Source organism: Cibotium barometz, chromosome 57, assembly GCF_041138505.1.
Source record: "Cibotium barometz isolate CiBa-2024 chromosome 57, ASM4113850v1, whole genome shotgun sequence".
NCBI classification, from domain to species: Eukaryota; Viridiplantae; Streptophyta; class Polypodiopsida; order Cyatheales; family Cibotiaceae; genus Cibotium; species Cibotium barometz.
The window spans coordinates 16723158-16795246 of NC_141102.1; the positions used below are offsets into that span (position 1 = coordinate 16723158).

The 72089-nt window shown below is 39.3% G+C and overlaps 1 protein-coding gene across 1 annotated transcript; it reads right to left on the reverse strand.

Annotated features, from left to right (window-relative positions):
• Positions 1-16025: 16025 nt before the first annotated feature.
• LOC147606508 (uncharacterized) lies at positions 16026-17871 on the reverse strand. The gene is made up of 3 exons (XM_086791955.1): positions 17459-17871; positions 17012-17283; positions 16026-16747 (listed from the first exon to the last, which is right to left on the reverse strand). The coding sequence occupies exons 1-3, from the start codon at positions 17842-17844 to the stop codon at positions 16065-16067; spliced, it is 1341 nt and encodes a 446-aa protein (XP_086648081.1). The 5' UTR covers positions 17845-17871; the 3' UTR covers positions 16026-16064.
• Between the last annotated feature and the right edge of the window lie 54218 nt (positions 17872-72089).

Consider the following 72089-nt stretch of genomic DNA (forward strand, 5'->3'; position numbering starts at 1 on the left):
GTGTTGGTATCTGAAAGTAGAGAGCGTGTGCTGTCTTTACTAGTATTGTTGCAGTTGGCCAACTTTGGGGGAGAGGACTAGCCGGATATACTATGATGTTGCTCTCGTGAATATGGGCAATATACTAACGAAAGTGTGGAAGGGCTGTTAATATTCAGATGGTGAGATCTTAGCATAAGAGAGTGGATACACAAAAACAGAGGAAGTACAGGCTAAGGATCAAGCTGAGGAGATTGCTTTTGAAGGTTATGAAGGTGTCTTTGCCTCCAGTGATGGTAACATCAAGCATCAACAGGTGATGTCAAGATCATACCAGAGCGTTGCCAGCATGTATTGAAGACATATATCCCTTGTCTCTTTTTTCTTTTGTGCAAGTCTAATGAATATTGTCCCCTGCGTGTGTATTGCATCATCCTATCATCTTGTAAAGATATATAGCATGGGCATGAGCGTATTGTGTAAAGATCTTGCATGATGATGAAATATGAAGATGATGATGAGTCCTTCTTTCAAAAATTAAGGAGTGGAAGACCTGGGGAGAGAGGATCCATCAGTAGGAGAAGGCAGGGCTATCGTGGGCTAAAGGAGAAAGATTGAGAGCGACCAGGAGCTGGAGTGGACTGATTGTGGATGGGTGTTAGATGAAGATGGTTCTGAGGATGTAATGGATGTTGAACTCTGTAAAGATGAAGACTTGTATTGAAATAAAGTCTTGTTCATGCTCTTGGGTCTGGTGTTCTGGGTGTGTTTGTATCAGTGTGTGGAAGTGTGACACTCTATAAAGGCATATACAGCTATACCGCTTCCGTGTCATCACTTTTCAGTGCCTCCACAGAATAAATTTCCTTCGGTTTGTGAAAGAAGACAAGGGTTTGTGTGAAGAAAGATTGAAGAGATGGCTCAGGACTTTCCAGTATTCGGGATTGCCACAGGAGAGTGCAATCAGGTTTCTGGAAAAGATGGAATTTATAGCTTTGATGAAAGACAGGGCAACCCCGGAGATCCTCTCTCAGATTTTGACTTATTGATTACAGGTACAGGGTGATGCAAAAGCATGGCTACAGATGTTTGTGACTACACACATGAATGCTCATCAACAAGACTCTGAGTACCGTGTAGCGAGAGCTACATTTTTGACACAGTTTGTCCATGTGAGGAGTCCGAATGAAGTGTGGAAAGAGTTGTGTAAAATTCAGCAGAAGGATGGACAGGATGTGGATCAGTATCTGATAGAGTTTGGTAGACTATGGAGTCTATGGTGTGAGGCTTTGATTTCTGAAGTACCCCCACAGATGATTAAGGGAGACCGGTTTGTGGGTGGCTGGTCTGGAGCCTACCCTCCGTCTGAAGGTGGAGCTGAAGAATCTGGATAGCTTTGAGGAAGCTGTCAGAGTTGCTCGAGAGGAGTGGAAGGTGAAGCGTCTGAGACAGTTGGGAATACAGGAAGAGCCGAAGAAGTTTGTGAAGATGCCAAAGATTGAGAGTATGTATCCTGAAAGAGAGGCTGCTGTTTATCCTAAAACAGGAGGATTCATTGAAGAAAGATGTTCATGAAGCAATGGAGCTCATGAAGTCTTTAACTTTGAATTGGATAGGAAGAGGCATAGGTGTTATGGGAAGGAAGACCGATGCATCATCTGATTCTAAAGGAAATTCAGCAGATATTGGAAGAGGGAGAAGGTATCCGAGTGATGTGCAATGCTGGAATTGTGGTGAGTGGGGTCATATCAGTCCGCAATGTGAGAAACCAGCCAAAGCTAATGGTGGTATGTATCAATTGTCTATGGGAATGAATGATAGGGTGATTGACCCTAGTATTCAGATGAAGGATGCAATTCAGCCCAATGTTCATGAAGTCCGTAAGGTCACATTTGCAGAGCAGGATATGGGACAGATTAACCTCTTGGAAGTGGAGAAGGGTAAGGTTTTTGGAATCAGCCCCCTGAAGAGTTTTCAAAAGATGACGAGGAGGAGGATGGAAATATTTATGATGTGCAGCCAGTTATGATTCAGCATATGATTAGGGAAGTGATGAAGACTCCAATGTGCTATCTACCATGTGAGCAGTTTACTATTTCTTCCTTGCATGTTATCAGGGGATGATGATAAGGGTTCCTGTAGGTCTGTTTGTCCTGATTTTAATGTGGAAGAGGCTGCTGCTGGTCATACTATTAAACAGGCTGAAACTGATTATGAGCATGTTGATTGTACTTCTAACTCTTGGCAGAGAAATCGTGATATGTTGTTTAAGAAGATTATTGATGATGCTGTAGATTGTGAGAGTGATGTTAATGCTGAGGAACCTGATGTATTTGAGTATGGAAATTACTTGGATGATCTCTTTGGTTCAGAAATGATGTGTGACTTGCATGTGCATGTACTTCAGCCAGTTAAGGTGGAGTGTGACCTAAGGCTAATGAGGAGGCAAAAAGGGTGGTGCTAATGGCATGAACAAGGGATGGAAAGGGAAGCTTGCTGAATTGGGAAGAAGAGACAAAGGAGAGGACGTCAATGGTCTAGCAGGCGACAAAATCATAGTCCCCTCAAAACACCATGTGTAGATGAATGATATGTGCGTATGGTGATGAATAATATGTGTGTATGGTGATGAATGTTAAATCCATGATGGGCATAAGGCACGTGACATCTACATGGTGGATAAGAACACATGCACAAATTGAAAATAGAAGGATCATGGGTGAAGTGTGGAAGAAAGGCGGCGTGTTTGTTTTGTTTGTATAGTTGCTGCAGAGCGGAGGCATATACGTGTGTTCTTGTGTGTTTGGTTTGCTGCCAATGGCTGGTAACGAGGAGCCAGAGAGATGTGTTGCTTGTTGGGGTCGCTACCACCGGATCTGTGAGCCTGGCGATGCCAGATTTTTTTTGTGTGTTGTTTTGTATCTGGCTGCCGCATCTGAGAGTGTGAGTATTCCTTCATTCAGTTTTTGCTGCCGCCGCTGGTAGCGCAGCATGTGTTGCCTTGTTGAGTTGTCGTCTCCTGCTAGTACAGAGGGCGAGTTGTTTTGTTGGGTTGACTACCGATTTCTGAGCTTGGCGATAAGAGAGTGAGAGTCTGTTGTTTAGTGTTGGTATCTGAAAGTAGAGAGCGTGTGCTGTCTTTACTAGTATTGTTGCAGTTGGCCAACTTTGGGGGAGAGGACTAGCCGGATATACTATGATGTTGCTCTCGTGAATATGGGCAATATACTAACGAAAGTGTGGGAGGGCTGTTAATATTCAGATGGTGAGATCTTAGCATAAGAGAGTGGATACACAAAAACAGAGGAAGTACAGGCTAAGGATCAAGCTGAGGAGATTGCTTTTGAAGGTTGTGAAGGTGTCTTTGCCTCCAGTGATGGTAACATCAAGCATCAACAGGTGATGTCAAGATCATACCAGAGCGTTGCCAGCATGTATTGAAGACATATATCCCTTGTCTCTTTTTTCTTTTGTGCAAGTCTAATGAATATTGTCCCCTGCGTGTGTATTGCATCATCCTATCATCTTGTAAAGATATATAGCATGGGCATGAGGGTATTGTGTAAAGATCTTGCATGATGATGAAATATGAAGATGATGATGAGTCCTGTTGAAAATACAAGTGAATAGGGTGTGTGTGGGAACAAGCTCTTGGATAGAGACTGTAAAAGAGAAGATGTAAATGTGAAAGAACCTGTGAAAAGGTGAGGAGAATCTAGTGGGAGAGAATAATGGGTAGCATGAGGGAATTTAGGAGTGTGGAGTTATTCTGGGAGATATTCAGGGAAAAGAGAAGAGGTGGAGAGAATCAGGCAAAAGGTGAAGATATTCTGGGAGTGAATCATGGAGAAATCAATGGGATTTGATGCTTGATGTAAACTCTATAAATTGAGGCATAGCCCTAATGAGAATTTTGCTGGTTTTTGAGTATCCATGCCTACATTAATCTATGTGCTAATTATTCACTAATTACGTCTTAATCATTTCTTAATCATGTTGATTCTAGTGTATGATCCACCATAGCTCATCATTATGCTCAAATTTCAACATGGTATCAGAGCCATGCCTAAAATCAACCAGATTTATGAGCCCATTAGTGAATTAATTAGGATTAGTAAAATAATTAGCAAAAAAAATCAATTTTTAGTAAGCTTTCACTCTTCCCCTTCACCCCCAGCCAGTGGAGGGTCTCTAGCACTTAGCACACTTCAAATTAGGTCACAAGCTTCTAGCTTAAGCTAGCCAACACCCTTGGCTACCAGCCCATCTACTCCACGCAGCAAACCGCCAACGGAAGAAGCAAAAATCAAGGTTTAAGCCGGCGCGTTTTTTCTGAAGCAAACTGCAGATTTCTCTTTGCTCCAATCAAATTACTTCAATTCCTCCTAGCCCAAGGGGTAATCAAGCATGCTCTACAAGCTGGTGAAGACAGAAATCAATTTCATCAAGTCTACAGAGAGATCAAAGCTCTTCATCAAATCTGTAGGTGACTTTGGTAAAACAGAGATTAAGCTTTCATTATTTGGTCAAATCTTGTGTTTCTTGGCTTAATCCTCTACTAGACTCATTGCTATTGATTCCTTTGAAAGCATTTGAGCTCATTTGAAGTGGAAGGCATCAGATCTGGGCTCCCCGCATACTCTGTTTTCTGCACACAAACCAGAGCATTAATTTGCTAATCAGTGATTAATCAGTGCTAATCAGTGTACTTTGGTGCAATTGAGGGTTCAAATTAACCATTAGGTATCTGATACAGATCCCTATAACTTCAGATTTCAAATCGGAGTTGGTTTGATACTCCAACCATCCCGTACAAATTGGTTACCCTTAATTTAGTGTAATTTCTGGAAAATTGTGCTGATAAAATTTGTGAAAATCAACATTTTGCATTTAACCCTTGGTTAATGCCTGTAAATCTCATTCAAATACAAGATTATTCACAGCCAGAATTGCATTTGGAATGTGCATGAGAATGAATGCTATACGCATTATGTATTGGGCACATTTTATCAGTGTAAAAATGGGAACAGACACTGCCCTTGTCCAGATTAAGGCAAGAGGTAAGACCTCCCGCATAAATTTGGGTTTGCATTGCATAATGATACAAAATAAACATAAAAAGCTCAAAGGAATTGTCAGCAAAACATTGAAACATGTTGCTCACATGGAGCAAAATGACCTGACGGATGAGCTCATGGCCCCAGCCATGAAAGAAGAAGAATATCTCTTCCCAAGAAGAGGATCCACACCGAGAAGAAGACCTGAAGGAAGACATGGACACGAGAAGAGAAGCTGCCACGACAAGAAGACTGAAGACAAGAGAAGATGTGAGGCTCCAAAGAGTGAGGAGCCATGTGAAAATCTCTGAGAGAGAGAGAGAGAGAGAGACCCCACAACCCAATGTAACCTGCCCCAATAAAGTAAAACCACCTCTGAGCCACCGATGATGTAGGCCACGTGGTAGAGAGATGTATGTGTGAGCACTTTAGTCAAGGTCGCGGGCAACTATAGTAAGCCTTGGACACATAGAGAGAGAGAGTGTCAAGGACTATGGGTTTAGGGATCTGAGGCACTGGTCGCAGGCTATCAAGTAAGAGAGAAACTTGATATAGGGTCCAGGTGTGCTAAGATAACTTGAGGGGAGGAGTAGACACTGGTCGCGGACTACCAAGTAAGGGGAGGCAAACTTGGTATAGGGTCTAGGTGTACTAGGAGTATTCACTTGAGGGGAGGTGTTGAAAATACAAGTGAATAGGGTGTGTGTGGGAACAAGCTCTTGGATAAAGACTGTAAAAGAGAAGATGTAAATGTGAAAGAACCTGTTAAAAGGTGAGAAGAATCTACTGGGAGAGAATAATGGGTAGCATGAGGGAATTTAGGAGTGTGGAGTTATTCTGGGAGATATTCAGGGAAAAGAGAAGAGGTGGAAAGAATCAGGCAAAAGGTGGAGATATTTTGGGAGTGAATCATGGAGAAATCAATGGGATTTGATGCTTGATGTAAACTCTATAAATTGAGGCATAGCCCTAATGAGAATTTTGCTGGTTTTTGAGTATCCATGCCTACATTAATCTATGTGCTAATTATTCACTAATTACGTCTTAATCATTTCTTAATCACTTTCTTAATCATGTTGATTCTAGTGTATGATCCACCATAGCTCATCATTATGCTCAAATTTCAACAAGTTCTTCTTTCAAAAATTAAGGAGTAGAAGACCTGGGGAGAGAGGATCCATCAGTAGGAGAAGGCAGGGCTATCGTGGGCTAAAGGAGAAAGATTGAGAGCGACCAGGAGCTGGAGTGGACTGATTGTGAATGAGTGTTAGATGAAGATGGTTCTGAGGATGTAATGGATGTTGAACTCTGTAAAGATGAAGACTTGTATTGAAATAAAGTCTTGTTCATGCTCTTGGGTCTGGTGTTCTGGGTGTGTTTGTATCAGTGTGTGGAAGTGTGACACTCTATAAAGGCATATACAGCTATACCGCTTCCGTGTCATCACTTTTCAGTGCCTCCACAGAGGAATAAATTTCATTCGGTTTGTGAAAGAAGACAAGGGTTTGTGTGAAGAAAGATTGAAGAGATGGCTCAGGACTTTCCAGAGTATTGAGGATTGCCACAGGAGAGTGCAATCAGGTTTCTGGAAAAGATGGAATTTATAGCTTTGATGAAAGACAGGGCAACCCCAGAGATCCTCTCTCAGATTTTGACTTATTGATTACAGGTACAGGGTGATGCAAAAGCATGGCTACAGATGTTTGTGACTACACACATGAATGCTCACCAACAAGACTCTGAGTACCGTGTAGCGAGAGCTGCATTTTTGACACAGTTTGTCCATGTGAGGAGTCCGAATGAAGTGTGGAAAGAGTTGTGTAAAATTCAGCAGAAGGATGGACAGGATGTGGATTAGTATCTGATAGAGTTTGGTAGACTATGGAGTCTATGGTGTGAGGCTTTGATTTCTGAAGTACCCCCGCAGATGAGTAAGGGAGACCGGTTTGTGGCGGGTCTGTAGCCTACCCTTCGTCTGAAGGTGGAGCTGAAGAATCTGGATAGCTTTGAGGAAGCTGTTAGAGTTGCTCGAGAGGAGTGGAAGGTGAAGCGTCTGAGACAGTTGGGAATACAGGAAGAGCCGAAGAAGTTTGTGAAGATGCCAGAGATTGAGAGTATGCATCCTGAAAGAGAGGCTGCTGTTTTTCCTAAAACAGGAGGATTCATTGAAGAAAGATGTTCATGAAGCAGTGGAGCTCATGGTCTTTAAGTTTGAATTGGATAGGAAGAGGCATAGGTGTTATGGGAAGGAAGACCGATGCATCATCTCGTTCTAAAGGAAATTCAGCAGATATTGGAAGAGGGAGAAGGTATCCGAGTGATGTGCAATGCTGGAATTGTGGTGAGTGGGGTCATATCAGTCCGCAATGTGAGAAACCAGCCAGAGCTAATGGTGGTATGTATCAATTGTCTATGGGAATGAATGATAGGGTGATTGACCCTAGTATGCAGATGAAGGATGCAATTCAGCCTAATGTTCATGAAGTTCGTAAGGTCACATTTGCAGAGCAGGATATGGGACAGATTAACCTCTTGGAAGTGGAGAAGGGTAAGGTTTTTGGAATCAACCCCTGAAGAGTTTTCAGAAGATGACGAGGAGGAGGATGGAAATATTGATGATGTGCAGTCAGTTATGATTCAGCATATGATTAGGGAAGTGATGAAGACTCCAGTGTGCTATCTACCATGTGAGTAGTTTACTATTTCTTCCTTGCATGTTATCAGGGGATGATGATAAGGGTTCCTGTAGGTCTGTTTGTCGTGATTTTAATGTGGAAGAGGCTGCTACTGGTCATACTATTAAACAGGCTGAAACTGATTATGAGCGTGTTGATTGTACTTCTGACTCTTGGCAGAGAAATCCTGATATGTTGTTTAAGAAGATTATTGATGATGCTGTAGATTGTGAGAGTGATGTTAATGCTGAGGAACCTGATGTATTTGAGTATGGAAATGACTTGGATGATCTCTTTGGTTCAGAAATGAGGTGTGACTTGCATGTGCCTGTACTTCAGCCAGTCAAGGTGGAGTGTGACCTAAGGCTAATGAGGAGGCAAAAAGGGTGGTGCTAATGGCATGAACAACGGATGGAAAGGGAAGCTTGCTGAATTGGGAAGAAGAGACAAAGGAGAGGACGTCAATGGGCTAGCAGGCGACAAAATCATAGTCCCCTCAAAACACCATGTGTAGATGAATGATATGTGTGTATGGTGATGAATAATATGTGTGTATGGTGATGAATGTTAAATCCATGATGGGCATAAGGCACGTGACATCTACATGGTGGATAAGAACACATGCACAAATTGAAAATAGAAGGATCATGGGTGAAGTGTGGAAGAAAGGCGGCGTGTTTGTTTTGTTTGTATAGTTGCCGTAGAGCGGAGGCATATACGTGTGTTCTTGTGTGTTTGGTTTGCTGCCAATGGCTGGTAACGAGGAGCCAGAGAGATGTGTTGCTTGTTGGGGTTGCTGCCACCGGATCTGTGAGCCTGGCGATGCCAGATTTTTTTTGTGTGTTGTTTTGTATCTGGCTGCCGCATCTGAGAGTGTGAGTATTCCTTCGTTCAGTTGCTGCCGCCGCTGGTAGCGCAGCATATGTGTTGCCTTGTTGAGTTGTCGTCTCCTGCTAGTACAGAGAGGGCGAGTTGTTTTGTTGGGTTGACTACCGATTTCTGAGCTTGGCGATAAGAGAGTGAGAGTCTGTTGTTTAGTGTTGGTATCTGAAAGTAGAGAGCGTGTGCTGTCTTTACTAGTATTGTTGCAGTTGGCCAACTTTGGGGGAGAGGACTAGCCGGATATACTATGATGTTGCTCTCGTGAATATGGGAAATATACTAACGAAAGTGTGGGAGGGCTGTTAATATTCAGATGGTGAGATCTTAGCATAAGAGAGTGGATACACAAAAACAGTGGAAGTACAGGCTAAGGATCAAGCTGAGGAGATTGCTTTTGAAGGTTGTGAAGGTGTCTTTGCCTCCAATGATGGTAACATCAAGCATCAACAGGTGATGTCAAGATCATACCAGAGCGTTGCCAGCATGTATTGAAGACATATATCCCTTGTCTCTTTTTTCTTTTGTGCAAGTCTAATGAATATTGTCCCTTGCATGTGTATTGCAGCATCCTATCATCTTGTAAAGATATATAGCATGGGCATGAGGGTATTGTGTAAAGATCTTGCATGATGATGAAATATGAAGATGATGATGAGTCCTTCTTTCAAAAATTAAGGAGTAGAATACCTGGGGAGAGAGGATCCATCAGTAGGGGAAGGTAGGGCTATCGTGCGCTAAAGGAGAAGGATTGAGAGTGACCAGGAGCTGGAGTGGACTGATTGTGAATGGGTGTTAGATGAAGATGGTTCTGAGGATGTAATAGATGTTGAACTCTGTAAAGATGAAGACTTGTATTGAAATAAAGTCTTGTTCATGCTCTTGGGTCTGGTGTTCTGGGTGTGTTTGTATCAGTGTGTGGAAGTGTGACACTCTATAAAGGCATATACAGCTATACCGCTTCCGTATCATCACTTTTTAGTGCCTCCACACAGGAATAAATTTCCTTCGGTTTGTGAAAGAAGACAAGGGTTTGTGTGAAGAAAGATTGACGAGATGGCTCAGGACTTTCCAGTATTTGGGATTGCCACAGGAGAGTGCAATCAGGTTTCTGGAAAAGATGGAATTTATAGCTTTGATGAAAGACAAGGCAACCCCGGAGATCCTCTCTCAGATTTTGACTTATTTCTTATAGGTACAGGGTGATGCAAAAGCATGGCTATAGATGTTTGTGACTACACACATGAATGCTCATCAACAAGACTCTGAGTACCATGTAGCCAGAGCTGCATTTTTGACACAGTTTGTCCATGTGAGGAGTCCGAATGAAGTGTGGAACGAGTTGTGTAAAATTCAGCAGAAGGATGGACAGGATGTGGATCAGTATCTGATAGAGTTTGGTAGACTATGGAGTCTATGGTGTGAGGCTTTGATTTCTGAAGTACCCCCGCAGATGATTAAGGGAGACCGGTTTGTGGCTGGTCTGTAGCCTACCCTCCGTCTGAAGGTGAAGCGTCTGAGATAGTTGGGAATACAGGAAGAGCCGAAGAAGTTTGTGAAGATGCCAGAGATTGAGAGTATGCATCCTGAAAGAGAGGCTGCTGTTTTTCCTAAAACAGGAGGATTCATTGAAGAAAGATGTTCATGAAGCAGTGGAGCTCATGAAGTCTTTAAGTTTGAATTGGATAGGAAGAGGCATAGGTGTTATGGGAAGGAAGACCGATGCATCATCTCGTTCTAAAGGAAATTCAGCAGATATTAGAAGAGGGAGAAGGTATCCGAGTGATGTGCAATGCTGGAATTGTGGTGAGTGGGGTCATATCAGTCCGCAATGTGAGAAACCAGCCAGAGCTAATGGTGGTATGTATCAATTGTCTATGGGAATGAATGATAGGGTGATTGACCCTAGTATGCAGATGAAGGATGCAATTCAGCCCAATGTTCATGAAGTCCGTAAGGTCACATTTGCAGAGCAGGATATGGGACAGATTAACCTCTTGGAAGTGGAGAAGGGTAAGGTTTTTGGAATCAGCCCCTGAAGAGTTTTCAGAAGATGACGAGGAGGAGGATGGAAATATTGATGATGTGCAGCCAGTTATGATTCAGGGAAAAGATGAAGACTCCAGTGTGCTATCTACCATGTGAGCAGTTTACTATTTCTTCCTTGCATGTTATCAGGGGATGAGGATAAGAGTTCCTATAGGTTTGTTTGTCGTGATTTTAATGTGGAAGAGGCTGCTGCTGGTCATACTATTAAACAGGCTGAAACTGATTATGAGCTTGTTGATTGTACTTCTGACTCTTGGCAGAGAAATCGTGATATGTTGTTTAAGAAGATTATTGATGATGCTGTAGATTGTGAGAGTGATGTTAATGCTGAGGAACCTGATATATTTGAGTATGGAAATGACTTGGATGATCTCTTTGGTTCAGAAATGAGGTGTGACTTGCATGTACCTGTACTTCAGCCAGTCAAGGTGGAGTGTGACCTAAGGCTAATGAGGAGGCAAAAAGGGTGGTGCTAATGGCATGTGAACAAGGGATGGAAAGGGAAGCTTGCTGAATTGGGAAGAAGAGACAAAGGAGAGGACGTCAATGGGCTAGCAGGCGACAAAATCATAGTCCCCTCAAAACACCATGTGTAGATGAATGATATGTGTGTATGGTGATGAATAATATGTGTGTATGGTGATGAATGTTAAATCCATGATGGGCATAAGGCACGTGACATCTACATGGTGGATAAGAACACATGCACAAATTGAAAATAGAAGGATCATGGGTGAAGTGTGGAAGAAAGGCGGCGTGTTTGTTTTGTTTGTATAGTTGCCGTAGAGCGGAGGCATATACGTGTGTTCTTGTGTGTTTGGTTTGCTGCCAATTGGCTGGTAACGAGGAGCCAGAGAGATGTGTTGCTTGTTGGGGTTGCTGCCACCGGATCTGTGAGCCTGGCGATGCCAGATTTTTTTTGTGTGTTGTTTTGTATCTGGCTGCCGCATCTGAGAGTGTGAGTATTCCTTCATTCAGTTGCTGCCGCCGCTGGTAGCGCAGCATATGTGTTGCCTTGTTGAGTTGTCGTCTCCTGCTAGTACAGAGGGCGAGTTGTTTTGTTGGGTTGACTACCGATTTCTGAGCTTGGCGATAAGAGAGTGAGAGTCTGTTGTTTAGTGTTGGTATCTGAAAGTAGAGAGCGTGTGCTGTCTTTACTAGTATTGTTGCAGTTGGCCAACTTTGGGGGAGAGGACTAGCCGGATATACTATGATGTTGCTCTCGTGAATATGGGCAATATACTAACGAAAGTGTGGGAGGGCTGTTAATATTCAGATGGTGAGATCTTAGCATAAGAGAGTGGATACACAAAAACAGAGGAAGTACAGGCTAAGGATCAAGCTGAGGAGATTGCTTTTGAAGGTTGTGAAGGTGTCTTTGCCTCCAATGATGGTAACATCAAGCATCAACAGGTGATGTCAAGATCATACCAGAGCGTTGCCAGCATGTATTGAAGACATATATCCCTTGACTCTTTTTTCTTTTGTGCAAGTCTAATGAATATTGTCCCCTGGTGCATCATCCTATCATCTTGTAAAGATATATAGCATGGGCATGAGGGTATTGTGTAAAGATCTTGCATGATGATGAAATATGAAGATGATGATGAGTCCTTCTTTCAAAAATTAAGGAGTAGAAGCATTGAGAGCGACCAGGAGCTGGAGTGGACTGATTGTGAATGAGTGTTAGATGAAGATAGTTCTGAGGATGGAATGGATGTTCAACTCTGTAAAGACGAAGACTTATATTGAAATAAAGTCTTGTTCATGCTCTTGGTGTTCTGGGTGTGTTTGTATCAGTGTGTGGAAGTGTGACACTCTATAAAGGCATATAAAGCTATACCGCTTCCGTGTCATCAGCGGTACTATACTGCACCCAAACTGTCACAATCAGTAACCTCATTTCGCATACATACACCCAATGGTAACTTTAAGACCTCTTTGCAGTACACATAGTGTCTACACAACCAATCGCCCTTCTTACAGTTCCAAAAACACAGTTCTACAGAGAATCGAAACTTACCTCCAATAGTGCTTGTGAATGCCTCCGAGCTAAAAAATGGAGATCCAGACGCGCCCGAAATGCATTTTGGGCCCAAAAATGTAGCCCAATGCACAATATAGCTGCCCCGTATAGCTCTGCTCCTGTGAAAAAATCTTCTCAATTGGAGTTCATTTACTGGTGCCTCTCGAAGAGCTCCCGACAAGGGTGTAGTAGCCAACACAAAGGGGAAAGAGTAGATGAACCTCTTACCCTCGTGCTACTTCCTCTTCTTCTCTTTCTTGCCACTCATCCCTTACTCTGATACCATAAAAATATGTAGGGGAGAAGAGAGCTTGAGCTCTTGTAAGTACACACACACTCACACAAACCCTAGAAGAGAACACACAAGGTGAGAGGCTGAAAGTTCTTCACACAACCAAAGAGGTCTACAAAGACGATAAAGTGACTAACACACATAATAGAGTATACACAAGCGGTCCATAATGTGAACACGCTAAGTGGAGTTGGTAGCTGTTGTGGAGTAGTCGGTGTAGTCCAGCTGTAGAATCTCTGGCGAAGAAATATCGGTGCCAGCTACCAAACCCACCAGTGATGTAAATGTCAAACGGTTATGCATGCGCCTCATGAGTGTCAGCCCATGTAGAGCTTGACATATCAACATTATATACCCCCTAGAGCATAGGAGAATGGCCCTAGGGCCAATCTATATGTCCTTATGCTTGGTATAATGGCCCTAGGGTCATTCTATATCTCCTTAGACTTCAAAAAATGTGCTTGCTAGAATGGCCCTAGAACTATTCCATACCCCCTTGTGCATGTTAGAATAGTCATGGGGCCATTACATATCCTTTTGTGCAACAATGTGTAGGAAATATCACGAATGGTTGCAGGGCTTCCTAAGTGCAAGGAATATCAATAATGGTAAGTATAGACAATGGCCCTAGGGCCATTCTATATCATGGAGAACACCATTGAAACTCATGGTATAAACGTTATTTAAAATAAGCATTAGATGAGACAAGTATGCTAATGAGATAGAAAAGAGGGACACTAGCAAATAAGACAAGCAGAACTTGATGTCATTACTTAATCAAAATGTTATTTATGTCAAAATTTGTACATGGCCTCAAGGGGACACACAATCTCTAGATGAGGTTAACTTGAGTGTGATGTTTAAACTATAGAAAACTTCATTTCTTAAACTATTGATGCATAATTGAGATCTCGAACTAATTTATTATTTTTATCTATATTTTTAAAAAAATTATCTCAAACTAATGTGATGTTTTTATCTCAAACTAATGTGATGTTTTTATCTATAATTATTTAGTACTTTTTAAATGTTTAGAAATATTATTTTTGAGTAAGTTATTTAGTTATAAAGTGTAGTAGAAGTTTTTTATTTTTAAAAATTATGACCTAAGTAAGTGTTGATGTGAAATTTATAAGTGTTCTTAGAAATGCTCCAAATATCTCTCTCTCTCTCTCTCTCTCTCTCTCTCTCTCTCTCACACACACACACACACACACACACAAAATGGCATGTGTGTGTGTGTATAGATGCCCAAATAATAGTGCAATATTCTCTAGTACATATAGCAAAAAATACTTTAAATTTCTCTCTCTAGTCTCTCACTCAAAGTTCACATGTGTGTCTTTAGATATCTACATAATAGCACAATATTCTCTAGTATATATAGAACTCATTAGAAGAGCAACACTCAGTAAAATAAAAAACTTGATTTAATCATTGTATTTATCTTTATAAAATCTCATCTTCCTCTCCTGAAGAACTAGGAAGTGTTAGATCCTACTAGATATGTTCATTTTTTTTCTATAACCTATCTAGCAAAATGTTTTTTGGCTATATAGGAATGTGTTTAAAGTTCCTTTTTAAGCTTGCAAACTACTTAAGTCTTATACCAGTGAGTTAAGTCTTATACCAGTGAGTGCACTCTTGGTCAATCGTGTATCTCTCTTGCTAGGAAAACACGTCCTCTTAAGACAACCAAACACAAGAACTTTAAGTAGCACGTCATAAGAAGACAACCAGTAGAAGAAGGCGAGCATGACAAAAGCTAATTGTACTGCCCACCAACTGACAAAAGCTGATTGTACCACTTGTAGAACATGAAGGTTGTTGTGATGTATAACCTTTCCTTTATATAGGAAGGGGAGTGTGCGGGGTGGAAGCCCAAAAACTAGCAAAATGTTAAAAAATTTGGGATCAATAATATTTATTTATATTAATAGTTCAAAAGTTGTCATACAACCAAAACCAGAATACCACTTGCCACTCTTTCTCCACCTCATTCAAAATTTAATAAATATAAATATTATTGACATATAGAGTGAGCCCCATATATATTATTGTATTGGCAAATAAATAATGGCTTGGGTGTATATCTTCCTTGTATTCATTATCCCTCGAGAGTTCAGAATTATTGTCTAGAAAGCGATGGATAAATTTTCAAAGGCTTTGCCGGCGCTATTTGAGGCAATGTCACGCGGAATTTGACTTGTGCAATTACGTATTATATTTTGCAAGAGACCCTTATATATTTGGTTGAAAATGAGCGCGAGCTCCTCGAGAATCATTTCATTCATGAATATATATATTATATTGAGGGGGACAGAAAGGAAATAAATGAGATGAAAAAATTAGCGAGAACCTTGTAGGCAAGCCCATAGGATTATTATAGCGTTCAGCGTGATTATTATGATGACTATATAATAGGATAAAAAATGTATATAAAAATATGTGCATGCAGCCCAATTAAGAACTTGCTTTCAGTTTCGTGGAGTTAACGCTACTAATAAGGTTTTAAAGCAGAAATCTTGACGAATTAATTGAGTTAATTCTTTGTTGTCCCCCATTTTTGTTTTCGATTTCTTCCACTCCCACACGATAGCTTAAATAAAAAGGAATAGCAATTTATATTTTTTTAATCCAGAGATCAAGGGCTTGGGGAGAAATGAGGACAAATTGCTATGGACTTTTTTTCTTCTTCCATGATTGCCCTTTAAAATCAATTGACTCGGCTTCTTTTTGTCTTTGCCAAGTATCACGATTATATATGTTCTCTGTGGATGAATAATTAGACATAAATGAAACCCTCGATGATTGCCGTTAAAAATCAATTGACTCGGCTTCTTTTTGTCTCTGCCAAGTGTCACGAATATATATGTTCTCTCTCGATGAATAATTAGACATAAATGAAGAGAAGATAATACTAGTCAAAAGTACATATTCTGTGAGATTATGTGGATTGCAACCTTATAGCTGTAGTCAACTTGTATTGATTTTTCATAAGGCTATTTGAGGATTTAGACTACCCGTAACTTAAGTGTGCTGGCTGGATAACTTGGTTACACTTTTTTGAGAGTTGTTGGGGCGCTCTACTCCCTCACCTTGGGCAATCAGAGGTCCAAGGATAATGGTTCATCTTGGGCGCACATTGTCTCTCTGAGAGAGTTGTTGGGGAATTCCTGTCCCTCACCTTGGGCAATCAGGTGGTCCAAGGCTGCTGGCCCGTCTTGGGCGCACATGTCTATGAGAGAATACATGAAAATGGAAACGATAGACATGGTGAAGAGAAGGGAGAAAATATAGAAAAAATACCCACAGCGCCACACTATTAATTTGGTGTCTCGACAGAGGTCCAAATGCCATTTCACCTGCTGCCTCTTGAGAAATAAGAAGAGCCCAGAGAGTATAACGTCCAGAAACAAGTGAGTGCTGCATGCCGTTGATAGATGAACATAGAATGCTCCCCGCCTTCCCTTGATCTTTACATGATTTTGAGTCTCCCTGGGGTAGGAGTCATGGACGTAACTGTACTTGTTGTCGAGCTTCAACATTGCGTACAACGGTCCTACTGTGAAACTCATTCCACTGAGTGCTATGCACTCCACCGCTCGTAGCCACACCCGACGTTGCGCCTGCGCCGTCATCACCATAAAATGAATGAAGTTGCTCACAATCCCCACCCCCAATAAGGGCAAAATATATTTGCGGCTGCGGTGACCGTGCACTTGAGGCGCTAGAGCCGTAATCATAAATCCTTGACATCGTAACAGCATAGACGCGAAGACGTACATACCTGCATGAGAGTCCATGTCCTCAAATTAATAATTGTTACCTACACCATCCATCCGCATAATTACATATATACATATTGATTATACCTCCTTAATTCATTAGTTCAGCGATGGAATTGCACAAGAGAGTGACAATTTTGGAGAACCGGAGGCGAAATTAAATCCTACTCTAATCCTAGTTTAGGAATCACATGAACATGAATTACATATACTTGTGATTAATTTGCAACCGAAGAAAAAACAGCAATGTTCTCTTTCTTTGCTACCTCCTGCGAGAGAGATTCCAAGCCTCGCCACCAATGATGCTTTCTTGTTACTCACAAGTCTCACAGCAGTGGCTCCGTTGTATGCGACATTAATGAGGGAAGCCAATATCGAGAAGTAAATGGTTAATGAGTCGCCGGTTAACGAGCGGCTTTTCAAGCCGCTGTGAGGACCCAAGAGAACGAAAGTTTGGAGCATGAGTTGAGGAGCAGCTTCCAAGGCAGCAGCCAGTATATAGTAAGTGGGCTTGATGCTCGACTCCAGACAATGAGTCCTGTGCAGAAGAAGCAGAAGCAAAAAGACCAGTCCGAGTTATCGCTTAATATAACTGAAGTCTAATAATTTTGTTATGGTATGTGATTAACAACATATTACAAACAGCATAACAGCACACACACAGAGAGAGAGAGAGAGAGAGAGAGAGACGCATCAAAGCAGCTTCAGTTTACCCGCGGCAGGTGCATGTCATCCAGATGAGCTTTGCGAGTCTCCACAATTGAATCAACGGGAAAAAATATGCTTGGAAGAGAGGTTGTTCCTCTGGTGGAAGGGTGAACCAGAAGATAACTGCGTTCAGAACGTGAGCAGTTATCATCATGCACACAATGGCGGTAAAAGCTCCAGAGGCCCCTGTGTACCCCGCTCGATTATCAAAACTGCGATAATCTTTGGCCGCCAATATGGTGGTGGCAAAATCGAGAAGGTAGAAAACGGAGGAAAGAAGGATGTTGGAAGCGATCCAGTAATCATAAAGCTCCTTCTGAGAATTAGTACGGGTTTCAGTCTGTTCTTCTGAGATACCTACAGCCACTTGCTTTTCAAGTGCCTGCCTCATAGATAAGGGTACCTGGCACTACCTGCAAACGCTGGCCAAAGCTATGTGAAGCTTGGTGTGATGATAATTGTTAATTTGTAAAAAACTTGGCAAAATATTGTCAAACTAGTCCTTGAAATAAAGTCAAAAGCAAGAATTTTCAAACTAGTCCTTGAAAGAAAGTCAAAAGCAAGTATAATTGCCTTCTAGCCTCTAGTGTAATTAAGAAAAACCAGCTGAGATTTTAAGTAGCTCATAACTCTTATTTTAAGGGATGATTTTTCATAACTCGGCATCGTAGAGATTTCGAAAAACAAAAACCAGATAAATTTTAGAGTTCTTATTTTGATTGGTTGAAAAATCTATTTTTTTCGAGCATTGCGTGGAGACACGATGATGGTTAATGCCATCCAAAATCAACATGATGATGGGCAAAACTTGGTCATAACTTTCATGTCGTAGCTCTAATTAGAAAGTTGTATAAAGAAAAATAATCTATTTTGTATGATCTATTCAACATGCATTAGAAATAAGATTTTGATCTGGTCCAAAGACCCTTTCACCAACCAAAGAGTCCTTGGAGACATGATGAGACATGACGATTGTAAAAGGAATAGTCAACCCGTATCTCACATCAATGAGTTGTGGAGGGAGAATTTTTTTGAAGTAGATGATAGTTTGAGAACTTTTGCACTTCCAAAAATAATTGAGAGAGAGAGATAGCCACCATGTCAAACCCTAAGCTTATAAATAATAATGTTTTATTTCTTGTATGCCTTCGGACATTAAAAAAAACGAGTTCTTTGAAGAATTAGTGTATTTTTTTAATTAAAATTTTACTTCAAATAAATGTAAACTAAAATAGGTTTACTTTAGAGCTAGAAAATGTTGCCAAGCTGTGAGATCCCTGTTCCCACCGAGCAACGGATTCGGGGTACTAGCAGCGGAAGTAGCACTTCTCGCGCGGGACAGGGGTCCCACACTCGGGGCCTCGCCCACGGATATCCGGACAAGAGACTAATCCGTCGGTTTGTCCAAAACCGAAACCGGAAAAACTTCCTTTACCCGGAAAGCACGGGCGATTCCACCAGGATAACTCTTTACTCTAACGTAGTCAAGATCATTACTGATCAAACTGATCTGACTTCATCTTTAACGGTACTTGGTCAAATCAAGGAAGAACTTGCACTTGGATCATTGGGATCAACGCTTTTTTCCCCATCAAGAGGCACAGCCGTTGATTCCTATCCATAGAACAATTTCTATCCGGGATTTACTTCATCTATCGTAATAATAGAAATTAAATCTCGATTTACGGATCCATCAGTCCAGCCTAACCCCATCCGATCCCATGGGTCAGCCAACCGCCCAACCACTGTAGTGATGGGATCCAATTTGGAATTTGGTTAGGTTTTGTCCCGGGTACCAAGGAAAAGAGTTCCAAGGCCCCCTAGCCGGAAGTTCATGCAAACATAAAACTAGTCATACCACTTACACACCCAATATGAAATTGCCTTTTTCTTAGCATCAACTAGCTTTAAAACAATCCTTTAATAAAACCATTATGTCACTGATGACAATCCTCAAAGTCTCTGGTTGAATCCTTATTTCCAGTCATTCTTTCATCGGTATACTTATGGCATCATTGGCAACCAAAACGCTCACCACCTGTTCTCTCAGGGGCCTTTTCCATGGTTCCTAGCTCATAGTAACCGGCAATATATTCATATAATAGAATGGAGTCTCCGTGGAAGATCAGCAAGATCAACCCACAGATCCATATAAAAGAGCCATGGACTCATCTGTTGAGGACCAGCAAGGTCAATCAACCAGATCCATGCCCGGTTTCAGAAAATAACTCTTACTCCTTATTCCAATATCTTCCACGACGCACGTGTGGGTATCTTCGGCGACCCAGAGCCCGAGCACCGTATGGTCAGCACCCTCTAGGATCCTTCGCAGGTGACCTAGCGCTTCACTCATAGGCCGCTTCCTTGGTCCCTCATCCACCGTACCGGAAGCTCACCATTTAAATCGAGCCGAGGCTGGTCAAGACCTCGATCGACCTTGCTACGCGAGACGTCCTCCATTGACTCTCCGTCAGCAGTTGCAACTTTATCAGTTCAGTCTTCATGACCTTAATCCTCAAGACGGTCAAAATGCTTCTCCAGCATTCTTGACATAAAACAGTCATTTACAAACAGTCACAAATACAGTTTCTATAACGAACTCTTGTCTTTCCATATTATCCACTCTCGGACCACATTACTTATTCCACATTCCATTCAGTGTGTACTCGTTCTCATCCATTCACTCATATAGACTACATTATCTCACATACATCTTCATATTCATTATTCTACATACATATCCATGTTCGTACGTCCACATCATACATCCAATTTCACATTCATACATACGCATCTACATGCATACATCCACATCTACATTCATACATCCATACCTCCATTTCCACATCCACACATCCACATTCATATTCATACATCCACATTCACATGCATACATCCATTTTCACATCCTCATTCATACATCCACATTCACATACATACATCCACATCCGTATCTACATCCATACATTCACATCCACCTCTTCATTCACAATCACATCCATACATCCACATCTACATACATACATCCACATTTGTATCTACATCCATACATTCACATCCACCTCTTCATTCACAATCACATCCATACATCCACATCTATATACATACGTCCATTTTTACATCCTCATTCATACATACACATCCACATACATACATACACATCCGTATCTACATCCATACATCCACATCCACATCAACATTCACATTCATACATATACATCTACATGTATACATCCACATCACATTCATACAACCATATTACATCCATTCTCGTTCTAACACATCCCATATACATCTTAACACATCCTAACTCATCTTAACACATTCTATCACATCTCATACACATCTTATCACATCTTTTTACATCTCATACACCTCTTATCACATCCTATCACTTTCCATACGCATCTTATCAAATCTTATCACATCTCATACACATCTTATCACATCTTTTTACATCTCATACACCTCTTATCACATCCTATCACTTTCCATACGCATCTTATCAATTCTTATCACATCTCATACACCTCTTATACATCCTATCACTTTCCATACGCATCTTATCAATTCTTATCACATCTCATACACCTCTTATCCCATCCTATCACTTTCCATACGCATCTTATCAATTCTTATCACATCTCATACACCTCTTATCACATCTTATCACATTTCATATCTTTTTTTTTAAAGAGAATTCTTTTATTTGATATAAGATTTCTCTACACATTTATTTATACATAAATTCCATTTAAGGAGACTAACACTTTCGAAATTAAAATCAATCTTTTATGCATCTTCTTATGCATAATTTCAATTTGGTAGGGAATTACACTTTTAGAATAAAAGAATTTCTCTTATGCATCTAAGTTAAGCATAAAATCCATTTATGAGGAAAATCACACTTTTAGTATAAAAAGAATATCTTTTATGCATACCTATATGCATGAAATCCAATATGATAAAAGTAACACTTTTGATATAAATTTTTTTTTTATGCATACTTCTATGCATGAAAATTAAAAATGATAAAAGTAACACTTTTGATATAAAAAATTTTCTTTTATGCATACTTCTATGCATGAAAATTAAAAATGATAAAAGTAACACTTTTGATATAAAAATTTTCTTTTATGCATACTTCTATGCATGAAAATTAAAAATGATAAAAGTAACACTTTTGATATAAAAATTTTTCCTTTATGCATACTTCTATGCATGAAAATTAAAAATGATAAAAGTAACACTTTTGATATAAAAATTTATCCACTATGCATACTTCTATGCATGAAATAAAAATGGTAAAAATAACACTTTTGATATAAAAACTTATCCTTTATGCATGATATTAAAATTCAATTTCTCCATGATTGTAATGAAATTCTTTCAATTAATCTAGGATGATAATTCCTAGAATATGGTAGGAAGTCCTTTTTTTATGCTTTGAATGAAATTATTTTATGCATAATTTTTATAAAAATTTTGCCATAGCTCCGCTGTGCTATGACTGATAAATCTCAATTTTTCTAAGGGATAATGCTTATCATTAAGGAAATAATTAAAATGATCTCTAATTGGATTATTAATCCATAATGGATTGAATCATCAATATACATAAACTAAAAGCATAGAAAAAAGCCATTAATTTGACCTCAAGCATAGCTTAATCTTGGGTTAAGGAAAAGCTTTATGAAAAGCTTGATTTGGATTGAGAACGGGTCATGAGTATGACCATTTCTTGAGTGAGAGAGAGAATTTACATAAAAATCATTAGAATTTAAACATAAATGAAAATTAACTTCAATAGCATTTATTAAATTATGTAACTCTTCACTACTATTCAAACTTCAATAGCATTTAAAAAACCATACCAATTAAACTTCTCAAGCTTGAGAGGGGTTGAGAAGAGAGAAACATTGAGAAATTATAGAAAGATCAATATTCACTAATTACCTTACAACTTGCTTGATTCTTTGTTCACGGTAGAGGCCCCCAACCAATCAATTGGTTAAGTATGTTGATGGAGCCACTAATGGGGATTGAAGAAAGAGGGAAGCTCCAAAAACTAGTGAATTATTAAATGAATTCACAGTTCTTGGCTTAGGTGGAGTAGAGTAACGATGCATAAACACTATCTATTTTTCAACAAGGGGGAGGCTTCTATTTATAGGAAAAATTGAGCTCCTAACCAAACAAACTGATTCTAGAATTTTCTAAATCAGTTTGGTCAATATTTGACCATTTTTAGGTCAGTTAAGCTAACTTTTTGGAACTAGACTTGAATGAGGAGAGAGGAGAGATGAAATATCTCAATTTTTATGAGTTTAAAACTCATTCAAGCATGTGAAATATGCACCTCCTTTAAAGAACTCCCCTTCCTTACATATGTGTCATAATGGAATCATTTTAATATTGCTCATAGTTTTTTTTACTAATAAACCTTGTACATTTTCAACTCTTCATCTTATGTGAAATATGCACCTCCTTTAAAGAATTCCCCTTCCTTACATATGTGTCATAATGGAATCATTTTAATATTGCTCATAGTTTTTTACTAATAAACCTTGTACATTTTCAACTCTTCATCTTATGTGAAATATGCACCTCCTTTAAAGAATTCCCCTTCCTTACATATGTGTCATAATGGAATCATTTTAATATTGCTCATAGTTTTTTACTAATAAACCTTGTACATTTTCAACTCTTCATCTTATGTGAGCATTTACTCATTTTTGGATACCCAAAATATCTCATATTTTTAATATTGCTCATAGTTTTTTACTAATAAACCTTGTACATTTTCAACTCTTCACCTTATGTGAGCATTTACTCATTTTTGGGTATCTTCTTTTTACAAATTTGGATTTATCTCTTCCCTACACATGGATTGATGCTATTGGCCCATAGGAACCTTAATTGGACCATAGTCTAAAGATTTCTGAAAATCTAGACCCTTAGACTAAGGTTCTTTATACCTATTTGCAATTAATTCCAATTGCACATTGGAAAATTCTTTTTGAATTTCTGTTTCAGGGGAACTCATCTGAATTATAAGAGATATTTTTCTATCCAAAAATATTCAAAATCTGAATATTCTCTCTCTAGAATAATTTTCCTCTCTCTAGGCTAAAATAGTTAGCAACAGGGTCTTTATATTTCAGAAGAGGGTTGATTACAGGGGAAGATACTAGACATCAAAAAGGGGTTGGGGGAGGAATCTTACACAAGCATTGACTTCACTAAGCTCGATGCTCGGTCCTTAGAGGTTATCGTTAAGAGAATGGTAACCTTCTCTCATTTGGTGCACAATTATGAGTTATCACCATTCATGCATAGGCACGACAAGGAAAAGCGACCATAGGCGCGTTTATAGATGCGTTTTGACAACGTGCTTTAAAATGTTACGAGCGCATCTAAAATTATGTCTATAGACACGTGTCTATATGGGCGTGTATTTATGCATCCTTATAAGCGTTTATAAGCACGTGTATACTGATATAGACGCGCATATAAACGTGTCTATAGACATAAGCATTTATAAGCACGTGTATACTGATATAAACATGCATATAGACGCATAAATAGACACCTTTATAGCCTCTGTTAGACGTGCTCTCGAATTTTTTAAAAAAATCCAGAGAGCTGCCTGTGCAGATATACAGCTACATTTTCTACACATGCAGCTGCATTTTCTGCACACGCAGCTCTCTGGTTTTAAAAAATCCAGAGAGCTGTCTGTGCAGATATGCAGCTGCATTTTCTGCACAGGGAGCTCTCTGGTTTAAGGTTTTACTTACTTGTACACATAGACGAATCAAGATCAGCAAAGATATCAACTTAAAAACTTAAATTAAAGATAGATATGCACAAAAAGATTTGTGAACACACTTCGAATATTGATTAAAGAAGATGAGAAATTACATTTTATATCCAAAAATTTCTCCATACATGATCATAGCCACATAGGACTTGAATAAAAACATAGATACATAAAGAAGATGAAGAATTTCATCTTATATCCAAGAAATTGTCCATACATGATGGTAGCTACATGAGGCCTAAATAAGAGACATAGTTGCATAAACCAAAATTATACATAAAGAAAAACTACAAGGAAAACTACTCGGAGGAGTCATCACTCTCCGAGTCATCTTGTCCTCCTTCTTGTCCACTTTGTATCTACACAAAGTGAAGATATATATAATAGAAAGTATTATAAAGGTCGAAACATGTTTTGTAAATAGAAATAAAAAGTATTACCTGCATTGGTGTTCTCCTTGCTCGATTGTATTGTTCGGGAGATGATCCCTTTATCGTGAAGATAATCCCATGTATCTCCTCTACTGTGGCGACAATGGTAGCTAGTCTCTGCTGGGGTAGGATCTCTACCCACAATGTCAGTACGCTACATCACAAGACAAACATTATAACACAACTCAAATAGAGAGAATACACAGAAAAGACATGAAGTTGCATAATACAAACAAACTCGGCCTCCCATGATGCACGACCTCCAGATCCGAAGTGCGACGATCCATATCACTCCATTTTTATTCACCGTTCTTCTCTTTGTTGCTGGCTCACTACTCCTTCTAGGAGATCCTTCTTGGCTTTCTTCCACTCTCCCCTATGAGTAGTAGATGGCTTACCGTGTCCATTTTGACCGGCATCTATTCAGGCTTTCTCCTCCTTTGCATGTCTCCTTACTAGAGACCTCCTATTCTTAAGTATATCTTTGATTTTGTGTTGCACCCATCTACTATTAAACCCATCTACTATTCTTAAGTATGTCTTTGATTTTGTGTTACGCCCATCTACTATTAAACCTTTGGTTGTGAGGATTTTAATGCAATCATCCACTAGGCTCTTCCTTTGCTACTTAAAATGTATAAAGCAATCTTTATAGTGTGCAAAAACTACTTGACGCAAGTAGTTTACCACGTCCTTTCCACCACGAGAGTCATCAACTATGCCGCGCACATATACGATATCATAATATGATATACCACCATGATGTGGTGGTGACTCTAAAGAACTATCCCCATCCCCAAATCATGTCCCTAGGCATCCTCTATCTCCTCTATCTCCTCTACCTCCACTCTCAATGCTAGTGTGGCATGAGGTACAACCGCAACTATCTCCACGACTACCCTCCCTACGATGATGGCTCCCACACTCATGAGAGCCATGATGACTGTGCGGTGTCACATCTCCTGAAGGTGCAGGTGTAGGAGATGCTGTAGTACTAATTGGGGATGACGGATAAGAGGTGAATGTAAAGGCAGGTGAAGTGCCTAGCAAGGGACTTTGTTGGGCTGTGGGAGGGGGGCTGTGGGCGGGACCTGATGGTAAAGGGGTGCCTGCTGCATAGGCTGCCAACTACTAGAGGGTGGGAGTATAGCCAAAGATTTCCTCTACCTCCCTAGCAAACCGTCGTTGAGACTCGATGAGAGCCTCAACCTGTGGGTCTGTGGGACAAGAGGACAAGGACCCAGGCCACATCTATACAAACAAAGAAAATATTAAAAAAATATTATGAAATGAAAACTTCCCGGCTCTTTAAGTTAATTGATCCCAGGAATCATCTCATTTTTCAAAATACAAAAAATAAATAAATATTAAGAAAGCTTGCAAGCCGTTACATAAGCCTTGCATAAAGCATTATGCATTAGGCCTTATTCATAAAGCTTATGCATAAGGCCTTAAGCATGTGGCCTTATGCATGTGGCCTTATGCATAAAGCACTATGCATAAAGTTGATGCGCAAACCTACAAAACAAATCCCCATGACCCAAGGGTGCAATAATAATAGAGGAAAGAGAGAAAAGATATGAAAGCACTTACCTCTTTTTCGTGATGTTGAAAGAGAGGATTAGAGCACCAACAAAACCAACAAAAGGGTGAGCAAAAGATTAGTAAAGCTTATGCATAAAGCGATGCATGGGGTATTATGTTTAAAGTACTATGCATAAGCTTAAATTACTATGCCTTAAGCATAAAGCTTATGCATAAGGCCTTAAGCATAAATCTTATGCACCATAAGGCCTTAAGCATAAAGCTTAAAACATAAGGCTTATGCATAAAGCTTATACATAAAGGCTCGTGCATAAAGCTTATACATAAAGCTATGCATGACGCCTTATGTATAAAGCTATGCATGAGGCCTTACACATAAAACTATGCATGAGGCCTTATGCACGAGAGCTTATGCATGAGGCTAAAGCTTATCCATAAGGCATATGCGCAAACCTACAAAACCAATCCCTAACACCCAAGGGTGCAATAATAATAGAGGAAAGAGAGAAAAGATATGAAAGCACTTATCTCTTTTTCATGATGTTGAAAGAGAGGATTAGAGGACCTATAAAACCAACGAAAGGGTGAGCAAAAAATTAGTAAAGCTTATGCATAAAGCGATGCATGAGGCATTATGTTTAAAGTACTATGCATAAGCTTAAAGTACTATGCCTTAAGCATAAAGCTTAAGGCATAAAGGCCTTAAGCATAAAGCTCATGCATAAGGCCTTAAGCATAGAGCTTATGCATAAGGCTTATGCATAAAGCACTATGCATAAGGCCTTAAGCATGAGGCCTTAAGCATAAAACTATGCATGAGGTCTTATGCATAAAGCATGTATGAGGCTTTATGCATAAAGCCTATACATAAAGCTATGCATGAGGCCTTATGCATAAAGCTTATGCTCGAACCTAGAAAACAAATCCCCAGCACCCAAGGGTGTAATAATAATAGAGGAAAGAGAGGAAAGATATGCCTAAACTAAACCATAGCCCGGCACTATGCATTAAGCATGCATGCATAGATTAAGCTCTATGCATAGAGCTTAATGCATGCATAAAGGTCTATGCATAGAGCTTAATCTATGCATAGATCTCTATGCATTATGAATGCATGCATAGAGCTTAATCTATGCATTAAGCTCTACGAATAAAGTTTAATGTATAGATTAAGCTCTATGATTAGAGCTCTATTCATAGATTAAGCTCTATGCATAGAGGACCTACAAAATAAAACCCCTCTTTTTGGTAGATAAAAATAGAGGAAAGAGAGGATAAAAAGATAGGAAAGAAAAAAAAGCACTTACCTCTTTTTGGTGATGTTGAAAGAGAAGATTAGAAGACCTACAAAACCAACAAAAGGGTGAGGAAAGGATTAGTAATGCATATATACAAAAGCCCTAAGAACCTAATGCATACATACAAAATCAAAAAGATTAAGCTCTATGCATAGATACAAAAGCTTCTGCAACCTATGCCGCTATGCAAGCCTTATGCAAACTATGCCGCTATGCAAGCCTTATGCAAGCTATGCTAAAGCTTATGCATAAAGCATGCATGAGGCCTCAATGTGCATAAAGATTTAAGCATAATGCTTTATGCATAAGGCCTGCATAATAAAGATTTAAGCATAATGCTTTATGCATGAGGCCTTATGCATAAAGCATTATAAATAAGGATTATCCATAAAGCACTATGCATAAGGCCTTAAGCATAAAACTATGCATGAAGCCTTATGCATAAAGCATGCATAAGGCCTTATGCATAAAGCTTATGCACAAACCTATAAAACAAATCCCCATCACCCAAGGGTGCAATAATAATGGAGGAAAGAGGAAAGAGACGAAAGATGAAAAACACTTACCTCTTTTTTGTGATGTTTAAAGAGAGGATTAGAGGACCTACAAAACCAACAAAAGGGTAAGGAAAGGATTAGTAATGCATATATACAAAAGCTTATGCAAGCTATGCCGCTATGCAAGACTTATGCAAACTATGCTGCTATGCAAGCTATGCTAAAGCTAATGCATAAAGCATGCATGAGGCCTTATATGCATAAAGCTTTAAGCATAAAGCTATGCATGAGGCCTTATGCATAAAGCATGCAAGCCACGCGAGCCTAAACTAAACCACACGCTCGCGCTATGCATAAGGCTTATGCATAAACCATGCAAGCCACACCAGCCTAAACTAAACCACACCCTGGCACTATGCATTAAGCATGCATGCATAGAGCTTAATGCATGCGTAGATTAAGCTCTATGCATGCATAAAGCTATATGCATAGAGCTTAATGCATGCATAGAGGTCTATGCATAGAGCGTAATTTATGCATACATCTCTATGCATTATGAATGCATGCATAGAGCTTAATCTATGCATTAAGCTCCACAAATAGAGCTTAATGTATAGTTTAAGCTCTATGATTAGACCTCTATTCATAGATTAAGCTCTCTGCATAGAGGACCTACAAAACAAAACCCCTCTTTTGGGTAGATAAAATAGAGGAAAAAGAGGATAAAAAGATAGGAAAGAGAGGAAAGATAGGAAAGCACTTACCTCTTTTTGGTGATGTTGAAAGAGAAAATTAGACCTACAAAACCAACAAAAGCGTGAGGAAAGGATTAGTAATGCATACATACAAAATTCCTAAGAATGCATACATACAAAATCGAAAAGATTAGAATCTATGCATGCATTAAGCTCTATGCACAGAGCTTAATCTATGCATAGATCTCTATGCATTATGAATGCATGCATAGAGCTTAATCTATGCATTAAGCTCTACGAATAGAGCTTAATTCATAGATTAAGCTCTATGATTAGAGCTCTATTCATACATTAAGCTCTATGCATAGAGGACCTACAAAACAAAACCCCTCTTTTTGGTGATAAAAACAGAGGATAAAAAGATAGAAAAGAGAGGAAAGATAGGAAAGCACTTACCTCTTTTTGGTAATGTTGAAAACAAGATAAGAAGACCTACAAAACCAACAAAAGGGTGAGGAAAGGATTAGTAATGTATACCTACAAAATCCCTAAGAACCTAATGCATACATACAAAATTGAAAAGATTAGGCTCTATGCATGCATAGAGCTTAATCTATGCATAGATCTCTATGCATTATGAATGCATGCATAAAGTTTAATCTATATATTAAGCTCTACGAATAGAGCTTAATTCATAGATTAAGCTCTATGATTAGAGATCTATTCATACATTAAGCTCTATGCATAGAGGACTTACAAAACAAAACCCCTCTTTTTGGTAGATAAAAACAGAGGAAAGAGAGGATAAAAAGATAGGAAAGAGAGGAAAGATAGGAAAGCACTTACCTCTTTTTGTTGATGTTGAAAGAGAAGATTAGAAGACCTGCAAAACCAACAAAAGGGTGAGGAAAGGATTAGTAATGCATACATACAAAATCCCTAAGAACCTAATGCATATATACAAAATCGAAAAGAGAGGAAAGAGAGAAAAGCATTTACCTCTTTTTGGTGAATTTGAAAGAGAGGATTATAAGACTTATAAAACAAAACAAAAAGTTGAGAAAAGAATTAGTAATACCAAACCCTAAAAGTGTGAATAGCATGGATACACAAGGAGGTTTAAGCCTTATGCATAAGGAGGTTTAAGTATAAGCCTCTTATGTATAAGCCTCTTAGGATTATGCATAAGAAAGTGAGTGAGAGAGAGAGAGATAGAGAAGAGAATACCATTCAAAATTTTTAATCATAAGAAGCTTATGCATGAGAGAGAGAGAGAAAGAGAGAATACTAATCAAAAACCCTAATTCTAAATATACCATTCAAAAACCATGAATATATGAAGAGGTGGGAGAGACAAGTGGGATAGAGATTACCTTGTGAGGAATCGTCCTTGGGAGGAGACTTGAGAGGAGACTTTGTGAGAGGAGAGGACAAAGGGTGAGGTGCAGCCATCATGAGGAAGAGGTACAGCACAGGGAGCAGAGGGGAGGGAAGCGAAAATAGTTGCGTCGTCGACGGCGGTGAGTGGGATTATTCAATTTTTTAAAAAACAGAGCACGTCTATACTCGCGTCTATAGGCACGTCTATATGCACGTCTATATCAGTATAGAGGCGCCTATAGACGCGCTTATAGATGCGCATATAGACGTGCCTATAGATGCGAGTATAGATGCACATATAACCGCGTAAACCCCGCCAAATCGTAAATTCGCCCATGGCCCCTCTCTCACTTCCATCTCTCTCTAATTTGCGCGTCTATGTTCTCATTCTCTCGTAGTGAAGTTGTATGGTGTAGATTAATATGTAGACAAAATCAATTCATTTTTTTACAATGTATACCGTGCATCCATGCACTTCTCACATTAGAGCCAAAAGGAGGAAAAAATAAGCTGCCATGTAAGGACAAGATAAAGAAGTGATTAAGTTAATTAATCAAGGGTGTAAAGGGAAATTACCTCGGGGGGTCACTATATGTAAATCCTCTATATCACGTGCGTTCAAGGCCTATTTAAAAAGTCCCTTATCTGTGAATTTTTTAGTGAATATAATGTATCCTTTCCTATTCAAATCTGTAATTTTTTTAAAAATACAATAAATAAATCCTCTCTGTAAATATATTTCTGTAAGTTTTAAATATTTAAAATGTCCTTCTGTTGAACCCACGTGATACTTACATATTTATACGAGTGACCCCCCCGAGGAAATTACTAGCCTAAAAAGTGTTACTTTCACTTCGCTAGTACATAAAAAGTTTGTCCTCCCTTACTATACTTGTGCATAAAAAAGTGGACCCCACTAATTTTTGACTTTCTCAACTTTTTTAAAAATGGACCTTTTTTAAAAATGCACCATTTTGGAAAAAACTGTGAATCATCTCTCTCTCTCTCTCTCTCTCTCTCTCTCTCTCCAAAATCTTATCTCTCTCTCTCTCTCTCTCTCTCCTTTCTTTCTTCACATGTTTCTCTCTCTAGAACTCAACCTTGCTACAGACACCACCATAGCTTTATGTATATCTCTCTCTTTCTCTTCTTTTTTTCATAGCCTTGTCTCTCTAGGACTCAACCATCCTATAGACCATCATAGCTCTCTCTCTCTCTCTCTCTCTCTCTCTCTCCACCATAGTGTGGAGAGAGAGATCTACGCTGAAGACCATCATAGCTCCCTCTCTCTCTCTCTCTCTCTCTCTCTACCATTCCCTCTCCTTTATTCATATCTTTCTCTCTCTAAGACTCACCAATGCTATAGACCAAGAGCTGATTTAGGAGGTAGCTTGTTGCATAATCAATGATGTAATCAAGCTTTGTTTGGCTCTTAGCCTATTTAAGAGGCTTATGGTTATAATCAATGATGTAATCAAGCTTTGGTTCACAGCCTATTTAAGAGGCTTATGGTTATGCAAATCTACACGCACATTTCCACTCATTTGCGCCTTGCATAATTAGTGATTAGCGTAATCTCTTTTTGCTTAATTAGCTATGCTTAATCATGAAGTTTACTGTCTGCTCTACGATCCACCATAATTTCCAACATTTATCGATGGCCTCTTTGTTCGAAAGGTAGTTATCTATATTGCCGACAAAGACTGGGGATAAGAGAACAAAGGTTTTTGAGTGAGCCTCATCCAGCGGACCGTATCTCAGCCTCATCGAGCCGACTGTATGTTAGTCGATTCCTCCCAACTCTCCGATCTAACTCTCTTGTGGCCACTGCACCCCTTCCAATCGTCAAAGCTAGTTCTAGAAAATTCATGTCTTTTGCAACGGTGAAGCTGGACTCTAAGTCTGTGGACTTGTCAAGAGCATGTTGTGCGAAGTATTTGGCCAGGTGCTTTCAAGAGTTAAGTGCTTATGGAATGGGTCGCTAGTGTACAATTAAAGGTCAATTCTTCAAATTAAAAACATTGCAGTGAAATCTCGGGTGGAGGAGTTATACCCACTCTGTCTTGATCAAGTTTGGCAAGAGATAACTGACCTACAGGTAGTAGGCAAAGAGATAACTGAGCTGTAGGGCAGTAGGCAAAGCTGGCAGCATAGGAACATCTACAACTCATTGATTCAGTCAATGAGTGGATGCTCAAATGTAATGCTCCCACTCACACAATACCCAATAAAGAATAACTCGAAAATATTTGATGAAGCAAAAGAGAAAATAAAGTCTTTGATTATATCTGCAATAGATAACAAGAGGAGGACTCTTGTGTAGAGCTCGAACCTTCTGACCACCCCCGAGCAAATGTATCTCAATCACAACCACAATCTCAATCTCAATCACAATCTCAAAGGTATCACTTAAGGGAAAGAGAATCTGTAAAGATGAAGAAGATGCAGCACCATAGGCACTACTACAGGAGGACAATAAAATACCGACGTTTTATCGAAAGTAAAACAATTTCATTGTAAAATCAATGAGCGTCTATACTTGCATCGGAAAAACCGTTGCTACCAAAACGTCGATAACATCATCCAAATTGTTGTCCATATAAACGTCAGTAACACCATCTAAAATATTGTCCATATACACGTCGGTAACATAGTCGAAAACAACGTGGCTAACTATATCATTAAAATCACTAGTCCCCACGTTCATTCCGACATATATATCGACATAAATACCGACAGACGTAGGAGTTTTCTGCTGTGTATACTGACAAAACTACCACGAATGTAGGTATATTTTGTTTTTAGCATTATGGTGCATACAGGTACAATTCTATACCTAGATACACCATTATGCCAAATATTTGAAGATTTTGTTGCATTCAAGTGAAATTTTACACACTTAAAGAATCACCACAAACAAAGATAGGTTGATGTACAAAATCAAGTTTCATTGCTTGATGTCAAACCACAATGAGACATTGATCCAAGTTGCATGATATGACTAATTATACGATAAATGTTTATACAAAAAAGTTTTCGCATATGCAAGTGACCTATGCATGCCCAAAAGGGGTGCAAAAAGATTTGTAGAATTCCAAAACCAAAAAGATCTATACAAAACTATGCCAGCTAAAGTAGGTGTCCAATCTGGGAGCTAGCCTCAACGAGGAGGCTGATGTGTACTACTCTCTACAAAAACAATGCAATACCCACGAATTAGTATATATAAACTTACCAAAAACCTCAAATTAGCATATGGTACGACGTACTTAAAGAAACCACAACCATCCAATCTATATTTTTGTCGTCGTACTCGATGCGCTCAAACCAAGGAATAAGTGCCATGCATGAATGCATAATGCTCCTCCAACTCGGTAGCCTGACACCCACCACCCTCTCCTACATACTTGAAAATAAAACATTAAAAAAAGCCATACAAATATACACTAGTTGACATACAAAACGAGAGGCTACAGAAAGCATGGATATTTACAAAATACTCATAAAATGTGTCCCATCCACTGCTCCCGAAGTGCGAGCTCCCCACACTCTCTAGTCACTTTGCTCTGCTGCTCCCTCTTGATACAAGTATCGAAGGGTTTTCAACATGCTTCCTCACCTCCTCATCCCATTTCTCTTGGTCAATGAACCGAGGCTTTTCTCCCCCCGTTTTCACCACTTGGGTGACATCGGACTCCTATGTTTCATACAATATCTCATGAGATCATAGATCTACTTGTTAGGTACTTCCTCACTACCTGGGCAGGCTTGAACTCGCTCTTAAGTTGATTACAAATTCTTGAGTTGATTACAAACTCTTGAGCTGAAGGTGGAGGAATTTGGTTAAAGTTTCATGGGATGCTGCCCTTGAATCTTGAAATTTGATCAAGAGGTAACACCCCCTTCACATCATCATGAGTACAGCACAAGAGATAGTCAAATTTAATGGGGAGCAGTTTTACACATGGTAGACAAAAACCATGTATTGATGAGGAAAAATCTGTGGGGGCTAGTTGAGGGAAGAGATGAATGCCCACAGGTGAGGGAAAAATGAGTGGAAGAGCAGGAATGAAAAAGCATTGGGACTTATCGCACTTAGTTTAAATGATGAAATCATTCATCACATCACAGGGATACAATGGACAAAAGATGCATGGGATGAACTCAATAAATTATTTGGCACACAAGCTAAAAATTCAAAGATAAATCTATGATGTAATTCTACAAATTGGATATGAAGGAAAGTGAACCTTTAATCACACACTTGAATAGATATAAAAGCATTAAGCAACAACTGGCAGCTATTAGCAAAAAGGTAGAAGATGATGATGTTAAAATTTGAGCATAATGATGAGCTATGGTGGATCAAACACTAGAATCAACATCATTAACAAAGTGATTAGTAAATAATTAAGACGTAATTAGTGGGTAATTAACAAATAGATTAATGTAGGCATGGGTACTCAAAAACCAGCAAATTCTCATTAGGGCTATGCCTCAATTTATAGAGTTTACATCAAGCATCAAATCCCTTTGATTTCTCCATGATTCACTCCCAGAATATCTCCACCTCTTGCATGATTCTCTCCACCTCTTCTCTTTTTCCTGAATATCTCCCAGAATAACTCCACACTCCTAAATTCTCTCATGCTACCCTTTATTCTCTCCCAGTAGATTCTTCTCACCTTTTCACAGGTTCTTTCACAATTACATCTTCTCTTTTATAGCCTCTGTCCAAGAGCTTGTTCCCACACACACCCTATTCACTTGTATTTTCAACACCTCCCCTCAAGTGAATACTCCTAGAACACCTAGACCCTATACCAAGTTTGCCTCCCCTTACTTGATAGTCCGCGACTAGTGTCTACTCCTCCCCTCAAGTTATCTCAGCACACCTGGACCATGTATCAAGTTTCTTTCTTACTTGATAGTCCGCGACCAGTGCCTCAAGTCCCTAATCCTTGACACTCTCTCTCTCTATGTGTCCAAGGCTACTATAAGTGCTCGCGACCTTGACTAAAGTGCTCACACATACATCTACCACATGGCTTACATCATCGGTGGCTCAGAGGTGGTTTTACTTTATTGGGGGAGGTTATATTGGGTTGTGGGGTCTCTCTCTCTCTCTCTCTCGGGGATTTTCACATGGCTCCTCACCTCGAGCTCCTCACTCTTTGGAGCCTCACATCTTCTCTTTTCTTCAGTCTTCTTCTCGTGGGGCAGCATCTCTCCACACGTCCGTATCTTCTTTAAGTCTTCTCGGGGTAGCTTCTCTTCTTGTGGCAGCTTCTCTTCTCGTGTCCATGTCTTCCTTCAGATCTTCTTCTCGGTGTGGATCCTCTTCTTGGAAAGAGATATTCTTCTTCTTTCATGGGGGCAGGGGCCATGAGCTCGTCCATCAGGTCATTTTGCTCCATGTGAGCAACATGTTTCAATGTTTTGCTGACAGTTCCTTTGGGCTTTTTATGTTTATCTTATATCATTATGCAATGCAAACCCAAATTTATGCGGGAGGTCTTACCTCTTGCCTTATTCTGGACAAGGCCAATGTCTGTTCCCATATTTACACTGATGTAATGTGTCCAATACATAATGCGTATAGCATTCATTCTTATGCACATTCCCAAATGCAACTCTGGCTGTGAATAATCTTGATTTTGAGTGTAATTTTCAGGCATTAACCAAGGGTTAAATGCAAAATGACGATTTTCATAAATTTATCAGCACAATTTTACCAGAAATTACATTAAATCAAGGGTAACCAATTTGTACGGGATGGTTGGAGTATCAAACCAACTCCGATTTGAAATCTAAAGTTATAGGGGTCTGTATCAGATACCTAATGGTTAATTTGAACCCTCAATTGTACCAAAATACAGTGATTAGCACTGATTAATCACTGATTAGTAAATTAATGCTTTGTTTTGTGTGCAGAAAATAGAGTATGCGGGGAGTCCAGATCTGGTGCCTTAGACTTCAAATGAGCTCCAATGCTTTCAAAGGCATCAATAGCAATGAGTCTAGTAGAGGATTAAGCCAAGAAACACAAGATTTGACCAAATATTGAAAGCTTTATCTCTGTTTTACCAAAGTCACCTGCAGATTTGATGAAGAGCTTGGATCTCACTGTAGACTTGATGAAACTCAATTCTGTCTTCACCAGCTTGTAGAGCATGCTTGATTACACCTTGGGCTAAGAAGAATTAGAGAGATTTGACTTGATGAAGCAACAATGGCAAGAACATCTCAGAAAAAAGGCGCCGACGAAAATCGCGAATCCTCCTTCCTTGCTTGGCGGTTTGCTGCGCCGTCTTGATGAGCTTGAAGCCAGGTGTGTTGGCTAGCTTGTGTTAGAAGGGCTTGCCCTAATTTGATGTGTGCAAGGTGAATGGAGTCCTCCACTGGCTGGGGGCGAAGGGGTGAAGTGAAAACTAACTAAAATTTTGATTATTTGCTAATTATCTACTAGTCCTAATTAATTAGATAATGGGCTCATAAATCTGATAGATTCTAGGCATGGCTCTGATACCATGTTGAAATTTGAGCATAATGATGAGCTATGGTGGATCAAACACTAGAATCAACATCATTAACAAAGTGATTAGTAAATAATTAAGATGTAATTAGTGGGTAATTAACAAATAGATTAATGTAGGCATGGATACTCAAAAACCAACAAATTCTCATTAGGGCTATGCCTCAATTTATAGAGTTTACATCAAGCATCAAATCCCTTTGATTTCTCCATGATTCACTCCCAGAATATCTCCACCTCTTGTCTGATTCTCTCCACCTCTTCTCTTTTCCGTGAATATCTCCCAGAATAACTCCACACTCCTAAATTCTCTCATGCTACCCTTTATTCTCTCCCAGTAGATTCTTCTCACCTTTTCACAGGTTCTTTCACAATTACATCTTCTCTTTTACAGCCTCTATCTAAGAGCTTGTTCCCACACACACCCTATTCACTTGTATTTTCAACAGATGAGGCACTAGCAGTGCTTTTGAAGAGTGTGGACAAAGGTGAATATGAAAATATTGTAGCAACACTAAAGAATGTACCTGAATTGAAGCTACACGAGATAGAAGGAGCTCTACTAGAGCAAGAGAGCAGAGGCAAAGAGAAGAAATGGCTCGACTCAACAACAGGAGAAGAAAAAGCATTCTTCACCTGAGGAGGATTCTCTCGAGGATGAGGACGAGGAAGAGGCAGAGTAGGAGAAAGGACCTTCATTTGCCACAACTGTGGAAAGCCAGGACACATGGCAAGAGACTGCTATAGCAAACCCAAGGAACGACATCAGCAAACTTCATGGAGGCTCCTAAAGACGTGGAGTCGGATCATCTTTTCTGAGAGAGAGAGAGAGAGAGAGAGAGAGAGAGAGAGAGAGAGAGAGAGAAACCCCACAACCCAATGTAACCTGCCCCAACAAAGTAAAACCACCTCTGAGCCACCGATGATGTAGGCCATGTGGTAGATGTATGTGTGAGCACTTTAGTCAAGGTCACGGGCAGTTATAGTAGCCTTGGACACATAGAGAGAGAGAGAGTGTCAAGGACTATGAGTTTAGGGACTTGAGGCGCTGGTCACAGACTATCAAAAGTAAGAGGGAAACTTGGTATAGGGTCCAGGTGTGCTAGGAGTATTCAATTGAGGGGGAGAGGTTGAAATATACAAGTGAATAGAGTGTGTGCGAGAGCAAGCCCTTGGCCAGAGGGTGTAAAAGAGAATCTGTAAATGTGAGAGAACCTATGAAAAGGTGAGAAGAATCTACTGGGAGAGAATAAAGGGTAGCATGAGGAGATTTAGGAGGTGTGGAGATATTCTGGGAGAGGTGGAGAGAATCAAGTAAAAGAGGTGGAGTGAATCAAGGAGAAATCAGTGGGATTAGATGCTTAGATGTAAACTCTATAAATGGAGGCATTGGCCTAATGAGAATTTGTTGGATTTTGATTATCCATGCCTACATTAAGCTATGAGTTAATTGCTCACTAATTATGTCTTAATTATCGTCTAATATCTTTGTTAATGATGTTGATTCTAGCATTTGATCCACCATAGCTCATCACATTGTTGTAATTTTAACACGAACAATCAGACACAAGAGATGTTTCAGACACAGTAGATGGTGATCTTGACAGAGAGCTAGCAAAAAATGAGGAACCAAAGCGAGAGCTCGAAGATTTGGAGGCCGACATAGATGCATCATCTATTCCTACACGATTTGAAGATGGACGGTTTTTGGGGCTAATGATCTTTTTGAAGATAAGAGAGTTGATAATCATCAACTACTATGATTTTGTAAACATGCAAATATTCTCACATGTAATGATTTGATGGTAATGTATTTATTGGTTTCATTTACTTTTACAAGTATTTTTATATACCAAAAGTGAGAAAGAAACATCTATATTGGTAAGGATATAAATAAGTTTTTTTTTAAATTCTGACTTTCATTGCCACGTTTTTTACAGCGGCGAAAATTCCAACAATCTTAACGGGCATGCTTACTGATGATTATATAGACAGGATTATAGACGTTTATTTGGACGCCATGATAATCGTCGAAAACTGTTGTTAGAACATCTACATCGTGTAGTAGTGGAGGGCCTCCTTTTTGCAGCAACACAAATTCAGGTCAGTTTCAGCAAATTGTCCATAACTCAATCGTGCGTTCTCCAAATCGAAAGCTTCAAAATACAAAAGTTGATCATTGCATCATTTTTGATATAAGACTACGCAAGCGCTTTTCTTGAAATCGCTGTTAACAAGATACAATGAAAACTCTTTTATTAGCTCAACTTTTTCTACTTTTCTATTTTTTGAAGCACTTTTCCTTACTTTACTCAATCTTACACATATCCACATAGCTATAACATAAATAATTATAATGAATTTAGATATCTTCTTTCTCTATCTATTGATTTTAAAAACTAGATGGATAAAATAGAGCCTCACATACTCCCCTATCTTAAGAAGCTATTTCCCAGCTAGCACTTAAGTGGGAAACAAAATATGGGAAATATACGGTCTGTTACAATCTCCCCTTATTCAAAAAACTATGTCCTCAGAGTTGGAAAGAAGAGTATTTTGAATGCAATGCATCTAAATCTACTGAAGTGGAATCTTCTAATATATAAAAAATCTATTTAGCTAAAATTGAACTATATCTATATGTCTAGGTTTGCGAGACTATCAATTAAGAATGATCTCTAGTAAAACTTGCAAACCTCCTTTCTCAATCACACTTAAGTTATCCTATAAAATACGATGAACATAAGCAACATATTTCTTCAATAAAGACACATAAAGCATTGGATGGGCTTTATTATCTTGTGAAGATGAGCTTTGATTTTGCTGCCTTCTTTTCGTTGAATTGTTCCATCTCCTAAAAAATTATGCTTTCACAACAACATTTAGAAAATCTATGCATCCCGTTATTTTTACTTGATATCATATGTAGCTCATCCCGTGGTCCTTCTATGAATTTTCTCTTCAAAGCATCACCAGTCCCCTCTGATGCATACTTATGGAGCTGCATGAATTTTTCTTTATAATCATCCACCAACAGATTCTTCTCCATGTAATAAAGAGGAGAACAATACCTTTTTTTTGCTTGAAGGTGAAATTTCACCCATCCAACAGGTCTTGATAGTACTCACGTCTACATATAAGACTTGCACCATAACTTTGCAACACTTCGGAGTTACAGAATTGCAATCTTGGCCTTCCCTTTCTCCAAGAATTTGCGTAGAGCAAAGAAATCCTCGAGTTCTTCTAGCCAAGCTTCTATGTCCTATCCCATCTTCTTATTGATGTTGAATTTACTGAGTTTGGCCTTCTTGACGACTTTCTTTTAACCTCGAGCGATTTCATAGGGTCTTCATCCGCAGGTCGTTCTCGTTGTTTGTTTGTTGGTAGGTTGGAACCGCCTGCTCCATTCAAATCGACGTAAATATTTTCATCATCAATAGGTGCCTTCTTCACTCTCTTGGCTCCCAAGTCTGAAGCCAATTGCGTAATCGTTTCATCTTGTTCCTTTATTCTTCTTTCAAAATCTTCCATCTCCACCCAATTATGGAGTCGGCTTGCTCTGATACCACTTATAACCCTCCCAACAAAAAATAATAAGAGAATATTTGATGAAGTAGAAGAGAGAATAGAGCCTTTGATTATATCTATTTTTCATACAATAGATTACAAGAGGAGGACTCTTGTGCAGAGCTCGAACCTCCCAACCACCCCCGAGCAATCAGTCTTTCATGTACATGTATCTCAATCACAATCTCAATCACAATCTCAATCTCAATATCAATATCAATATCAATCTCAATCACAATCCCAATCTCAAAGGTATCCGTCAAGGGAAAGATAATATGTGAAGATGAAGAAGATGCAGCACCATAGGGCCTCCTTTGTAGCAACACAAATTTAGGACAGCTTTGGTAAATTGCCCATCACTCGGTTGTGTGCTCTAAACTTAAAAACACGAAAGTTAATCGTTGCATTGTTTATGATACGGCAACACGGGCGCTTTTCTTAAAATCAATGTTAATCACAAGATAAAATGAAAAGTCTTTTATTAGCTCAACTTTTTCTACTTTTCTATTTTTAGAAGCACTTTTCCTTACTTTACTCAATCTTACACATATCCACATACCTATAACATAAATAATTATAATGAATTTAGATATAGATGTGGACCATGCATTATTGGCGGGCTATGGAGAATGCTTTGGTAAGTTAATTATTCTTAGATTTCTTGATCTGATTTAATTTCATGATTTTGCTATTTTTATATTATTTGCAATCTCATCACAACAATTAGCATGTTTGGCATGACTTTCAATATCTGGTTATAATGCATGCCATATATGTGGGCCTGGATTAGAGGCCCGGTACTCAAGAGTTTTGAAGAAGGTTGTCTACAAGGGCCACAAAAAGTATCTCCCTGACAACCATGAGTTGCGAGAGAGATTTCTAGGGAGGCCTCCTCGTGTGCTAAAGCCAAGTTACTGGAGGAGGGCATGAGAAGATCCAAGTTGTTCATCCCCCCTGAATGAAGCGGCTTTCCATCTTCCATCTACTCCCATAGTGGAGTGATCTTCCATCTACTCCCATAGCGAAGTGATCTTCTAGTCAATCATCTTCTTGACCCTATGCACATTTTCAAGAACATAGTCGATATGCTTTGGAAAACCATCACAGGTGCTAAAGAGAGAAAGGCACAAAGGGATGATCTACAAGAGGTGGATCACATGCAGCACTTATGGGCACGAAGTAGACCTGATGGGAAGGTGATTTTCCCAAGAACATCTTGGGTCTTAATGAAAGAAGAGCAGCGGCGTATAAAGAAGTGCATTAGTGAGTTTCGTACAGTTAAGTAGCTAGAGCATTGCCATACCTAGATTCACTTTCTCAACTTCCAAAATTTCGTTCTAGTAGATGGCTTCATCAAACCATACAACAAGCAAAACAAAGTGGCGAGGTTATAAGTAATGAGGAGGAGGAGCTTGCATATGGTTGTGATTACCATGTAAGTGAGGTTTTATATGTACACAAGAAACCATAAGACATAGTCTTGTATAAGTTTCTATTCTTGATACAATTTCATGATCTTCTTTTGCTTGCAATATCACAAATTTGGTGCACTTTGGTTACACAGCCATCACTTTCGAGTGGAGCGAACAGATAAGAAGAGAACAACATTTGATTGCGGTGTCAAAGCAAATTTCATGCAAGAAAGTCGTTCACATGCAAGTGATCTGAGTATGCACCAGGTTTTTTGACGAACTGGTTTTTGTCAATGTTATCTTTTTCTACACTTACTTTTTTAAAAAGTCCAAAATAACAAATAACAAAAATTAGTTTTCGACGGTTATTCCGACTTTTATTTTGATGCGATTTTTGATTGTTATTTCAACGCTTATTTTGATGCAATTTTTGATTGTCATTTCAACGCTTATTTTGATGCTTCTCTCCGACGATTATTATTTCAACAATCATTTTGATGGCGTATTTCAACATTTATATCGACGGGTATTTCAATGGCACGAAAATCGTTGATACTAGGTGTCAGAAATGGGTCATCTTGTAGTAGTGTTAGTAGCCTTTAAGGATTTACAGCAAGCTGAGCAGCATAGGAAGGGTCTTCTAACCTAGCTAGCCAAGGGAGCAGCAAAGGGTCTAGACAAAGCCTAACATCATCACAAATAACCAAGCAACTCTTGACAATAGAAGCAAGCTCACACAGTTTCTTCATTGAGCTATAGCAGCTCTCAGAGAGACAAGGGTTTGTAAGATAATTTCCAAGTATGCTTGATTTTACTTATATATATATATTTATATAAAAACCACACATAATAGATATGCACACACAATACACACTTATATACATATATATAATATACACGCACACACATGCATACACACACACACACACACATGTAACACACACACACACACACATACATGCACACATACATATGCACAAATACACACATGTACACATACACATGACACCACCCTAGGGACATGGGAACACACACACACACACATGTGTGTACACACATGCACACACCTTACCTGAGAGGTGGGGGTGCACACATGTGCACATATATATACACACACATACGTGCAGACACACAAATACACACATGTCATAGGAGGGGCGAGGGTGTGCACACACACGTGCAGATATATATACACACACATATGTGCACACACACACTCACCAGCACTACACTAGGGGCAGGGGCACACACACACACACAAATACACACATGCACCACATAGTACCTGAGGGACAGGGTTGCACACACGCACACACACACATGCACACACACGCACACACAAACACATAGACACACACAAATATGCACATATATATGCACACACGCAAACACTTAAACACATACACACACTAATGCAGATCGACATGTAGAGTACCCAAGGGATGGAGAAATCACATTATAAAGCAAGAGGGGTTTATTTTAAAAATACAAGACATGGAGGTGGAGCTTGTATAGGAGGAACATGTATAAACTATCTACAAGAGATGTTCAATTAGTTTTATTGCACAACCTTTGGTTAGGGAGGAGTGGGCCCAACAATCAAAGCTTGCGCAGTAAGAGGCACACAAGGCTGCAAAAAGTCATGCTCGGCTTGAATGCAGACCAATGCTCCCCATCGGCATGGTGCTTCACGTGCACGAATGAGGAGAGAAGGGAGGTGTTGGGTTGTGCATGCACTATCACAAATCTAGATGTAATAAGACCAAGAAAATAAGTTTAGTTAGGGTTTTCTTTTGCCCCCTAAAAAAAACTATTAATAGTTCCTTCGCTCACTTCATTTTCATTTCACTTTTTTAGAGAGCTTGAGCTCAAGATCTACGTAGGCACCCACATAAGGACAGCAGCACATCACCACATTAGCACAATAGGCATAGTTGTACATGGATATGGCACGCACCACAAGAACACCGCACGTGTTACTATGCCTTTAGAAAACACAGTGTAAGGCACCCAACGACCACATACTGGTGGCGACACCACAAAAGAGGGTGACCCCTTGGATTCTAGGACACGCCCAATGGGATCACCAGAGTCCAACCCTCCTCCCGCAGCAACACCAATGCACATACATGCAGGCCCTTCTAGTGGGAGCAAACGCATGAAGAAGACCCCACAATAATGCAGCCACCCCAGAGATCAAGACAGAGAGGCCGATGATGAGTAGTTTGACTGGGTTGGTGAAAACATTCCTACATTGCGCAGCACCATAGGTGGCAAGACCCTACTACCAAGACAAGGTCCCCTACCTACCTGGGAGGAACTTGATACACAAGTACCATAGCAGCAACAAGAGGAGGAGGATTCAGACTATGAGAGAGACCAAGGAGAGGTTCCTGCAAAGTGCACGCAATCACAGAAAGGTCAAGCTCTTCAAGCCAAGGAAGTCCCAGCCTCGCCAACGCACCAACAAAACAGAGAGAGCTCCAAGGAGAAGGATGTGTCAAGGGCATAGGGCTCTACAAGAAATCAAGTTTTATGAGAGGAACACTGAGTTGCTGATAAGAAGAGTCCCTTTCACTGAGTTGGAGAAAGGTCAAGCTCTTCAAGCCAAGGAAGTCCCAGTCTCGCCAACGCACCAACAAAACAGAGAGAGCTCCAAGGAGAAGGATGTGTCAAGGGCATAGGGCTCTACAAGAAATCAAGTTTTATGAGAGGAACACTGAGTTGCTGATAAGAAGAGTCCCTTTCACTCGCACAGTGAAGGAGATTCTCCAATGATATAGAACAGAGTTCCGTGTGTGCAGAGGATTGCCCTTGAAGCATTGCAAGAAGTCACCCCCAAGGCTTACCTTGTTGGGGTTTTTGAAGACACCAATCTCCTTGCAATACATGCAAAGAGGATTACCATTTCTGTCAAGTGTTGACTATATATAGAGACATTCTATATATAGCCAACAACATCAAGGACATGCAACTAGCTTGGCATATTCGAGGCAAGCGAGACACGATCTAGAGATCTTAGACGTTCACCTGCTTTTTGAAGCAATTCTTTTGTTTCAAACCCCCCTTTTGTTTCAAACCCCCCTTTGTAATAAGCCTATCAGGCTTTCATTTGTAACCTTCTGATAATTTAAATTTTAAGTTTCGCTTACAATGTCTTGGTGCGATCATGTTTGTTTAACATGGAGTGTCTATCATGTACTAGTTTGTCACCAAAGGCATCGAAAATTCTCCTAGAGGACCAAGGAAGCTGTGTCAGAAGAGTGCGAATTTGGCCTTTGCAACGGCGATGTCGACTAAAAATTCTCACTGTTCTGGCACTTCTCTCCTAGCCACTCAGGATCATGTGTGATGCATTTATAATGAAGTTTAGTACATTGATGTATTTATAATGAAGTTTAGTACATTGATGCATTTATAATGAAGTTTAGTACATTGATGCATTTATAATGAAGTTTAGTACATTGATGCATTTATAATGAAGTTGAGTACACTAATTGTGAGAAACAGTAGTTTACAAGATAAAAACACCTTTAATCATGTGTAAAAATACATTGTTTGTCATCTAATGAATCAAAATTTCTCCTGGAGGACTAGCAATGCAAATTTAGGTGCTCTGCAGTAGTGGTACTCGCTCAAAATTTGCACTGTTCTAGGACTGCTCCCCTAGCCACTCAATATTATTTCTGATGCATTTAAAATGAAGTTGAGTACATTGATTATGAAAAAGAGTAATTTACAAGATAAAAACACCTTTAATCATGTGTAAAAATACATTATTTGTTATCAATGCATTAGAATTTCTCGTGAAGGGCAAGGGAATCTGTGTCAGAACACTGTGAATTTGGGCTCTATAGCAACGGTGCAGGCTCAAAATTCGCAGATGACATTTCTTTTATTTTTTAATATTTGGTTCCAATATTATATTCCACTAGCTTGATCTTGCAAGATTTGGTGGAAGAATCTTTAAAAATATCCATGTAACATGGATCTAGAATCCCAACTCTCTCATTGGCTAGCCTATTCTTTTGTTAATATTTTCTTAGAGGGCCCTTTTGTGAGTCCATATTTTTTCTAATGAACTCCTAATCATGGCATGCCACCTTCTACTTTAGGGCTTGTTTCACATGATATTTTATGCAAAGCGAGTGTCAAAGTACTTAAATAACCTCTTTGCCTATATCAATGGTGTCCTTCACCCAATCCAACTTTCTAATGTCTTTAAGAAAGTCATTGAGAAAATGCATCATGCATGGACTCCAGGAAATTTGTGGGTAGCTTTGCTTCAATAAGACCCTTGATTGCTTGTTGGTCCATCTAAAAACAAAATGAACTAAATTTTGTAGACCCACATACCCAGATGCAAAGGTTATGAGTAGAAAATGACTAGGTATCTATTGAAAATTGCACATACACATGAGCACATTTCACCAAAATAGATGTTGAATTATATGGGGGATGTCACGGTATTTTGCTTGCGAGGATTCACATTCATTTTTTGCCCTTGCACAAGTCAACCCACTTTGCCTTTTATTTCATATTATACAACAAAAAGTTGTAATCTCAAGATGATGGGATGTGAGGCCTTGAGAATGGCAGTGGTTCCAATGTCCCCTTTCAAGTGATGGAAGGTCCACCAAATGGCAGTGGTTCCATTGTCCCCTTTCAAGTGATGGAAGGTCCACCAAATGGCACTGGTGCCATTCTGCCCTTCAATAAATTTGATGGTGGGAGGCTTTGAGAATGACATCACTCCCATTCTTCGTTGAATGTAAGGGGAATGGGCCATTTAGCCTTGAATGTAAGGGGAACGGTAGTGGTGCAATTATCCCCTTCAAGGTGATGGGATACCTTGAGAATGGCATTACTGCCATTTTTTCTTTAATGTAAGGCTTAATGGCAGCAGTTCCACTCTCCGCTTCAAGGTGATGGGAGGGAAGGCCTTGAGAATGGCAACACTACCATTCCTTGAATGTAAGGGTGAATGGAAGTGGTTTCATTCTCTCCATGAAGTGATGGGAGGCCTTGAGAATAGCACCACTACCATTCTTCCTAGAATGTAAGGGAGAATGGCACCATTGCTGTTCTTCCTTAAATGTAAGGGAGAATTGCAGTCATGCCATTCTCCCTTGCAAGGTGATGGGAGGATTTGAGAATAGTAGCCACTGCCATTCTTCCTTGAAAGTAAGGGGGAATGGCAGTGGTGGCATCCTACCCCTCAAGATCATGGGATGTGAGGCCTTGAGAGAGTGATGCCATGATGGAAGGCCCATATATTGGCACTCATTCCATTCTCCCCTTCAATCAAGTTGATGGGAGGCTTTGAGAATGACATCACTCCCATTCTTCCTTGAACGTAAGGGGGAATGGGCCATCTAGCCTTAAATGTAAGGGGAATGACAATGGTGGCATTCTACCTTTCAAGGTGATGGGAGACCTTGAGAATGGCACAACTGCCATTCTTCCTTTAATGTAAGGAGTAATGGTAGTGTTGTTGTTCTCCCTTTCTAGTTTATGGGATGGGAGGCCTTGAGAATGGCACCAACGCCATAACTTGAATGTAAGGGAGAATGGAAGTGGTGCCATTCTCCGTGTTAGGAGGCCTCCGAATGGCACCACTGCCATTCTTCCTAGAATTTAAGGGGGAATGGTAGTGGTGCCATTCTTCCCATGAAGTGATGGGAGGCCTTGAAAATGCGCCACTGCCATTCTTCCTAGAATGTAAGGGAGAAGGGCACCACTGCCATTCTTCCTTGAATGTAAGGGAGAATGGCAGTGGTGCCATTCTCCAGTTCTTCAAGTTGATGGGAAGGGAGGCCTAGACAATGGCACCATTTTCATTCCTTGAATGTAAGGGAGAATGGTAGTGGTGCCATTCTCCCCATGAATGGCACCATTTTCATTCCTTGAATGTAAGGGAGAATGGTAGTGGTGCCATTCTCCCCATGAATTGATGGGAGGCCTTGAGAATGGCACCACTACCATTCTTCCTAGAATGTAAGGGAGAATGACACCAGTGCCATTCTTCCTTGAATGTAAGGAATAATGGAAGTCATGCCAGTTTCCTCTTCAAGGTGATGGGAGGACTTGAGAAGGGAAGCCACTACCATTCTTCCCTGAGAGTAAGGGGGATGGTACCGCTCAAGATGATGGGATGTGAGGCCTTGAGAATGGTAGTGGTGCCATTCTCCCCTTTCAGGTCATGGAATGCCGAGAGAATGGCAGTGGTGCCATTCTACCCCTCAAGATGAAAGAGTGGTACTATTTCTGAAATGGATAAGTTTTTTCAAATGGGTAAGTTTTTTATTTTTTGATATGTCATCTATTACACATTTATGCTACTTTGTTAAGTAAAAATTGAAAAATCATCTAAAATACAAAGGAGACTATGCCAAACGTTTTTTTTAAATTTTCACAATATGAAAAATCTTGGATATTGTTACAAGCTCTTAACTTCGAGACCTCATGGGTATGGAAGTCAATACGCATGGACTACCTGCAGTCATAAATTCATAATTCTTTACCATCACAAACTTGACTACTCTTGTCCACCCACCATCTATGGTTGTATTGATTGTATTCATTTGGGTATACACACTCATAGAGGAGTATATTGAATCTAGGCAGGGGGAGGGACATCTTGTAGGTCTTTACAACAAGATTTTGACCACCACTTTTAACAAGAAAGTGGAAAAGGGCCTTGGAACTCACCCTAAAAGGAGGATATTATTATTTCTTAATCGACAGTTCTAGTCCTAACTAGAGGGGTATAGTGTAGTTCATAGGCAAACTATAATACTTCATTGCATGACAAAAGTCTTTAATTATCCTTCTAACCCCGCTGTTTCCAATGCATCAATTATTTGATTAAAACCCCTCTTAACATGTTGGATTTGCACCTCTTAGAATCTTTGTAGCACTCCCATTCCTTGAATGTAAGGGAGATTGGTAGTGGTGCCATTCTCCCCATGAAGTGATGGGAGGCCTTTAGAATGGCACCATTGCTTTCCTTCCTAGAATGTAAGGGAGAATGGACATCCTTCGCTGTAAGGGAGAATGGCAATGGTCTCATTCTCCCCTTGAAGGTGATGTGAGGCCTTTCGAATGGCACCATTGCCATTCTTCCTTATTTGAAAGGGGAGAATGGCAATGGTGTCATTCTCCCCTTTAATCAAGTTGATGGAAGGCCTTGCAAATGGAAGCCACTTCCATTTTTACTTGAACATTCTTCCTTGAATGTAAGGGGGAATAGCAGTGGTTCCATTCTCTATGTCGCAAGATGATGGGATGTGAGACCTTGAGAATGGCAGTGGTGCCATTCGTCCCTTTCAAGTGATGGAAGGCCCAGAGAATGACACCACTACCGTCCTTTCTTGAATGTAAGGGGAATGGCACCACTGCCGTCCATCCTTGAATGTAAGGGGGAATGGTAGTGGTGCCATTCTCAAGGCTTTCCATTACTGAGAATGGCACCACTCCCATTCTTCCTTTTAATGTAAAAGGCTGAATAACACCACTACCATTCTTCATTTTACATTCTCCCCTCCAAGGTGATGGGATGGGAGGCCTCAAGAATGTCACCACTACCATTTCTTGAATGTAATGGAGAATGGCATTGGTGCCATTCTCCCTATGAAGTGATGGGAGGCCTTGAGAATCGCACAAATCCCATTCTTCCTAGAATGCAAGGCACCACTACCATTCTTCCTTGAATGTAAGGGGATAATGTTAGTGGTGACATTCCCTCCCTTGAAGGTGATGGGATGCATACGCCATGCCTTTCCATGAGGAAAAGGGATCAAAAACTCCTATGCTTAAGCATGAGGTGAAGAAGAAAAAACTACAGAAATACAAATACTGGATTCTTGATGGGCAACATTCTGTATATATTGATTGCAAAAGGATTCTTAAAGAATTGTGGAGGGGAACAATGGATGCTCCTATCGAGGCAAGTTGCAAGATATCAGCCATGGCCAACACAGAATCACAAACTATCATAAAGAATCAAGACTATATCGACATCTTGCAGCGTCTTCAAGCACAGTGAATGGTGTTTGGAGGGCCACCAAAGCCACCACAAGACTTAGTAAAAGGTCACAAAGATCGACTAAATTGGGATGTAAGTAAAAACCTTTTTATATCAATATTTTGATATCTTTTCTTTTTTTCTAAAGTGATATCCTCTTCTTACTAAAAGAGAATGGCACCAGTACCACTCTCCCTAACATTGTTGCAGACAAAATAGGTAATATTTCCTTAAAACGAGAAACATTTGGCATCTTTCAAAGATTTCATCAAAAAAGTTCAGCTTTTTACCTTTTAAAAAAAAGGTGGTCTATGCATGCATACAACACTACCAAAAAACGATAATATTTTGGGCACTTTACATGTTTCTTACAAAAATGGACATGAAAAAAAAGACTTCACTTTGCTTACTTTTTTAAGCTTATAATTGAAAATCTAACAATAAGTTTCAAAAAACATGCCAAAATAGAGACAATGTTTATTATTTCCATTTTCAATCCATTAAAAAAATGATACAACCATGAAAAGAAGCTATTTTCTAAACATATAGCTCATGGCATAGTTATGGTTCCTCATAATGATTGCTACACTATCATTAGTTGATGTGACTTTTCTTGAGAAGGTAAACCAGGAATCCTCTTCTTCACTATTCATACATACATTTTTTTCTTCTATTTTTATACACTGGAAGAGACTCCTTGGGTCATCTGTCATGTTAGCATGATTGAGGATGTGCTACAGAGTGCAACTATAAAAAAACTATTTATATGATTATATTACAAAAGCCTTATCTTAATATAATTATTATCTTAATTATAAAACCCTAATTTTGGCTCTTGATAAGAGTAGTATCAAAATCCATTTTGAAGCTCTTGAGTATCATAATTTCTTAATTGATAGTATATACTTTTTTAAAAAGAGTTACATATAGATGAATTTTAAAAAATCATAAATAAGCTATTTAAAAATTATCTAATTTTGAAAAATAATTACACACTCATTTTTAAAGAAGATGTGTCCTTGATGTGACAAAAAGGGATTAAAAGGTAATTTTAGTTATTAAATGAGTTTAGAACGCATGAAAAAGCTCGCTTTAAGAAACATAAGTTTATACTTTCCAAATTACTTTTTTGTAAAATATTAGGCAAAGACTTGGTTCGAATCCTACTAGTTACTACACATGGTAAGGATGTTTAGCTACAACATTTGTGGCCAACTTAATGCTGAGTAAGAACTTCTCAGCTAGGAGTTGATGTTTTTCATCAACTTAATACAAAATATAAACTTTTATGAAAATTTGATGTTTTTCATCAAGATGATGTAAAACATCAACTTTATATGTAAAACATCAACTTTCTATGCAAAAGTTGAGTAAGAAATTCTCATATAAGAGTTCATGTTTAGCTACAACATTTGCGGGGCAACTGAATGCTGAATAAGAACTTCTCAGCTAAGAGTTGATGTTTTTCATCAACTTAATATAAAATATCACCTTTTATGAAAATTTGATATTTTGTATCAAGTTGATGTAAAACATCAACTTTATATACAAAACATCAACTTTCTATGCAAAAGATCAACTTTTTTACATTACTTGATGTTTTGTATCAACGTTATGCAAAACATCAACTCCCACAACTTGATGTTTTGCATCAACTTTGATGCAAAACATCAAGTTTTGTGAAAAAGTTCATTTTTTTGCATCAACTCGATGTAAAATATCAACTTTTTTTATAAATCTTGATGTTTTATATCAACTTTGATGCAAAACATCAAGTTTTATAAAAAAGTTGGTGTTTTATATCAACTCGATGCAAAACATCAACTTTTAGCCTAAAAGTTGATGTTTTGCATCAAAGTTGATGCAAAACATCAAACACCATATTACACGTGGTCAAAACTTTGGATTTGCCATAACTTGAACACCATTACTCCAAATTATGCGCTTTAAAGCTTAATAGATCCCTCTTTTCAAGCGCTTTCCAATGATAGGTCACATGATAGGGTTTTGAGAAACTTATAGACATGTTAATCGGGTCCCACCTTTTTAGTATTACAAAAATGGGACTTGGAAGATTCCCAAACTCACGAATATGGTGTTATCAACTTTTCCACACAACTCGATGTTTTGCATCAAAGTTGATGCAAAACATCAACTCTACCACAAAGCTTGATATTTTGCATCAAGTTTCAAATGCTCCAGAGAAGAAGATTGGAGGATCAGAGATGGATTTTCACAAACGACCTATTTTATCAATTCTCTCCACGATGGCATGCTCAAACAACCTATTCCACAAAAATTGAGTACCAACACAACTATGCTTCGATGCGATGTGCAGACGTCACAAAGCGATTTGCTGATTAGCAAATCACTTTGTGACATCTGCACATCGCATCGAAACATAGTCGTGTTGGTACTCAAAATTTAGGCCATTTGTGAAAATCGACTTTTGATTCAATCACTTTCTTCTCCGGAGCATCTGAAACTTCATGCAAAACATCAAGTTTTATAGTGGAGTTGATATTTTGTATCAACTTTGATGCAAAACATCAAGTTGTGTGGAAAAGTTGATGTTTTGCATCAACTTTGATGTTGTAAAACATCAACTTTTAAGGAGGCTATTTTTCTCAATCTTGAAATATTTTTACATTTTTTATGAGAATTATTTTTATTTTAATCACCAATAAATCTGTAAAAGCTCATTTCAAATAGTAGATAGTAGAAATAAAATCTTAAAAAATCTTATAAATCATAGAATTAAAGAAAAAAAATACCTAAGATAAGGTGATATAGGTTGAACATAGGTTTCGGGCTAAGGACCTAAAAAACACATATGGTCGCAAACTTTGACTACAAATTTGAGAGAAGGGTCATTAAAAAAAATACTTGTCTATGTAACCATGTCACCTTTGTATCATAAATAATATCGCTACAAAGTAGATGCCAAAAATTCATGATAAGAGAAGAGCTAGATGAGATAATCCATAATAACTTGTAATCCATTGGTTTTAATCCTAATGTGCAAGGCTCCATTCATTTGGAAAACGACGAGTTGATTAATTTGCCAATCTTGATTTTTGCTCTACAATTCAATTTTAAACCTGAAAAACTATAAGCAAATACACATGGTGGAACCATCTATGTCCAAGAGGGGGCTCCATGTAAGCCTAGACTCTATCATGCTTATATGTTGTAGAATGCTCTCCAGCATAGGGGACCCTGAATCTACCATCATCGTGAAAGCTCCAAGCTTAAGCTCCTCTCTTTTCTCTTTGTACACAAACACAATGTCGCGAGCAAAGATTTCATCTCTTAGCATCCTTCGCATGTCCTCCAAATAATTATAACAAGAGTTCATTCTACACTACCCTTAGACATACCATCTCTCAACATCCTTTACATGTAATCTCAATAATTATAACTAGAGATCATTCCTATACTACTCTTAGATATACTATCACCTACATTCATGATAATGGCTATCTAGATCAAACATCAACATATGCACATTATGAATTTCTGCCACCACCACATATGTACATGATACAGGCTACAATTTCTTCTCGCCCCACCCTTATCCATATTTACAAAAATTTTCTCCATTAAAACAAATGCCTCTGTGCTTCAAAATTTACACCCATAGGCTATATGATGTCGGACTACTCTTTTAACATGCTTAGGTTTACTCAGAGCCTCCATAGTTATCATCTTCTACATATCTATATGAATAGGATTCTACCTTTGCACACCTATAGGTTGACCTTTTTAAACTCTTAGCATTGGTTGTATATCATGCCCACTATCTGCTTTTAAATAATAGAGCAAATATTTATGTCATGCTTCGAGGATGAAATCGAGAATGGAAACATCGTATTATTCAAGTACAGAAAAGATAGGAATGTTTTTGACATTACAGAGAGGTCAATAAGGATGAAGCAAGATAAGGTCTTGTAGGAAGAATTACTAAAGATCTTCAACACAAAATGCTCATCGAAGGTGTCCAATCAATAGCGCGAGCTTGCAAATTGTTATTAAATTTAACAAGAACAATAGGAGTACTTGTGCAAATGTTGTGATCCTTGGTTGAAGGTCAAATTACAAGTAGGAAAGAAACCCCCGAGTTCCCTCCTATAGCTGTGAAATATGTGGAATGGATCATTAATGCAAGATAAGGTATCTCGAATCTTGTTTTCCATGGAAGGTTTTGCATAGTAAATATGGAGATGGAGGGTCAATTGTTTCTTGCACGCCACTTCCATGGAGAGCTTTCTCCAATTCGATTGTGTGCTTGACACCTCTATGAGTCTAGCCAATGATGTGGAATGGGATGATGATAGGTTTGGAATGGTGATCAAGGACTTGATGGAGGTTACATTAGCTTCAAAACAAATCATTCTATTGTATTTTATCAATTTGAGTTAGTTGATAAGTCTGGAAGATGCTATAAGTAAACATGCAAGATGGTCCCGAAGATTTGTGTGAAATCCAGACAAGGCCCCTTTCATGGGAAAGACAGAGATATTCATTGTGCTTACCTTCTGTAGCCAAGAAAGTTTTGTGGATACAAGCACGTGCTAGAAGCCACCTAGCCATACAATTTAATAGGAGTTCAATATGATACCGAAGATATGGAGGATGCACAGGGTCATCTAAAAGATAATGTCACAGGTGATTGCATCAATAACTTATGTAGAAAATATTAGCATGTTGTTGATATCTTCAGTGGTGGTGGGTGGGTTTCATTGAGATCTTTGGCAAACCACATAAAAGTGGTTTCTTTAGTGAACAATAATCGCCAAGCCAAGGAGATGCATAAAAATTGTGTGAATTTTGTATCGAAGATCCAAAGCTTGAGGGGTGGCCTGGCATGAAGAAGGTTGATTCACCTAAGGTTGCGTGGCAGAAGAGGCAAATAAAGATTATGACCAAGAATCTCCACCAAGACACCCCTTGGAGCCTTTAACGAAAGAGAATCTTGCTTAAGTTCCACAATTCATAAGCATTGCAGACATTGAAGGTGCTCATGAATAGTTGATTGTTTATCCTCTAGGTTGTAATTTAGAAGTACTGGTGGATAGTTGATTGTTTATCCTTTAGGTTGTAATTTAGAAGTACTGGATTATGTTTTTTTTTAAAATACAACTTTCACTCTTGCACATTCGTATCTTTGTATAAATCCTTTCATGTCTTTTAATGCTACAATAGAATACATGTAAGTCTTTATTATGCTTAATTTGAGATAGTGGAGTAATAACAGGACTCCATTCATAAATGTCTATTTTAAGGTGAGATATGTAAGAAAAAATTTACAAGAAATATCTAGTTTGTTTCTCTTTTGTGTTCTTTTTATTTGTGTGTTGCAAAAGACATGATTATTTTATGATAGGGAAATCTATATGAATGTGATAATGTATCATCCCTCCCCATTGTATTAGTACCACTCTTCTCTCCTACATTACCATAAACTACAACTAATTTTCCAAGAAGGGGATGGTAGTGGTTTGGCATTTTAGCTCTAGGGAGAATGGGACCACTGCAATTATCCCCAACAATGATAGTGCAACCACTTCGTTTCTTATCTCAAATGAGATATTCAATGGGGAATGGCTCCTTTAATAATATGACATTGTGATTGGGGATAGAATGGCACCTCTAGCATTCTTTCCAAAATGATAATGCACCAAACAAAATAGACCCATGCTTTATGCTTTCATTATAATTAGAGTAGAGATAATGGGAGAACTACAATTCTCCCTTGGAAAGTTTAATGATTAAACTTGAGTATGGCACCATTGCCATTCTTCCTCGATTTTACATAAGAGATAGAGTAGCAATGGTGCAATTTTCCCATCAATTTTTGATTTTTGGAGGGAGGAGGGGGAGAATGGTAGCACTGCCATTCTTCTTATAATTTTCTTATCTCAAACCAGAATTTTGAAGGAGAGAATTACACAATGTCATTTTCCCCAAGTAATGGGGCTACCATCTCCCTTAATGAGAATGGTACCAAATCCATCATTGACCCCTAAAATAAAATTTCCCAAGAGGATTGGAGAATAGAACCACTTTAATTCTCCACAATGATAGAGGATCCTAAACCCTTTCATTCTAGTGCGGAAAAGTGGAGAGTGACGATCTCTCTCAAAACCTAGTTAAGGATGGGAGAACAACACCTTGCCATTCTCTCCTATACGACAATGGACCAAACTGATGAAGGAGAGAATGAAGTGGTGCTATACTTCCATTAAAAATTTAGTGTAAATAGTTATGATAATGGAGAGTTGGTGAGTATTTTTAAAAGTGTATTTACCTAACTATTTTTAATATTCGACTTCACAGAAATGAAGGGCGTGAGAAATGCTATTGATACAATAAACATAGATGGGATGGGAACTACAAGTATAAGAGATGATGCAACATCAACAACAAGGGGCTTACATGATGTATGTAATTTGGAGAGAACTACCACTATAAGGATACTATATGAAGAAAGAGCTTTGGAGGAGTTGAGAGATAGCAATTTTGAAACCATAGATGATATTTGTATAGGTGAGGAGCTATTCGTAGACTATGAGTTTGATTAATTACATAACACTATGAATACTTTTTCATTCATTACAAAATGTCATTTTTATGTGTTGTGTGCCAATGCTGTCTTACACTTCAAATATAAATGCTTTTGTGTCTTTTCAACAACATGTTTAATTGTGTGTGAGGAAGACTTTGTTCATTGCAAACATTGCAGGTGCTTATGAATAGTTAATTTTTTATCATTCAAGTTGTAATTTAGAAGTTATGGATTATATTTTTTGTTAATACAACTTTGACTTTTGCACATTCATATCTCTGTATAAATCTTTTGACGTCTTTTAATGTTACAATTGAAGACATGTGAATCTATGTTATGATTAATTTGAGATAGTGAAGTAATAACAAGACTCCATTTATAAATGTCTTTTTAAAATTGAGATATGTAAGTAATATTCCAAGAAATATCTAGTTTGTTTCTACTTTGTGTCCTTTTTATTTGTACATTGTGAAAGACATGATTATTTTAGTGACGTTTTACCAAAGGACATGAAAATCTATATGAATGTGATAATGAATCATTCCTCCCCATTGTCATTCTTAAATAGTACCACTCTTTCCTCCTCCATTACCATCTTCTACATATAATTTTCCAAGAAGGGGATGGTAATGGTTTGGCATTTTGTTTCGAGGGGGAATGGCACCACTGCCATTCTCCCCAATGATAATGCACCAAACCAAGCCAAATCTAATAAGGGGGGGAATGGCACCATTGCCTTGTTCATCCGCAAGGTTTAGAACTCATGACGCGGACACAATGCTGGTGGCCTGCTTACCGACTTACCCTAGCGATTTCATGGTGCATTAATGGGTGACACAAGCCTTACCTAGGTCCACCCAGTAAAAGATTAAAGATATTTGGCCCCCACACAAACCACATTGTTGGAATTTCAAGAGCTAGCCTTCCAACTTGAAAATGCACGACTCATGTTTGAGCGTGATGTCGACTCTGTAAATCCAATAGTGAAACAATCGGATGACCCGGTAACTCAGTTGAAGTGAGAGTTGGAGGCACTCAAAGTGAGCCAGAATTCTCCTAGAGAGGAAAATACCTTGCTCCAACTCAAAAGGGAGATTGAAGAATTAAAGACCCAGAAGGAAGCCAAGATGGGGATGTGGTGTGCTATATGCTAGTCAGTGGGACACACCATCCAAGAATGTCCAAAAAGGAAGTATTGTTGCTTTTGTGAAAAAGAAGGACATGAAGATAAAGAGTGCTACTACCTCAAGGGCTTCTGTCAACTCCATCAACAACCTCCTAACCAGACCTCGGTAGTCCCCAATCTTGCATATTATGACACATCTGTTGTTGCAGTTCCACAAACCTTCCATGCTACTACACTTCCTCGTTGCCCACGCATCCCCCAAGTGACCTATCCGCCGCCACCACTCATCCCTAACCCTCATGCACCAATCACCAAGGCTGCAACCCTCGTGAAGCATCCTATTCGCCCTCCCCAACCTTGCAATCATCTTTTTCTTTGCTATAGATGTGCGGAAATGGTCACTACCAGAGCCCCTATCCTCTTCGTGAAGGTGCTACACCTTGCCAAAATTGTCATGAATCCAAGGATCATTATACCTAGGACTGCCCCAAGCAAAGGGAATCCACATCCTCCAACTTCACATTTCCGGCTCCCACCACCCACTTGTATCCATAGGACATACTCAATCTCTAAGACATCATCCATCCACTTGCCAACCTTCCTCTCCCACTCTTGGAGTGTCCATCGTCACAAACCCAACACCTACCCTTGAGGATGCTCCACCATCCACCACAGTGGTCACTAGATCACAAAAGAAGGTCACGCCTAAAGAGCAACAAGAGGATGAGCCAGATGATAAAGCCCTACCCATTCCCCGCATACTCATAGATCAGTCCTTCTTGCAGGCCTTCGAGGATCTCCACAACCAACCTTCAGTATTGGACAAAGCACGCACTCCCTCTCTTCCACATTTCCAACCATAGCTTACCCCTTTCTCGGTGGAGGATCAACTCAAGGGGAATACCATGTGAGTAATTCTCTTTGATCTGCTTTGAATTAGCCCGAACATCCCACAATGTCTCAATACACTATTGGAGCAACTCAATGGTACATCCACCAATTCTAGTTGTGGAGAGTATGGTGGGTTTCCACTTCCCTCGAGTGTTCCCATTTGCATGGTATCAGCCATGCCAATCCCACTCTTACAAACTACTAGAGCCCCTGCCTTCTTTCGGTGGAGATTCATAGTACCCCAATTTCTGGGGGAATTGTCGGCGGTGGCTCTGGGTGAACCTCATGCCGTAGTTAACAGTCCATGGAGTAGGCCTCAAGGTGACGCGGCTAGCCAATTTCTATGTTCGGATGGCCGACCAACGTGAGGTGACCCCTATCGGCTTAGTGGAAGGAGTCACCGTAGTCATCCACGTGATTCCATTCTTACTTGACTTTGTGGTGATTCGGCTTCTTGAAGTTAGAGGAGCCTACTCTTTACTCATTGGTCGTCCATGGCCCAAAAGTACATGTGTTCTACAGGATTCGGGTTTCGACAGATTGTGGATTCCTCAAGAGCATGGCCCATAAGAACTCAAATTGAAGGAAGTTCTGGATCAAGGAATCCATGGTGCCATGATAGACCCCATCTCTTCTTCCACCTCTCCGACAATCACTTCTTGGCCGATAATAGAAGAAGGCCTTGTTCCCCATGGCGATGAGTCGGAACTTCTTGACTGGCTCTATGCAGTAGAAAGCCTCACATCCTACATGGTGGAAGTCAATGTGAAGAGCCCCCAAGACAGAGAGCCAAACGTGCACACTTAAGTGCCCCACTTGGGAGGACCCATCCTGAATCGAGCTAAGCATCGAAGAAGAAATTTCCTCTAGCCTCCATACCTCTACCCCATTGCCAAGTGCGGCCAGTTCCACCACCCTCCCCATCCCCACTTCCTCATCGACATCAGCGTTCTACTGGCACCTCTTCTACCCACACCACAAGGGCCACTCATGAATCTCCCTCCCCTACCATGATAGCTGCCCTTGATCCTTGCCACGCATACTTACCCATCTCTTGGCTATCTTCCCAACCATTTTACAACCTGTAGCACCATTGGTCACTTTGGTAGGCAAGTGCCACCTACTATCTCTTGGCTATCTTCCCAACCATTTTACAACCTGTAGCACCATTGGTCACTTTGGTAGGCAAGTGCAACCTACTATCTCTAACGGCCATGCCTATAACCCTCATCCCATTCTAGTACCAAACAACCACCAGAAGCAGTCAACTCCTATCACCCCCACATGTGGGAGTCTTTCCTTTCACTCCACGCCACCATTTAGCACTCGATCACCATCTCTGCAAAAGTGCGGCATGGCAATTTGTCTAAAACTAGCCACAACATCAACTCTCAAAGTAACCCAACGCAAACCCCACCCACCTTGGCAAGCACATTTCCCTCTTAGTCTCTCTCCACAACAAAAAGAAAAAAAGAAAAGAAAAGAAAAGAAGAGCTTGGTTCATCCTCTATGCCTTTGGTTCGACCGTCAACCCCTCTTTCTCCACTCGTAGGTCTCATCCACTACCCCCTTCTTTGTGTGCCATGAGTCATCCCTTTCACCCTTTGTTGGGACGTCCTCTCCACATTTGAGAGATCCACCTGTCTATCTGGAGGATGTCCTTTTTAATCCATCTCGAGGATGTAATTTTTTTACCCATGTGGAGGATGTCCTTTTTCGCCCATTGGAGGACGTCCTTTTTACCATCCACTCTTGGTGGACATACTCGCCAATTCTCTTCTGGTTTCTTCCTTCCACCCACCGCGGACGACCATCATCATCTTCCCGGTGGCAATCCCACCTTCGCAAATGTCCTTAGGCGGACACATCTCGAGGACGTCCCTTTTCCATCGACCCATCTTGGCAGATGTCCTAGCGCGAACACATCTCGGGGACGTCCTTTTTCCATCGACCCATCTTGGCAGACGTCCTAGCGAGGACACATCTCGAGGACGTCCTTTTTCCATCACTTGGCGGACATCCTTTTTCCATCGACCCATCTGGCGGCCATCATCTCTCAGCTCACCGTACCTCACGGCCGTCCGCTTGCAAACTAACCAACCCAATCTTGGCGGACATCCTTTTTCCATCACTTGGCGGACATCCTTTTTCCATCGACCCATCTGGCGGCCATCATCTCTCACCTCACCGTACCTCACAGCCGTCCGCTTGCAAACTAACCAACCCAATCTAGGCCGTCCGCCGCCATCCTTCTCACTCCTCAACTGTCTGCCCCAATATTTTGCTCGAACCGGCAGCTCCATGCCAATACTTCCGCGTGTCCGCCCTTTTCCCTCCTAGCGACAAGCCGAGTGGCTGTCCCTCAACTCCATTACCCATCAGCTGTCCGCGAAGTCCTCTGCATTGGCTGTCCACCAAGCTCTAAATGTCGTCTGTCACCTTCCCTTGGGTCGTCGCCAACAATGCCTCCACCCCTCCCCTTTGGCTTCTCCGCCTACTTTCCCCCTATCCAACGAACCCTAACCCCCCCTCACGGACATCCCTCCATCTCCACCTCCACCCTTCCTTGCGGCCATCCTCTCCATACTCAACCTCTCTAGTAGGCATCCCTCCACATCAATCCCCCTCACGACATCCATCTCACCCCTTAACCCTCCTCCACTCACCCCCTCACGGAAATTCTTTCACCCCCCCCTCCACCCTCTCGTCGGCCATCAACTCACCCCAACCAAACCCAGGCTATCCACCAAACCCCACCCCCCTTGACTGTCCGCTTTGGTCGCCCTTCACCACCTCTTGAACTCCCATCCGCCGCTCTGGTCGCCCCTCACCCACCGCTCTGCACTCGGCAGCCTTGATAGCACCTTCTGTCCTTCCCCTTCAGACCAACGGTCGCCCAGTTCACAAATTTACTGCCACGCCTAACAAATATCGTTTGGCGCGGCCTGCTGTCGCCGTCGCGGCCCCTCCGTTTGGCTGGAACACTCCTTCCCACCTTCTCCCTGCACCCACGGATTGGACCCATCTCACCGTCACCTGCTAATCTCCTCATTCCACTTGCTTATACCTCGCTCCTTATCACCTATCACCCATCTATCTGCTTATCAGCTCTATATTCCTCACCATTGCCGTCGATCAAAGCCATAGCCACTGGCAATGGGCTACACGGCTCCGTTTCTAATCTCAGAAAATCTTAGTTGTACCACGACAAGAGAAGCAAGAATTGCTAATCTTGTCATAATCAATATGGACACCATTAACACCATGACGAGCCTGATTCATCCTCTAAGCCTTTGGTTCGAACGTCAACCCCTCCTTCCCCACTCGTAGGTCTCAAAAACTACGCCCTTCTTTCTATGCCATCAGTCATCCCTTTCACCCTCCGTTGGGACATCCTCTCCACTTTTCATAAATCCACCTGGCGATCTGGAGGATGCCCTTTTTAATCCATTTGGAGGATGTCCTTCTTAATCCATCTGGAGGACGTACGTTTTTTCAATGAAACCGAACTCGGAAAAACTTCCCTTGCCCGGAAAGTATGGGTGATTCCTCCATGATATTTTTACTCTAACGTGGTCAAGGTCATCACTAACCAAACTGATCCGACCGAACTTGTAAAGACACTCGGTCAGATCAAGGAAGAAACTTACACTTGGATCATAGAGACCAACGCTTTTTTCCTCATTGAGAGGCACATCCGTTGATTCTTTTCCATAGGACAATTTTTATCTGGAATTTACTTCATCTATCGTACCATAACAGAATTGAGTCTCATTTTAGGGATCCATCAGTCTAGCCTAACCCCTAGCCAACCGCCCAACCACTATAGTGATGAGATCCAATTAGGAATTTGATTAGATTTTGTCCTGGGTACCAGGGAAAAGAGTTCCTAGGCCCCCTAGCCAGATATTCATGCAAACTTAAAACTAGTCACACCACTTACACACTCAGTATGAAATTACCTTTTTCACAAATTCAGCTATCTTTAAAACAATCATTTAATGAAACCATAGTATTAGCTATCTTTCACAGATTCAGCTATCTTTAAAACAATCATTTAATGAAACCATAGTATCACTGATCATAATCCTCCAAATCATTCCTTCATCGGTGTACCTATAGCATCATTGGTAACCAGAACGCTCGTGAACCACCTGTCCACTCAGGGGCCTTTTTGATAGTTCCTAGCTCATAGTACCCGGTAATATATTCACTTATAAAAATCAAAATGAAATCTCCGTTCAACATCAGCAAGATCAACCAACAGATCTATATAAAAGAGCCATGGACTCATCCGTTGAGGACCAACAAGGTCAATCAACCAGATCCATGCCTGGTTTCAGAAAACAATTCTTACTCCTTCTTCCAATATCTTCCACGACGCACGTGTGGGTATCTTCGGTGACCTAGAGCCTGAGCACCGTATGGTCAGCACCCTCTAGGATCCTTCACAGGTCACCTAGCGCTTCACTCATAGGCCGCTTCCTTGGTCCCTCATCCTTAGTACGGGAAGCTCACCATTTAAATTGAACCGAGGCTAGTCAAGACCTCGGTGGACCTTGCTATGCGAGATGTCCTCCGTTGACTCTCCGTCAGCTGTTGCAACTTTATCAGTTAGGTCTCCACGACCTCATTCACAAGATGGTCAAAATGCTTCCCCAGCATTCTTGACATAAAACAGTCATTTAAAAACAGGTCATAAATACAGTTTCTATAACGAACTCTCATCTTTCCACATTGTTCCACATCAATCCACATTATTTAATCCACATCCATTTCATATGTATTCCCATTCCTCATCCAATCACATCATTTTCCATCTCATCACATCTTTTCTCATTTATCCTCATCAGATCTCATCCACTCGCATCTACCCATATCCACATCTCATCACATCACATTCATTCACATCTCATCCATTCATATCTACCCCGATCCACATCACATCACATCACATCCATTTCACCTCACATCTCATTCACATCCATTTCACCTCACATCTCATTCATTCACATCTATCCCGATTCACATCCCATCATATCTCATCCATTCACATTACATCTCATCACATCACATCACATCACATATCATCCATTCACATCTATCTCAATTTACATCACATCCATTTCACATCACATCTCATTCATTCACATCCCGATTCACATCTCATCCATTCACATCCCATATCATTCATTCACATCTTGATTCACATGACATCCCATATCATTCATTCATATCCCGATTCACATCACATTACATCACATCTCATTCACTCACATTTATCCATTTCACATCACATCACCTCCATCCATTCACATCCATCACATCACATTCATTCATATCCATCGCATTCATTCTCATCACCATCCCATCACATACATTCTATCCACATTACATCACATCACATCTATCCACATTATATCTCATTCATCCCATCCACATTACATCACACCCACATCATGTCTCATTCATACACATCTCATCTCATTCATTCACATACATCCACATCCATTCTTTCACATACATTCGCATCCATTCTTTTACATACATCCACATCCATTCTTTTACATACACATCCACATCCATTCTTCACATACACATTCACATCCATTTTAATCACATACACATCCACATCCATTCTTTCACATACATTCACATCCATTCTTTTCAATACACATCCAGATCTATTCTTCACATACACATTCACATCCATTTTCATCACATATACATCTCACATCCATTTACTTCCCATCTCACCCTTTCACATATCCTCTCTTCTTATTCTCATCTCATCATTCACATCAACATCCATTTACTTCACATCTCATCCACATTCATTTTAATTAGACCACATCCTATCACATCCCATTTACATCTTATCACATCTCATTTACATCTTATTATATCCATTCATATCCTATCGCATCCCGTTTACATCTTATCACATCCATTCCACATCCTATTCCTATTTAGTAGCTTTTTCTACTTTGATACCGATAATGGGACTTTTTTCTAAATTTCTGCCAATTGCTTGGCTTAGATAAAGATTATTTTTCTCGATGACTATTTTCATATTCCTTCTCAATTCCTCAATTGAATTATATTCAATATTCCTCTTTTGAAAAAAAGAATTCGTAGGATTTACAAAAATCAATTCTACCCATATTTCCATACTTGATGAATAATCATAAATTGAATTATACTAAAAATTCCTCTTCTTCCCATTTGATTTCATGGATCTAAAATACCATGGGAATTCCTCTTATTACATTTCATTATTTGCATTCCAATGTCATGGGAATTCCTCTTTTATCATCAAATATTTCTCATATAATGAATTCGTCTAAAATAAAATACCCATTAATTCAATATGCTAGGAATTTCTCTTTTCCCATCTAAATGATAGAATTACAAATGTCATAGGAATTCCTTTTTTACCATTTAAATAATTCTCATAGATTAAATAGATTTATCTAAAATTCATCTTTGAATTTAAATAAAATATCTAATAATTTCAATATGCTAGGAATTTCTCTTTTCCCATCTAAATGATTGAATTCCAAATGTCATAGGAATTACTCTTTTACCATTTAAATATTTATCATAGATAAAATAAATTTATATAAAATTTATCTTTGAATTTAAATAAAATATCTAATAATTCCAATATGCTAGTAATTTCTCTTTTTCCATCTAAATGATTGAATTCCAAATGTCATAGGAATTCCTCTTTTACCATTTAAATATTTCTCATAGATAAAATAAATTTATCTCAAATTTATCTTTGAATTTAAATAAAATATCCAATAATTCCAATATGCTAGGAATTTCTCTTTTTTCATCTAAATGATTGACTTCCAAATGTCATAGGAATTCCTCTTTTACCATTTAAATATTTTAACCATAATTTTCTCATTTCTTAATTATTTAATTACACATAAACTTAAAAATTAGTTTTCCATTGAATGTGACAAAAACCATTCTTTTAACCTAGGATATTGAATCCTAGAATATGATAGGAAGTCCCCTTTTCACGTTATGCATAAGAATGAATTATGCATCAATTTCTTAAAGTTTTTGCCATAGCTCCACTGCTATTACCAGCAATTTTTAACTTTTATGAAAAGAATAAGACATAGTAAAATAATTATGATAATATAACTATCTTTTAGCATTAAATCCAATTTATGGATTTATCCCATAATATTATCATATTTTTCAAGCATATAAGTATAAAAACCATTTTTTAAACGTCTAGCTTCACAAGTCTAGAGTTTGACTTGTGAATAGAGAATTTCTCCATGAGAAGCATTAATTGAATATAGAATAGATCATAGGAATGACCATTCTTTGGGAGAGAGAGAGATATGCTTAAAAAATATTTTAATTTAAGCATAAATGGAAACTTTATAAGATTTATCACTAAAATTCATTAGAGAGTTTCAATTGCATTAAAGAGCCATTCAATTGAATACTTCTCAAGCTTGGGAGGGGTTGAGAAGTGAGAAACATTTAGAGATTAAGAAAAAGACCATAAATCACACTTTACCTCTTTTTTTGCTTGATTCTTTAGTCTAAGGAGAGGGCCCCAACTAATCAATTGGTTTAGTATGTTGATGAAGACTCCAAAGAAGGTTGACGAGAGAGAGAAACTCCATTCTCTCCAAATTTTAGAGGATAATAGAAAATATCATTATTTCAGTATATTACTGGCATGGTATAGTTCACATATTTTTTTACAAAGGGCTAAGGGTCTATTTATAGGTGAGGGAGGCCTCTAACCAAGTCCAACTAGTTTCTAGAATTTTTTAGGTTCACAAGATTTGGACCAATTTGGCTCCCTTTTTTATTTGGTTTGATCCAAGAGAGAGAAGAGATAAAAATATCTTATTATTTTTGAGTTTAAAACTCCACCACACATGTGAAATAGGTGCCTCCTTGAAGAGCCCCCTTCTCCTTACCAAGGTGTCAAAAATGTATTATTATACCCAAAATATCTCTTTTTTTTAGTAATATTCATATTTTTTTACTAATAGACCTTGTACTCAGTCAACTCTTCGTCTTATGTGGGCATTTACTCATTTTTGGGTATTTTTCTTTTACAAATTGGATTTATCTCCTCCCCACACTTGGATTGATCCTATTGGCCCATAGGAACCTTAATTGGACCATAATCCAAAAATTTCTAAAAATCTAGACCCTTAGGCTAAGGTCCTTTATACCTATTTTCAATTAATTCCAATTGCACATTGGAAAGTTCTTTTTGAATTTCTATTTCAGGGGAGTGATCGCTAAGGACCAGTATATACGAAAATGTTGTATAATAATTGAGCATGTCCGAACATATGGTCTTGAGATAGTGGCATGACCAAGTGTGGATGATAACAAAGAGGAGAACCATAGGAGAGTTCTAGGTAACATGCCACACCATTCAGTGACATCAGGTAGAGTGTGGAAGGTAGCAAGGCATCATATGGAAAGCATGGCTGAGACTCATCTTCCCCAGCCAATGAATGAAGTGCCTCCACCATTGCCACATGAGGAGGAAGAGAATCTCATCATGGTTGATATGGTGAATGACTTCGTTGGGACGGGAGGTCATAGATGTAGTGAGCAAGCTCCAATGTCACAAGAAGAGGAAACCTTGCATAGAGAGGCAAGCACACCTTTGTATAAGGGATGTTCGTACTCCACACTGTGAGCAAACTTGGAGCTATTGAAGTTGCAAAAATTTTATGGATGGAGTGATGCAAGTGTCACAAGTCTTCTTTGGTAAGACTGCCTCATTTTATTGAAAATATTTTATGTTCTATATGCTAATATTTTGACATATAATTTCTTACCCTATGTTGTAGTCTTCTCAAGAAGATTCTTTTCTCTCAAAATCTATTACCGAACTCATGAGATGGGTGTCATAAAATTCTCTCTATGCTAGGTATGGATTACACAAAAATACATGCATGTCCCAATGATTGCATGCTTTTTAGAGGGGTTGATAAAAATGCAACACAATGTCTACAATGTGGGGAGAGACACTATAGGAATGATTTACAAGGTGATAAAGTTCCCCGCCGAAAGGTTTTGAGACACTTCCCTATCATTCCTCACATCCAACACATGTTTAAATGTAAGGGGATTGTAGAACTCATTATGTGGCATGCTACTCATCGCTCAATCGATGCCATCATGAGGATCGTAGTTGATTCATCGGCATGGAAACATGTGAAGCATCAATGGCCAGAGTTTAAAGATGAGCCTCATCACTTACGTCTTCGCTTGGGCATGGATGGTGTTAACCCACTTGGCTTCAAGTCCACATCATGGTCTACTTGGCCTATTGTATTGGTGAATTACAACCTCCCTCAATGGGTGGAAATCAATAAAGGTCATATCATGCTTACTCTCCTTGTATACGAGACAAATATAAGGTGGTAAAAATGGATGTGTACCTCGAGCCTTTGGTTGAGGATCTTGAGACACTATGGCGAGGTATCAAAGTACATGATGTTTCAAGGCCAATAAACATTAGGGGAAGGTTGAGGTCTATAGGGACCCTTTAAGCTGCCATATTATGATTTTAATGACTTTTTGTTAAAATGTTAAGTTTCTTTGACTTTAGATACCTTCTTATTCTTCAAATGGCTAGAAGTTTGAATTTCAAAGTTTACCGCCAAAATTGAATTTAAAATTTAGTGGGCAAAACCATATCATGTGGCATATCTATGGAAAGAGCTCAGCGAGTAGATTCTGGATCTCTAATCTCCGACAAATTTTGAGCTCATATGTAGAAGTTATGGATGTCCGAAATTTCAAAAACTCCCCCCTCCCCCACTTTTTGGGAATGAAAAGTATAAAACCGCATCTTCTAGAGAATCTTTTGACCACCTTTAATCACCCAACATTTTTGTATACATGGCATCACATGATTGGCCCTTTCCTTAATAACCTTTTAATCACATGGCATCTTAAAGGGCCCCTATAGACCTCAACCTTCCCCTAATCTAGGCATGAGGCACTGGTGAAAGGAGTTTTTCTTTGGATGATGCATGACTATCCCAGGTTCTCGGAGTGCTCAGGTACCTGCTTGAACCTTATATGCATAAGTTTTAGCCTTTAAATTTTAAGTTTATATCTCTATCTCAATCATCTCAATTAAATAGGTCTAACAACCTTTGGAGATCATGCATATTTGATATTTGTGGACCATCACTTGTTTTGGAAAGACTCTCTACACTTAAGAAGGTGGTGTATGACAAACATCATCGATTTCTTCCTCCCTCACATCCCAAGTATGTGCCACATGATGTCTCACCACTTGTGGTGAGGGGTAGAGATTGGTTTGAGACATGGAGAAGCACTCCCAATCCACCACCAAATGGGATGTCTAGACACTCAATCTTCTTTTGACTTCCATATTGGTGTAAGATGAAGATCAATCATCTCTTAGATCCCATGCATATGAATGTGGCAACAAATATTTGGGACCATTTAATTGGTAAAAGAGATACAAAGGGTGCAAGGGATGACTTACAAAACATTGGATGTCTTCAACGTGCTTGGCCAATTGAAAGTGAGAGTGGTAAAATAGTCCTACGAAAGGTGCCATGGATATTAACTACGAGGGAGAACAATAAGGTGAAAAGTGTGATCGCCGCTTTTCGTACACCAACGGGAGTAATGCATTTGTTGAAGGATACCTTCACAAAGACCAAAAAGAAAGGAGAGGAACAACTATATGGCCTCGAGACACACATGATTGGCACAAGATATTACAGGGATATAAATATTCACTTTTTCTTTTTCTCTGTGGTACATAATTTGTAAGCTCATATAATAACTTCCATTTTTTTCTATGCATAGTTTATTATTCCAATTGCTATAGTTGGTTGTGGAGATAAGAAGATGAGAGAGGCTATTTACAAAATGGGAGGCTTGGTGAGGTATGAATCTTCTCTTCAATTTACTAAGTTATATTACTTATTTGGAATTCTTATGCGCTCACAAGTTATATATTGGTAGATAGTACACGTAATTGCTATGTAGGTAGGTACATATCCTTAAAGGATCCATTAAAATGGCAGGTCTCAATGGTATTGAGGATGTGTGTATGATCTAGGGGGACAACTTTCCTAGAACAATTCTCACTAGCCAATTGCATCTTGTGGTGCATTTGGTTGATGAAGTGGCGTTATGCGGCATTGTTCATGTTCAATGATGTTTTTCCTTGAAAGGTTCATGAAAACCTTGAAGGACTTTGTAAGACAAAGAGCAAGGCTAGACGCAAGCATGGCAGAGGGATGGTTTATGCAAGAGTCTCTTGTGTATATCTCAAAATATCTATCTCGCATAGATCCTTCAATGCCACGATTATGGAGCAATGAGGAGGATGACGGACCAATCACTAATGTGCCTTAGAGAGAAAAGGAAGGCAACGAAGACTAGATGAAGCATTACACCACAAGGTGAATACATTCTACATTCTAAATAGTCCCATCATGGAGAAGTGGATTGGGAGATACAAGGATGCAATTAATAGACGAAAGGATGAGAGAAGTGCTTTCAGAAGAGAAAATAGACGCTTGCCATTCCCACCTAGCTTGGAACCTCTACCAAATGTGATCAATATAGAATCGCTTCGTATGGCAATATTGATGGCATTGTAAAATGGAGAGATGATCACAAGAGAAGAGCACGAGTATGCAAGAGTATGTGAACCTCAAGTAAGTACATTCTTCATCTCTATCTCACGTATATACCTTGTTTAATGCAATATATATACTAATTATCATGTTTTTGTTTAATGTTAGTACAAACTATATAATGCAATATGGTCAGAGGGAAGACACTTTCGCACGGAGCGTGTGGATTCTAAAAGAAGTACATTTGATTATGGTGTGTTGGTAACTTTTGAGCAAGAAAATCAAGCCAGTAGACATGATACCAATGTCATAAAGGACAATCTTGAGTATTGTGAACTACTCCACCAAGTTTTAGAATAATGAGGAAGATACCTTCATACTACCTCAACACTGTCAATAGGTTCGTAATCCAACCAATCCCCAATTAAATCTTAATCTAGTATAATAAAAGTGTAACCCCTTTGCTTTTGTGATATTAGGTTATGTTTCATGCCGCCGATCGAATTGATCCAAAGTGGTGATATGTTATACAAGTTTCCCCTCGTTCAAAACGTATCTTTCAAGATCAAGATGTGGAGGCCAAATCTCTGGATGAGGTGCAAGTACTACCTCAAATCGGCTCATTGGAAGAAGATGATGAAGAAAACATTTTGGGACGAGGCCAATGAAGAGCATGAGGAACATCAATCGGAAGAAGGTAATGAGTCACCTATCAATCATGGCAATGCTTCATTGGATCATGATAGTGATATTGATATTGATATAGAACCCCATCTTTTCGTTGAGCTTCCATTAGATATAGATATTGATGAAGCAACACATATGGATTTATTACAAGATGGGATAGATTCATGATCTTGAAATTGTTTCGCTTCTCAAAAGTTTTTACCTATCTTTTTTTATGCTCAAAACATGGCTCCAAGGGTTTTAATGGATGATTTTTTAAAACTATATATCATTTTCTATGTGCATGTGACATGTATTTTCATAATTCAGCATCTAACAACTCTCTGGAATTTCTTGCAACAAAAATAGCAAAGTAATCTCACTGCTATCCTCTCTGTTCAGCAGTGAAATCACAGTATAGTAGCAAACTTTCGCTGCTAACGGTGCTGCTGAGCAGTGACATTTTGCTGCGCAGTAGCGAATGTAATCCCCGACATCCCTACAAAAAAAGCACTGCTAGAAAACACTGCTGTGCCCCCGACGTGTTATAGTGTGATAAAACAAGGACTTATATAAATATGTTACATAATTGGACCAATCTTCTGACAGGAAAAATAAATCCCTTTTGTTGTTTGGTGGAAGGATATACATGTAAAATCTTTTTGAATTTTATATCCAATATCTGTATTTTTTCTTAATACTAGAATGGAAGATTTAAGTATAAGCATGACGACAAGAAAGTATAATACAAAAGTCAATAATGGCACTTGCTTCTATACATTGATGTGGGTTTTTTCTTCAAGCTAGCCTACCTCCTCGTGTTCCAAAAGCAAGGAGCATCTCTTAAAATTACTCCATGTGTTTGTCTTATGAATCTCTATATGGGAAGCAAGAATAGCAAGATTTTTTATCATGCTTGGTCTAGCCCCAACAAGAGTAATAAAGAGGAAGGATATACAACAAGAAAAGATGATGGCCGTGGAGTTTTATCTCTTCTCTCTTCATCTAACTTAGTCCATTCTCAGTCTACAAGTTTGTTGTGCTTCACTAACTATTCTCGAGATTTCCTTAATGGTTTGAGTTGTGTGTGTTGAGAACTATGATGAGAGTAGAGGGAGTGCTCCATTCTTGCTCAATTTGTTGCCTTTCCGTGAGGGAGTGCTCCATTCTTGCTCAATTTGTTGCCTTTCCGTGAGGGAGTAGAGGGTGCTATAGAGATATGTTTCCCTTTATAGCCTTCAACATCTATAAAGACAACCCCTCTCTTGTGGAGAATCTACGGTCTTGTATCTCGCACACCTTATACATGGGGTAGGGAGCAAAGGGGAGAGAGATGTGGGGATTTGAACCTCAGCCCAATGCCTATAGTGCTTGCAAGATGGTGAAGAAGAAGAAAAGACTAACTAATGAGAATGAGCGAGTTACTGATATTACATTAGTGCAATCCTTCAAAGGTCTTAAAAAGTGCTCCTTAAAAAATGTAATAAACCTAAGACTTATATAAATGTTATTAAGTAGAACCATTCTTTTGATAAGA

Bases quoted from the DNA above. Each gene is read 5' to 3' on its own strand.
- LOC147606508 (XM_086791955.1), bottom strand. From the start codon at position 17,844: ATGAGGCAGGCACTTGAAAAGCAAGTGGCTGTAGGTATCTCAGAAGAA. The intron at 17,284-17,458 runs GTAAACTGAAGC...TCTTCTGCACAG, and splicing joins ATGACATGCACCTGCCGCGG to GACTCATTGTCTGGAGTCGA. The intron at 16,748-17,011 runs GTAGCAAAGAAA...ACTCTCATGCAG, and splicing joins TGGAATCTCTCTCGCAGGAG to GTATGTACGTCTTCGCGTCT.